Consider the following 72,089-nt stretch of genomic DNA (forward strand, 5'->3'; position numbering starts at 1 on the left):
TAGCAATTCTCGGTAAATAAAATTTCACTCACTATATAGCTATCGCCCTACTGTATTTGACTGTATCTTGCATTTCGTGCATCTTATTCGTAAAGTTACTTTCGAAATATTTTCTTTTTTTTCTTTTCTATCTGAAATTCGTTCGTGCGTAAAAAAGGTTTCCAAGTGATTCATTGTTAATGGATGCATATGAATAATATTAAAGTAAAGCTAAATAATGATTCTTCGATTAACTTACATTGTTACTATTCCACGATAAATTCTTCATATTTATTACTTTTTTCTCTTTAGTATTATTTTTAACAGTGCAATCTTATTCAAAATTGTAAAGAAGGGTTTATCTGTACTCACGTGTCAGAAGAAATCATGACGAAATCATGAACGATTGTTAATCGATACCTGAAATAAAAAAATACAGTATAATTAAATTAGAATAATGCGTTAAGTTAAAATAATGTAGGTAAATACATCACGTAAAAGGTATAGAATATCTTCCTAATGAAGAAAACATATAAAAAAACGCTAAAAAAAGTATGTTGGAAGTTTGTGGCGTCTACGGTTACACAAAGTTTTGCTGTAACACAATGCTTTCGACATTAATGATTTAAGTTAATATCGGACGCGAGAGCATGATGCATTTTGGCTGCGAGCCTCGTAATATGTATCTCGTCGTTACGTCCGCGTCGACGACACGGCATATACGCGCGCGAAAACGATATTTCACACACAGTTTGATGAGCTCCCCGCATTAAGCCGGGGGTAAGTAATTATCGACTGAGCAGTGACCAGGATGGCCGGGCTCGGCCACTCCCTCCTGGGGTGTCCCAGTGCGTGTCACCGCATTAACCACCCCTATACGGACATCGTTCTCATCAAAGTTCAAACGCTGCATATCTCCGATACGTCATTGTAACCTCTGCACGGCTTAATTAACGAGACCGGACGTAGCGTCGTGGACAAGTATTAGTTTACTTCGATATCCGTGTCGCCTCCGAAAATCACGTTACGGATAGAGCTTCATGATCGACACGATGCGCGATGGAAAAAAAATCGAGTGTAATAACAATAATAGATAAAATCCGTCGTTTGCACAATATTTTACCAATAGTAATTGTACGTTACACACTTGCACTCACAGATTTCTCAACAAAACGTGTTTATCAAATGGTAATATAATTTACAATAATGAAATTACATATATAACTTATAAAAAACAGAGATTAAAATATAATATTATATAATAGATTACTATGAGCAACAGTTATACAAGGTGATCGGTGAGTTCGCGCAGACAGAAATAGCATTATCGAGAATTACGATTATAACGATTAACGTGAATGACGTTTATTGCGATAATTTTTGGGCTCACGTGATAATTTTGGGCTCTATTAGTTCTCTGATAAATATGCGTTGTCTTGCTCGTCCCCGGATACGAGACACATCCCAATCGTCGTTCCCTACAAAACGCGCTAAAGCGCCCAACATCCACCATGTCGCTACTTCATAGTCACATCGAATTCCATTTCGTGTTCATTAAACGCATATTTGTGTTTCCGCCGTCGCTGCTTTCGCATGCCTCTTGCGATATATGTTATTAATTATGCGCGGTCGGTCGTCGATATGTCAGCCAATAGGAATGGATAAAGCCGGATTCGCGTCGCATAGATTTTACGCACACCAAAATGACTATTAACCATATTTGCAGCGGGAACAAATGCTCGGATATAATATATATATTTAGTTCAATTCTCATTTATCGTGAAAATATTTTGGCTTGATTGTGGAAAGATTAACTTGTGTCATAAAAAGACGTGCGCATAAGCGGCATAAGCTACTTTTAGATCAGTGCGCGAAGATACAAAGTTTTCTCGTATGCGTTTGGTCCGTGCTAGTAATTAAGCTACGAGCTGCTCCGGATCATAACGTCAGCTATTTAATAACAATTACTATCCTGATAATCCTCGCAAGCTCGTTGCGGCTACATAGGAGGAACCAGGGGATGCGAGGGGTTCGGAAAAAGTTAGAAAGGGGTGGTTAGACGTTACGAGGATTTACGAGCGGTCCTATTTCACGCGTCTAACCAGCTGCGAGGACTTGCTACTAGTGGGGTCAGCGAATGTAGAAGAGAACGACGAAGGGATGAAGGAGGATAGAGAATATGAGGTTAGAATCAGGAAGTGTGAGTCGTCATATATACAGGGTGTATCAGATTTATCTAAAATTGGCAATAATTTTCCTTATATAAATGTCAAGTACTATTATACAGTTGTAAGCAATTGAACGCGAAAAATTCTTCGTTAAATTAAAAAAATTAGTAGATATTTGTATAATAAAATATTCTGTTTTATATAATTTAAAAGTAAATTCTACGTTTCTTGAATTTTAATTCCAATATTGTCCAGTCGATCACAAAAACGTTTAACTTGGAATCTGATAAAATTATTGGAAAATAAATGACCTCCCGCACAATATTTATTAAGCGAAGAGTGCCATGCAGAAGATTGCAAAAGAATCTGTAGATACAAAAGAGAGATGCGGTGAAACCAAGTACTCCGTATATAGAGTCGCGAGGCAATAGTTTTCAGCTACCAGTAGTCATTTGTAACTCGAAGCTGGCGAGAGGTCGGGTTTATCACCGCCATAAAGATCTCGACTTCCCCGGTATTTCGTGGCCTATACTAAGCGAGTAGTTAGCGAAGTGCGAAGCGGCGACCACTCGTCGTCGTCGCGATTTATGCAAATTAGTAGTCGGCGTAGCTTCTTTCGTCAGGAGACAAAATCTTGCGTCTTCTACTTTTCTTCCAAGGATATATCCCTGCTCTCTCTTTTTCTTTATACAATTTTATTACGCGTGAAAAAATAAAAATTTTAATATTTATCTATTCGCTTATTAATTAAAGCGATTTGTGCGTTTTCATTAAAACTAAAATTCTTATTTATTTGATAACTCTATCATAAATCGTATCGGAACGATCAAAGATGTTCCGACAAATTTTTTATTTTGACATATATGACATTTATATTGTAAGAGCTTTTCACCCTTAACTCAGATCACATCCGTTTATCATATCTCTTTATGAATAATTATTATTTATTCTTTATGACAAAGTACTTTGATGAAATTGATATTTTTGTATTCTTTTTTTATATGTAAATATTTATATTTTTGTTATCTGTGTGTGTGTTCGTTGATGTTTTGCATAAATTATTTATAACGCACGTCATTCATACGTATATGTATATACATATACTAATTATAAGTATCTTGTTATTGAAACTCGCTATTGAGATAGATTATTAAAATAAAAAAGTTATGAATTATTAGAAAATTATTCATTCTTACCGTAAATTATACACTATTAATTTTTTCGTATTGAGTAATTATATTACGCATTATCTTATTTTATATATAATTGAAAATATAAAATTCAACATAACAATGATTCAACGCTTTATTTCATTTGAGTTAGTTGTAACGAGCGCACGGTTAATCGTCGATAATATAGAACCGACCTGCTTTTAGCAAAATTTGATTACAAGTTCAACTGCCACTATAAAGGCGTTACTCTTCTGAAAGCTATATAAAATATAAGCATTATTAGCAAAAGTGATACAACGATTTCTCTGTCCGTCACGCAACTTATTTAAGTGAATTATTTCGCGCGTAAATAGTATATTGTTTAATATACTAATGCAAAGATATAAAAACTAAAAAATTGGTGAAAGTAATGTTTCTTCGTTCATTTTCTTTAATTCGAAAGAGAAAGATTTTAATATTTATGTCGATTTGTTTAATAGTAAAAAAATATTAGCTGCATATTCAAACTGTGTCCTTTTCGATCAATATGCAGTGCAATAAAGCTTTATTCGGCGAACTGGTAAATTCATGATACGGCGTATGTGCATTAATGCGATGAATACAAACACCGAAGTCATCAATCTACTATATTACGAGAAAGTACACGGATCTAAAGGCCATACTTCACTTTGCGTTCCTGTATTAGCTTGATGAGTATCATGGATGTTCCTATCTAGCTGTCTGGTCAATAATTCTTCCTCTTGGCAAGACATTCATTGCAACCTCGTTAAGTGATAAAACCGACGCGATACGGGCCGTTTGCAATAAATTATCTTTTCTAAAATAAAATTATATGCGTTTGTGTGTACGTATGTCATTTCTTACAATAAGAAGTATTGCACTTCTATACGCTTTTACTTACCTAGGGGAGCCCTAATATATTTTTAATACTATTTGTTGACTTTTATACCATCCTGGCGTCATTTAATTTACAACTCTCTCTCTCTCTCTCTCTCTCTCTCTCTCTCTCTCTCTCTCTCTCTCTCTCTCTCTTGAATTAGAAAGTAATCATCCCTTTTGTGCGTGAATCTCCACACGAGCGTTAATAACTCCATGATTACCTAGAGTTGTAATTGCGATATCTACTGAGTAGTCCACTATGCGGCTTAGCTGCGATGCTTGATTATGTTAATAACTTCATTTAAAGGATAGTACAAGTTCGACCAATTCCGAAGCCATCTTGAAAATTTTATTCTCGACAGAAATGCGTCGAAGCAGCTTATTAACAAAGTTAAATTGAGCAAAGTTTCTGGCTCTGATTACCCGCTTGCGCAGGCTAGTTCAGTTTTCAGCAGCGGTGAGTTTACTTCGCTGGGCAGTGAAGCCTGTAAAGCAGTTTCCCATTATCTTATGAAGATTTATTTGTACATATTTGCTGTACATCATCCCATTGAACGTTATGTAATCGATATACCGTCTATTCAGCTATCGCCATTATACAGAGAAATTTGAATTCATATTTTGTTTTATCACACTTAATATTCACTGCTTCATTAACGTTCGATTCATTGTTACGATAGAATATCTTTGATCAACTTTATTTGATCACGATACTGATATTCCGTTCTTTTAGGCGATCTTTTATAGTCAATCACCTTCAATTCTTATCAATACTTTATCAAAAGAGTGGCAACGATATAATATGAAAAATCATCTGGTCAAAATTTTTGCAGTATCATCACTTTAGTGGTCACTGCACAAAAAGTTTTATATATATACATATATAGATATATGTGAGCATGTGTGTGAGAGAAGCGACATCACGTTATCTCAATGTGCATATGTCATCTTTCGAGGATGATAGAACGAAGACGACGCACGGCTACGTTTGACCTTCGCAAAGTTTGCAATCTCTTCCACTTGTGCAACCTGTTGCCTCGCTGGCAAAAGACGGCTTTCAAACGTACCACGATGAAAACTGAATAGAATGCGACATGCGACATGCGACACTCGTGCTTCTATTATACGGATATGATCATTTCACGCGAATCTTTAATGCCAAAACGAAGTTGCACACAGCGGCTTGCTACTGTCATGTTAAACGCCTACATTTTGTAGTTATAAAATATGTAGAGAATTTTTAAAAATTATATTCATGCTTATGATTACATAAACAGCAATTTTTTATAATCAATAAAGAGATTACTACATGAGAACAACAGACGCATATTATCGAGCATCCGGTTATCGATTCGAGGAAATCACTGTACTGATACGCTTATCACTTGTGCTGCAAACCGATTTTTTAATACATCTCGTTTGATAAAGTGCTTCAGTGTGCAAGCATTTTTAAAATAAGCTCTACACGATACATGTGTGCAACTGGCACATAAAAAAGAATTATGAGGTAAGAGTAGGTGACAAAGTCGAGTGTAAGCTATTTTTGACAGTGAGACCATTTTTCAAGACTGTATTAGGTACTAGAGAAAAATATGCGAATACTAATACAGAATTGAAATAATCTTATAAATAATCTGATAAAATAATATTTTCGCTTAGTTTGCTATAATTTTAATTCTAATATGTACGCAGAAAAAAATTTCGATATATCTATATATATAATTTTTCTTTATTCAACTTTTACTTATGTCAATATTCTGTCTCATAACTAATATTATATTTTTGATAAATATTATTGTTTCATCGCTAAGTATCATATTTTCATCGTTAATATATAGTTACTTATTCCAAAGAATTTTGCTTTATATATCCAAAAAAAATCTGATTTTTAACATTTGTCAATGTACTATATAAAATTTTTTCACGAAAGAAAAAATGGCCAAGAATAGGAACATAAATAATTTGAAGAGTCATCCGTACAATTCCCATTCTCGTCCAAAGCTTTTTGTCCTTTTCGGGAATAATTTATAAGGAAAAATAGGGAACATAGACGAGCATAAAGAAAAATAACAAAGAGGGACACAGGTGAGAGACTAACAATAAGTCAGACGGTATTTTGACAATGCGATCATTTTTCAAGGATGGAAGTAGAATGGTACAGTCAGTCATCTTGCGCTATCTCGACTTTCGCGTCGAAATCGCGTATAGTGTGCATGCCATGAGCTTTCGAATGTCTGCCATTTCTCACGAGACAACACGGATTGTGAGCCGTACAAACATGTACATAACAATATCTTCGTTTTGAATATTTATACTGGTCTTGGAAGATAAAGGTGATTATGCATCTGAGACATCGCCTTGTTACATGATGAGATATGAAATAGTAGGAAATATATTAACTACGAAAAGGCTGTACCAAAAAATTAAGCTAAAAATTTCTGATTATTTTAATTTTATTATAAATGTAAATTAAGTCTTACACCAATCTTAAATATAAATTGATAAATTGATAAACTTTACTTGTATGTGATGATACACACATAGATTATATTTTACAAATGATGTATTATGACAATTGAACACGTTCTCGCACAAGTCTTTTGAATTTAACAAAAATATCATTTAATCATTATTTTAATGCGTCGAACATTGTTGTCGTCTTTTCGCAAAAGAATCGAGTGTGGAATTTTCCGTATTGATCTGTCGCGAGCGTACTTTGCAGTACTTTGCAGTACCTTGCTGTAAAAAGAGGTAAAAAACATTTATATTCTATTATTTCTCGGAACTATGTTGTGTGGAGTATTATATCGCGAGGCAATCAAAGAGAACGTGTGCATAGTTAATATGCTCTCCTCTACATCTGTAGCATTCGATGGTCGCTCTCTAGAAAGCTGATGCACGCTAATAAGAAAATGTTTTTTACTCCTGCGATATGCGTATCATGTGCATGCATACACAGTGCACCTCTCTCTATCGCGCGATGTGCGAATATACATGCACTTGTGCGTGTGTATGATCCCGCGCGTACATACTCTGCCTGCTATTAACAATGCAAATGACTTCAGACAGCAGTGCCAGGGAATAATGCACAAGCACGGTTGCGTAAACAAAATACAGAAAAATTGCTCAATTTCGCGACTGAGAATTGCTTACCTTCCGGAGCCGCGAAGAGGCTGTCGTTCTTTAATAATGTACATTTAACCCAACATCAGACAGTACATTGCCGAAAGCTAAACAATGCGTCAAAGCTAACTAATAATTCGGAATAAATGATAATTTCGTTATTGTACCAGCATTCGTTTGCAGCCCGCTTGCTGCACATATTCATATCTGACATCAACACACTCCGTTTACACATCGTTATTCAACGATAGGTCATTATGCCGATTCTATTGTAATCTATTCGAATAATTAACGTTTCGATATATTAATCCTAATGCTAATGCTAGTACAATTGTTTTGCAGTACGATTCAGATAGATATGATCGGAATCATTTTTATGATACCATCTACCGCTTTCTAATTTACAATCGGTATATGATTAATAATGTGTATGGATATAATTAATAATAATCAAATTGGAATTCAACAAAGGAATAAATAACTCAAAGGATATACGAGATCAACTTTATATATTTAAAATTAAGTACTGTGTGCTTAAATTGATACGCGTAAAATATGACATTATGTTAATGAATATGCATCATTATTATAGAAATAATTTCGATAAGTCAAATCAGTCATATGCGTTCTTTTGATAATTTTAAATTTCCTGGGGCTAAGAACAAAATACATATAATATTTATATACAATATTCCTTTCGTGCAAGAAATAATCGCACAAGATCGATCAATCGTTCGCGAAAGGAAAGATGAGGAACTCTCATCAGTCGCACGTTGATATTCGGCGATGGAGTTTCGGTCTCGTTTCGCGTCCCATTGCTCGAGAGAAGCACGTGTATGTGCACGCGACGTCGTGTCGTTCGCTTCGGAAGCTGGACAGGGAGCTGTGATCGATCGGGTCATCAAACATCTTGCCATATTGTAGTTGGCTGAATCCCTAGTGGCGGAGGGTAAAGGCGAGAGGCTCACTATTTTTATTACGCGGTTTAACCTGACGGCGATTGCATCGACCGGAGACTGATGATGTTTTCATATATGGTCGCAGCGAAAGACCGAACAAAAAAAACCCATGGAAGCGAGATTATTTCGGAGTACCATTCCACAACCCTATTTGATCCCTGATTCGTCCGCGTCCGAAAAGGCTAACTTTTCGAAAATAAAAGTAGCAATAACAAGAATTGTATTTTGTCTGCGTGTTATGTATTACATTAATGAGAGAGGAAAATGACGTTCTTCTATTTATACAATATTTAATTTGAAATTATCACATATATATCAACTCTCTCTCTCTCTCTCTCTCTCTCTCTCTCTCTCTTTCTCTCTCTCTCTCTCTCTCTCTCTCTCTCTCTCTCTCTCTCTCTCTCTCTCTCTCTCTCTCTTTTACTAGTTTTATATGATTTGAACCCAAGGGAGCTCGATTCGAGAAGAATCGATTTAAAAAGCTGTTGATTTGTGTTACACCAGACTATAAAATATTAATAAAAATATGAAAGTTTAAGAAACAAGATACGCACATATATTGCCCATCTAATGATATTTACGTAGTCAAGATAACAATATGTGTAATGTATGTACACCGAGATAGCAATGTTATCTCGGTATCAACAAAACAAAATAGCAATGAAATATTTCGCTATTAGATAGACATATTTGCACTCGCAAAGTCATTAAGAAGAAGAGTATGAGCCATAACTGATTACGCGTACGTTAGCAATAGCAACACGCAACAAAGAACAATAAATAATGGACCGGCTGTCTATCCGAATACGTTGCAGAGAATATCGCACGCGGGTTATCTCACGCGAGGAGCCGCGACATAAGTATGCATGAAGTTAGCTAGGGGTCGTCTGAAATATTAAGCAGCTAGACTCTTCATGCTGAGGTCTGAAAACTGTTTACCCTGGAGGGCACGATAGAGAGAGGGTCGGAGCCGTCGTTAAAACCACGGCCGACTACCTACTCCGTTTGATAAATAATGCGGTCCGCATTTTGCGCGCGAAAACTTTCGGATATCGAGCCGTGCGACGCCGCGCCCGCGATGGCGAAACGCGGAATCCGCTGAAAGCTGCGTGCGTGTTAAAATCGCGTCGCATCGATTAGAAGCAATCTTGGAAACGTGCAACTTGCAGGCAAGATTTGTACGAAGGTTTCGCATTTTAGAATCTCATGAATATGTTGGATGTGTGTCCATATCACTGCTGGATCACTTATCTCTGTCGCATAATACTATATAAATATTATAAATACTATATATCGAGATGATACATGATCTACCTGTGCGGTATCTAGCCATTTCTCTAGCCATTGTCTAAATCTAAATGTTATAACAATTGCCGCTGGCGGCTAAAGTTCTAGCGACTCGAGGCGACGCGACGATGGAAAGTACGTTGGCGTTTTCCGTCGATCGCAGTTCCGCGGCGTGCGCACAGCGAAGATTGCGAAGTTTCACCGAGGATTCCTTACAAAGCCTGACTTATTTAGCCCCAGGCCCGCGATGGGCGCCACCTCTCTATATCTCCCTCTCTCGTTCGCCGCCCCTTTGACTCGGTTTGCACCGTTGGTGGAGTACGCCAGTACTCTGAGAGGGTGAGGGGGGGCGGGAAGGAGAAGGCGAACAGGCGGAAGAGGAAGGTTGCAGGAGCGAGCTTGAAAGGACGAAACGCTCTTTTGTCGGTGCCCTCTACACCGCAGAACTTTATTAATTGCGCGTTTTGTTATGCAGATTCCTGCAGAGCCAGTCTCAGTCTTCCAACTCTCGGCTCTGCCCGGAGCAACCTTGTCTGCCGGCCCGCGCGACCCCATTAACTCTCCGTTGGATCGCGAGAGTCCAGACCTTACCTTTAAAAGATTACCCTCGAATTCATTGCTTTCAATTGGGAAAACTTTGCGCATTCTGCAACGATCTTTCCCACTATCATCGTCCCCGTATTCCTCGTTCCTCGGATATCCAAATCGCGTTATGCATTTGATAAATTGTAGATAATGAATCGGTTTGTATGTGTGCGGCATCGTTATGAAGCGGTATATACTGTCTTAAAATGCTTATAATGTCGCTAACTTATGTGAAGTTTATTGACGAGTCAAGAAGTCAAGAGATAAGTTATCCACGAATAATTTTTTTATATGAAAATGTGATCAGCGTTGCAAAAATATAATCAAATTATAAAGACAAATTGTAACAATGCTTTCCACAAATTGCAGACTTTCTATTGAAAAATTCTACTGATTTCAAAATTTTATCAAAATGTTTGACATGCGAAATGTTAAAATTTGATCATTGCATGCATGTCGAAACATAAACTCAACAATGCTTCTATAGCACATCTACGTGTAACTACTAACAATAAGAAGAAATAACAAACCGGATAATATATACATTACATACACGTGAATATTTGGGCACTTGGTGTCAAGAGGTCAAAATTATCGATTTAAGACGGTTATTACTGTTCATGTATACATATAACTGATTTTCTCTCTCACACATACATTTCTCTCTCGTCGAGCCATTCCCGTTATCAGTTATCACATATCAAGGATAATCTGTAATTCTCGACACAAATTGCATACAATAAAACATGTTCTCGGAATCATTGACTTCCAAATGCTTTGTTCTCAAATTGATTGCACTGTGATCGCGGCAAACTACTCCCTCGGACTCACCGATAATTAGCCCATTAGGAAATTAAAAGTCCAACTGCTGGAAAGGCGAAGTGATGTCTATTTCGCCCGAAGCACGTTCTGTTACGACGCTAGTTATTACTCCTGTCTGAGGCAAAACGAAATATTCCTCCGGGAAATACGGCATAAGAACCACTTAAGAGCATCGGCCTCCCGTTCACTTTCCTCTCTCGGTTTAGTCCCTCATTCATTCGAGTCATAATAATCGTGACGCATCAAATACCGGTTGCTGCGGCTGGTGCAAGTTTTTTCCGAAGTCTCTACTATGTCTATATCACGCAAGAAAACTGGACGGAACCATTGACACCAGCGAAACTGGTTACGATCAACGACACAACGATGCACAAAACATGGAATATAGCAAGCTATTAAAGCTGTTAGAATGATAGGGATATGAATTAATGAAAATAACTACAAGATACGTTAATTTTTGTGCCTAATAATTTTACCATTATATAAATGTATACATATATATATATATATATAATGTTATTTTTTTTTCTTTATGGAGTGTTTATGAAGAAAGAAATGACATAGAATTAAAGGACGGAGAAAAAGACAAGAATGTAGGGAGAAAAAATTCGAAATCCATCGCGCGAACCGAAAAGATTCGACGATAACTCCGATAATATCGAATATCTCGAAAGTTTCGTTTCTCTCTTTCTTCGTTTTTCCGGGGTAAGCGAGAATGGCATCGTGCTTCGAAGTGTTTCACGTGCCTGTTGCGTTGCAGAAGCTCGCGCGGTGCGGCGAGGCGTCTCTCGCGCGCGCGCGCGCGCGCTTGTATATTAAATGGTGTTCACGGTTCACCAGTCAAATTGAATCCCGGGCTATTGGCAGATTCTCAATAAGCCTCAACAATGGACTCTGTTACACGAGCCCCACGTTCTCCGGTTCGCTCTTTCTGTTCTCTTCGTCTCGTCGTACTTTCGTTCGGCACGTTTTCGCATTTTTCCCCCAGGAACGTATCCATCGTGCTTCGCGTTGCTGAGGTTTCGTTTCTACAGTTTGATATCCCTAAAAGTGTTCACCGACAAAGCACTCGAGGTGAAAATTTTTTATTTCCGAGACATTTAAGTATATTCTTTGTAATATTGAATTTAAAATTCTTGGTCCCTAAGTATAATCATGTTGGACAACGATATTAGAAGCGAAAAATCATATCAAGCTTTCTCTTGTACGTTAATTTGTACTTATACATTAAAATAAATTAATCTTTTTACGTTCCACTACTTGCATTCAATAATATAATAATGTAAATTGGTAAAACACATTCTTTTTAATCGTTTTGTATATATTAGTAAATAAATGTATAATTCAATCTGCATGTGTTTTCTATTTCGAATAGAAATAGACTGTGGCTATGACATTCTGTTAAGATTTAGAGCTATCTATTAATCTATAAATTAAAAAGAAGCTTTATTTTTAGTAATTTAAATATTTTGTTAATCTAATTATTTAATATTGTATTATTTAGTGTTATTTAGTTTTGCAAAATTCTAGCAAGATAACAAAAGAAATTCGAGGACCATCTCGATTGAAGTAAACTTCTAGCTACGTTACTGTTTCTCTCTCTCTCTCTCTCTCTCTCTCTCTCTCTCTCTCTCTCTCTGCCGGTTTTCTTCAATTTTCAATCACGAATCGTATATATGCATTATCTGAACCTTTTAAATCAGAAAAGAAATTATAGATGTGACAACATTATAACATATAATAAATATTCGTCAGAGCTATCGCTAAGCTATGTATATACAGTAAATACAGTAAATACAAATAAAAGAATATACTTTTTGAGATCTATTCGTCGTAAATTACAATAATGTCGAAACTTGATCATTTTTAGCGAAATTTTAATTTTCTTTTGGATTAATTTTGTTAATGTATCAACAAGAGGTATTACGATATGAAAATAATATGAATACATTTGGATTAAGATGATGCGGATGAAAGCAATATAAAAGAACAAAAGGAGAAAAATCAAGCTGTCGTACATTTCAGAGAATTTTTACGTGCAGTCGACATTTCGTTTGCCGATACACGCGAAGAGCGGATGGCGCGTGCATTGTCTGGACGGGGTTAAGAGGGTTAGACCGAGTTAGGGGATGTCATGGGAGGGGTTGAGGAGGTAGGAGGGTATCGGTGTAATGAAGAGCGACAGTGGCGCCCCTAGCCATCGCTAATTTGCCGCTAAGTGCCTGGCTTTGTTTCCGTACGGTGATCCCATCGTTCGCAATATCCTGGATCCAAGGTGATGTTCCACGGTGTTTAAGAGAGAAAGCCAAATAACCTGCGGTATTACCTGGCAATCTAGTATAGATCGGACTTGGGAAAAGGGATGACACCGACGAAGCAAATACATTCGAGAAAAAGACTAAAAAGCGGCTAGATATACTTTTAATGTTAGATTATCGAATTAAAAAGAAAAGTCACTTAAAATCAGTCTTATGATCAGTCTAGACGCTTTAGTCAGACATTTAATGAAAAAATAGACATGTAATTTCGGGAAAAAAGAGTTTATACGTAATTTTATATTACGCAACACAATTTCTTATATTTATTATGTTTCATATAGTTTTCTGCCATGTTATATTTGCACGGGTAAAACGATTTTTAATGATAATACTGAACGAAAGTGAATTTATATCCTCATAATTATGTTATTTTCTCTTGTAATTATTTTCTGACTCGTCTTATAAGTCATTGTTATTATAGCGATTAGTCGTCATACAAAGAAAAACGTACATTGCTATATATAGTACGATTAGAGATTAAGTTACGCGATATCATGCAATACTCGTTCTCAGTGTTCCCACTTTCGTTTTCTACCAGCAACGAAGGTTTAATCATCTTACGTAGTTATCTTACGTAAAGTGATCAAATCGCACTGATTATATAAGGAAGTAGTCGGTCACAACCGAAACAGTCATTGCATGTGCTTGCGATCTAGCAACATCGGAGCAGACAGTAGAACGATTAACGTGTTCCATTGAAACGTCTCGCCGCGCCGCCGCCGTCACGATGGACACTTGGATACTGTTGTCTCTCTTAGCTGGCGTCATCGCTGTTTATTATTATTTCTTTAAAAACTTAAACTTTTTCGAGAAATATGGAATTATACATATACCACCATTGCCTATTGTGGGTAATATGGCACCAGCTTTTCTTCACCAGTTGTCGTTGGCCGAACTTGTTCAAAAAATCTACTATCTAAATCAAGACGCCAAATATGTTGGTTTTTTTGACAGTATGACTCCAGTTGTGATGATTCGTGATCCGGAGCTTATCAAAGCCATCGGCGTTAAGAACTTTGAGATGTTTCCCGATCGTCGCGGTTTCGGGATCATCGACGAAGCTATCGATCCTTTGTTTGGCAAGAATCTATTTTCTCTTCGCGGCGAAAAGTGGCGAGTTATGAGGACTCTACTAAGCCCCGCTTTTACTTCCAGTAAAATGAAAGCCATGTTTAAATTGATGTCCGAGTGCGCCGCCAATTTTACTGACTTTCTTTCCACGTTACCTGCGGACAAAAATGTTATAGAAATGAAGAACTGTTTTACCAGATACACGAATGACGTAATCGCAACTTGCGCTTTCGGTGTCAGGGTCGATTCTATGAAGAATCCTAACAACGAGTTCTACGTTTACGGAAAGGAAGCTACGTCTTTCAATACTCTGCGTAACATAAAATTCTACTTTATTAGAGGTATGCCAGGTGTCACCAAAATGTTGGGTATTAAACTTACTAGCGATCACGTAAGTCAATTTTTCAAAGATCTCGTAAGGAGCACAATACATACCAGAGATACGAAAAATATCGTACGACCAGACATGCTGCAACTGATGATGGAGACTAGAGGAAAAAAGGGACCCGGAAAGGAATTGACGATCGAGGATATGACCGCGCAGGCATTCGTCTTCTTCTTTGGCGGTTTCGACTCTGTCTCCACCTTGATGTGCTTCGCCGCTCATGAAATCGCCGTGAATCCAGATGTTCAAGCAAGACTGCGAAATGAGGTAGACGAGGTTCTAAAGACAACCAGCGGAGAATTAACCTATGACACGCTGAATGGAATGCAGTATCTAGACGCCGTGATCAATGAGGCTCTTAGATTGTGGCCTGTGGCTACTTTTGTGGATAGGATATGTGTGGAAGATTTCGAGTTACCGCCAGCGCTGCCCGGCGACAAGCCCTTTCTTTTAAAGAAAGGGATGAACGTTTGGTTTCCTGCTTACGGTCTGCATCGAGATCCAAAGTATTTCGAGAAACCGGACGAATTTTATCCCGAACGCTTCCTGAGCGTTGAAAATAAGAAAGATATAAATTCAGCCGCGTATATTCCATTTGGAATTGGTCCAAAAATGTGTATAGGTAATAGGTTTGCGTTATTGGAGACTAAGGTCATGCTATTCCATTTGTTAGCTCGTTGCGAATTGAAAATGTGCACGAAAACTACGCATCCGTTGCGATTGAGCAAGAAAACTTTTAGCATGCTAGCAGATGGAGGATTCTGGCTGAAGATCGAAGCGAGAGACAATCCTAGTGTATCCTCTAACGTTGTTAATGGTAGCGCGACTGATGGACATATTTAAATTTACAAGATTACGATTATTACGAATAAAATTTGCATTTATAAATCAGGCGCAATATCATTTAACTGAGAGAAATAACATTCGGACTGATTTGGATACGCACGCGTAAATAGTTTTATTTTAAATAAGGTTTTCGTTATAATATTCAAATTATTTGCAAAGCAATAATGTTTCCATTTGCTCATAATTTTATATCTTCTTTCATTAACGTTTCATGGAAATTGAATATGACAGTAATTCTTAATCTGTTTATTTATTATTTATATTGTTTAGTATATATTGTTTAGTATATGTGGATGAATAATTTCATTATACTATAATTATAAATTTCTATATTAGAACAAAATTTAAATTTAAATTAAATATAATTAAAATAAATGAGCTATCGCGATAGAAATTCCATAGAAAGCGAAAGATTTTCTATGTAATAAATTATTAGAATATGAAAGAACATTACTGGAAAGTTACATACTTAATATAGAAAATAATATTGGAAAAAATTCCATAGAAATAGTGTTGAATATATGTGTACATATACCCTAAATATAATAATCCAAGAAATAGAACATGTTATATTCTTTAGTCAAACAAAAAATGATTAGTATTAACAATAATTATACTTTAAATCAATATGTTAAGCGAGATATGTTTAAACATTGTAAAATATACGTGTAAAATAGTATAATAGATAAAGAATATTACACGGATTATTACATGTAGCAATATCTTAAGTTTTTTATATATATTAGAAGATACATAAGAACGATTTATCAAGATAATCATTAAAGCTAAAAAAATAATATAAAGGATTATTTATTAATTAAAATTTCAAAATACTACCAAAATATACGAAGCAAAACATTTTTTTATTTTTTCCTTACCTGTCGTTCATCATAAATCCAAAATCATTAAATAAAATTATCGTAAAAAATACGTTCTTAATATTCTTGAAAATTTTTAAGTTGTTTTATAAAATAACAAAAATTTGTTACATGTTTAATTATATCTCGAAATAATTACATTTATTTAAAAAAATGCTTAGCGTAGTTGTTCAATATATACAATCATATATATTCAATCATACATAAGTTGCAATACCTTTTTCTTCATAAATTTCGAAATATGCAAAAATTGTAAGATTGTCCTTAAAAGCATTTCGACATTATAACCTTGCTGTAACCTTGTTTTCGACTTAAATCATTGAGAGCAATGCTTATCAAGCGATCGAGTTAATTGAATGATTGTCAGAATGACATATTCTCATCTGTATAATGTGATGGAAGTCAAGGTCAAGATAAGAGTAGAAAAGTGGACATCATAAATTTGTACATAAATTCAAGATTATGATGAAAGTATGTCAGTAAATCAGCAAAAACTACTAATGATAATGGATATGTTTGTTACTAGCATATACCATAATTTAGAATATCATTAACAACATCAACCAATTTTATAATTTGATTTTCTAATAATTTTGAAATTTTAATAGCGTATCATAATAACTTATATAATCTGACGCTGAATAATATATTCTATATACTAAATTTAAAATTTTTAAGATTTATATAAAATAACAAAAAATTGTATTTGTATTTTTTGCTAATAGATGTTGCTAATAATTTTAATACATCAATTTCAGTCATCTTTTAATTCGAATTTTGAGTACCACATTATATGATAGCTTTAACAATCCTTAGTACTCTCTATAAGTTTTTATTTCTTTTATAATATACAAGCAGTACAACAATGAGAAAGTTAAAAATGAAAATTGATAATTAATAATTGATAATTATACATTTTACTTTTATGAATCTTCTAAACAACTCTTTACTCTTTTAAAATTGATTTTTAAATGTACCAAAGAATCTATCCTTAAGACAAGGCGATGATTGTCGTAACATAACAATTTTTTTTTATAAAAACAGTTACTAGGTAATTTTGTCATATACTGATAAAGAATACTGATGTAGTTGACGAATAAGTATTTCTATTGATAATGAATAATAATGAGAATAATTTTTATAATTTTTTAGATATCAAACCAAAACCTATATGATGTAGTTTTATCAAATCTATAAATGACATGCTGCACAAACTTGTTACGTAAATGAGATCCTTACCGATGATATTCATTTTGTATCAAGAAGCAATGATAAAAAATAGATATAACAAACAAACATAACGGAAATATAAGATAAAGTAAAATAATGACGTGTCTCATGTCTATATATAGCGCTATTTTATAAGATTTCGTTCTTTTATAAACTGTATAACTTTTTATTATATTCTCCAGATTCAAATAAAATACTTCCAGTGACATTGGTGCGTTTTTTTTTTTTATAAAATCAAATATATGTACAACGTAATATATAATTCATAAAATAACCCGAAGCGACAAATATTTTTATATATTATTTATTTTTTATTTTATTCGATTTTATATGCAAATTGCCAATTGAACACAATTATGTAAGCTCCTTTATTTTTCCTCTACGGATTATATAAGCAGTTTAATTTCACATATCTGCGTATGTGTACATATATGCAAACATGTAACATACATAACAAATAGCTACATATTTAGATGTTATTACATTAACATTGTATGTTATATAATTATAAATGATATAATTAAAAGAATTATTTAAGATTTATCAATTTATACCGTGTAAAGTGTAAAGTATCAATGATTGATCAGGCTTACATAATGACATAATGTCAGCCTGAAATCTTTTGCATCAGAAAGATTGCTGGTATATTATGAGATAGGAAACTGCTGTACGAGCAGTTGTCTGCAACGACTCGTGTCGGCAGTATCGCTGTGTCACATTATACAAAGCGTTTGCGAAGAAATCGTTGCGAGAAATTTTCAAATAACATTTGCCATGGAATATTGGTCGATATTGTTATCGATAGTGATCGGTGCGGTCAGCATTTATTATCTTTTTAAAAATTTCAATCTCTTTAAAAGACATGGTGTTATACACGTACCGCCTGTTCCAAATTTCGGAATCATGACATCGGTTATATGTCGCCGAACATCATTCACCGATTTCATCTTAAAGTTATACAATTTTAATCCAAACGCAAAGTATTTTGGATTCTATGCCACGACAAATCCAATCTTCGTGCTTCGCGATCCGGAACTCATTAAGACTATTCTTGTTAAGAATTTCGAAGCATTTCCAGATCGTCGTGGTTTCTCCAATTTGAATGATCCTTTACTTGGTAAAAATTTGTTTTCTCTTCACGGAGAAAAATGGCGGAACGTGAGAACTCTGTTGAGTCCCTCTTTTACGTCTAGCAAGATGAAAATAATGTTCACGTTGATGTCGGAATGTGCTGTAGATTTTGCTAAATTTCTATCGACACTGCCAGCAGACAAAAACGATATAAACACGAAAGATGCCTTTTCCAAATATACGAATGATGTCATCGCCACATGTGCTTTCGGAATCAAGATCGACTCTATGAAAGATCCAACGAACAAGTTCTATGTTTACGGCAAGGAAGCAACTAGCTTTTTAGGGAGCCGCGCCCTAAAGTTTTTTTTTATGAGAACTTTTCCGAGTCTCGGACGATTTCTCAATGTAAAGCTTATCAACGATTACGTGTCGAACTTTTTCAAGAACATTATAAAGACTACAATCGCTACTCGTGATGCGGAACACATTACACGCCCGGATATGTTACAATTGATGATGGATATTAGAGGCAAAGAAGGTCGTAGAGAACTAGACATCGACGACATGACTGCGCAAGCGTTCATCTTTTTCTTCGGTGGCTTCGATACCAGCTCAACCGCAATGTCCTTCGCAGCTCACGAAATCGCAGCTAACCCAGAAATTCAGGCCAAATTACAGCGAGAGATCGACAACGTTTTGGAGGAGTCGAAAGGAGAAGTGTCTTACGAAGCCATTAACCGACTCGAATATTTAGATGCGGTGATAAACGAAGCTCTCAGATTATATCCACCAGTCGGCTTCTTAGAAAGAGTATGCGACAAAACTTATGAATTACCACCCGCATTGCCGAACGAAAAATCTTTCATCATGAAGAAGGGTATGGTTTTTTGGATTCCGGTTTTCGCAATCCATCGTGATAAAAAATACTACGATAATCCGGAGAAATTTTCTCCAGAGAGATTTTTTGACAACAAGATGTACCATAATTCTTCGTGTTACATGCCATTTGGGTTAGGACCAAGAATGTGCATAGCTAACAGATTTGCCATGCTGGAAGTCAAAGTCTTGCTGTTTCATTTGTTAGCGCGATGCGAACTGAAACCTTCCGCGAAAACTCCATCCCCAATAAAATTCAAGAAAAGTCTGATAATGATGCCGGAGAATGGGTTCTGGTTAAATATTCAGCGTAGAAAACATATGCATCCTGCGCTGGAGTCTACAGTAGTGAAGGGCTAAGTCTTATCGTTAGAAAATATTTCAAATAATAATAACGAAAAAGTATCTTGTAATAAAAATTGATTTGTAATAGAAATTACTATAAATACGTACTTATTACATAGTATTTGTATTATATGCAGTAATAATGAATTCAAAATTATATGTACTGAAATTATTTGTTGCAAATATTAATAATTAGTAGATATTATTGAAATATAATTTAACGAAAGCGTAATCGGCACAGATTGTAGCAATTCCTATTTATATAGAATCGAATCTATAATCTTGTTCTGTATAATATGAACATTTCTTATATATAATTCGTATATAATTCGTTGATTCGTGGAAACAAAAAAAGCAATAAGAATAAATGTATGTAGGCTATAGAGATAATTATTATTAAATAATAGTATTAAATTTAAATTGTTATTTAATATTATTAAATAACAATTTAAATTTAATACTATTAATTAATACACATATTGCGCAATTCTGGATAATTAATTTCTCAAATTATAAATTCTTACAAAAATTATACAAAATGAATATCTAATTGTATGTATATCTAATATTTGCTTTTAATTTTGCAAAGTTATTAATTATCATTATAATTAATTTATGTTTTGTAACTTTAACGCAATCATACATTTTATATGATTATATGAACTCCAATATCACTTCATAGCAGAATATTTTTTATTTAACAAAATAACTTTTTATTTTATTATATAATGTGCACATGTATTCAATACATGTTTTATTTAAATAGGCAAAATAATAGGTTGCTATTATTTTATAATGCTATTATGGATCTAGTATTCTCTTTGATATTTATATAGGAACAAATAAAATATTATGTATTAAAAAATAAGATATAAAATAAAACTAAAACTTAAAGAGATACATTTCTGTACTAATTCAATGATCGATTCAATCGTACAACTTTTTAGTTTTAATATTTAGTACAGTGCTTGTAATTACATGTAAATAGCATAGTGCGAGAAACTCTGAAAAGAATTGTAAGAGTGTTTTTACCACTTACCTTGTTCAATTTCTTCGTAGCGAGACAATACATCGTTTCGAGCCACCCTTATGATCTCCACTTCATCAATTCTTGGCCCTTCTCCAGCATGCAGTCCCTTTCCAACGGCAGTAAGTGAATTAGATTAGACTAGGTACTTTTATCGAGCCAGAGAACATTTCTTCAAACACACATTTCGAAAAGCTGATAGTTATTTTTACCAATATAATCACGCTGCAAACTATCTTATGTATATGTTACATTAAATTTAATGTAACTTATAAAGTATCTTTTTGTCAAAAAGACATTTAAGATCGCTCACTAGATTTATATTTTTTGTAATGAAATCATTATTAACATTAATAGTTTTCTTTCAATTACGTATCTTTTAACGTGTTTAGATTATATATTGTTGTAAAAAATGTTGTTCTCTTTACTATTTTTGACTAGTTTAACAGATATAAATATAGAAATTTCTTATTTTTCTTGCCTGTTAGCCTGCTCATTAGAATGCATTAGATAGAATTCGACTAATGATAATATAATTAAGTGGTTCAGTCGGCCACTAATTATCTAAATTACAAGGATTTCTCGTAGCAGCGAAGGATAACTGCGTCTAATGGTCAAGTGGATCAAATGCAACAAAGTGTTCAGTTTGGGTTCAGTAGCGACGGGGCGCGGCACGACGCGGTGCGTCACGCAAGCATCTTATTTGATAGAAATCGGTTCGGTTTGTCCGTCGAAGACCACGAGTCGCGATTCCTTTGGCAGACTTGGCAGTGCTGGGCGCCGCGCCGAGAAAGCGCACGCTCTTCCGACCGCTCATTAAAGCGGCATTCACAAGCTCGTATCGTGTCTCTGGAAACGCCCAATCACGTAGCCGAATACATTATACGACTGTTATATCCACCATGCAACTGCATGAGAGAGAACGTGCAACCAATGCAAATTCTCTTTGGTCAATGCGAGAGATCTGTCGCAGACTTGACACTCAGAACCCCGATAATCGGCATTTGTATCAGTACAGCAATAAATCTGAACTGCTCTATAGAAGAGATCTATGATCTATATATTTACAAAAAAATGTTTTTTAACTGTATTCTCTCAACACATTTCTTATTTCTCCCTTCTCATTCTCATTTCTCTTTTCCTTAAATATTTATAACATCCCTATTACTTTGTTTATGCATATGTAAATCGCAATTTCTAATATTAACTGATATATTTATATAATTGAAACAATATATAATATATATACATATTAATATCAATATTTATTAAAATTATTATTTAATATAGTAAGAAGTTTTACATAATCAAAATAAAACACGAAACCTACACATACCTAATCTAACTTATAATTAAGACCAATTAAACTAAAAAATTTGTTTACATTGACATATCTACGGTAATTAAAGTAATTATTATGTTGAAATTTTTTCGACATTACATTCAGAAACCACTTTCAGTTTTCATAGCCTATTTTAGAAAACTTGAGTGGCATTAAATTATTGCAAAGTCGCAATTCATCTTATAACAGTATTTAAATTAACAAAATTTTCGTCTCATAGAAAGTAAATCTATCATTTATACACGTTCTTTAGCCCAAGCCGAAGGACGGATAAAAGTGTCGGAGTTAAAATTAACTTTTTCTCCGCTCACACTGTGAAATCGTTCAGAATCGAACTTTGTGATTCTTTAAAGTACTTAAAGTCATGTTAAAAGTTATCATGTTATAATGTAAATTGATACTAAAATATTTGCTCTTTTTTTAAGTAAAGTTTCGCTTCGAAAGATCGGTCCGGAATTTAAAAATCTTTACATATATTCTGTTCAATACCATTTATACATTCTGAGAGTTTTATTCATTACAGCATCCAAATATATTCCATCTCATTGATGGCTAAGAATGTTTTCTGCTCAAGTCCCTCAATGTTTCATCGATTTAGAAACTAATCTGAGATATCACGATTGACGACAATTTTGTGAAACTTATCAGTGTCGAGTTGCTATCGAAAAACCACCAAGGAAAAGAAGCAAATGCTTGTAGCATTATAAGCATTATATTTTCGATAATGAATTATTTTTTGTTCTCTTTCTTATTTCTGTTTTTCATCGTCAGCTACAGTATACATTTTTAATGAAACAATATATTATATATAAAACTTAATAAATATTATCAAGTGTATAAATATGCACATAGTTTTATGAATGCATTTTCCTATTGCAATAATATGTATGACACATGAAAACTTTTTCGCAAGAACCGATTATTTTTTTGTTCGATTTTTCGAACATTTTTCCAAATATATGCATAATCCAATTAAATGGCAAACGTATTATTCAAAGATATACATACTTCGCAATATACATACAAATTAGCAAATTATTGAAATATGCATAATATTTTATAACACTAATTAACACAATATAACAACGTTAACTAATTTTCCTTACTCTAATGTTGGCTAACTAATTCTAGTATATGTATATTATAAATATTTATATATAAAATTTTTGTATAAATTTTTAACATATAACGATATATATTTTTTGTTCTTGATTATACTTATGCAATTATTTGTTTTAAAAAACTTCCTTTTTAATCAACATTACGTTAACTAAAAAATCAGAAGCTAGTTTGATACATTTAATTATAAATTTTAAAGATTTGACAAATAAATTTTTTCTTACATCTGGCTTGTTCCAGTAATAACATTAGTTGTAATAGAATGATGCGTATTTTTCCTTGGCGTTACATTTAACCAGAAACCTCCTTCAGGTTTCATAAGAAAGCTATTCTTAGCGATCTTCATCGGTACCGATGTCTTCTCGCAGGTTTTCAAATCGCAACGGGCCAATAGATGAAAAAGTAGAACCTTCGTCTCCAGCAATGCGAATCTATTACCTATGCACATTCTTGGACCAAGACCGAAAGGTAGATAGGCTCCGCAGTTGAGACTGTCCTTTTTCCGTTCACCACAAAACCGCTCGGGATCAAACTTCTCCGGCTCTTGGAAATATTTAGGATCCTGTTGAAGTCCATAAACCGGTACCCAGATGCCGCACCCTTTTTTTATAGTGAAGGGTTTTATACCAGGCAATGCTGGTGGTAGCTCCAAGTCTTTTGAGCACAATCTGTCCAACATCGAACCAGCCGGATACATCCTCAAAGCCTCGTTGATTACAGCATCTAAATATTCCATGCCATTAACCGCTTCGTAAGGTGCTTGTCCATTCGTTTCTTCCAAGAGTTGGTCAATCTCCTTTTGAAGTTTTTCTTGTATATCTTGATTTACTGCCATTTCGTGAGCGGCAAAACACATTAACGATGAAGTACTCTCAAAGCCTCCAAAAAAGAAAAGGAACGCGTGTGCTACTATATCGTCGACAGTCAATTCTGTCTTGTCATCTTTACCTCTACTCTCCATCATCAATTGTAACATGTCTGGACGAACGATACCATTTTCATCCCTAGTTTTTATGGTGGTTTTTATGAGATCTCTGAAAAAATTAGCTATTTTTTCAGAAACAATAGTCACCCCAAGTATTCGTGCTAGCCAAGGCCAGACTTTAAGTATGTAAAACTTGAAAAGAATGGATGTGAAATTGGTTGCCTCCGTGCCGTACATATAGAAATCGTTTTTTGGATTTTTCATAGAATCTACACTAACGCCAAAAGCGCAAGTAGCGATTACATCGTTTGTATACCTCGTGAAAACGTCTTTCATTTCCATTGTTCTCTTCTCCGGCGGCAGTTCCGCCAAATAATTGCTAAAGTCAACACCGCACTGTGACATCAGCTTAAACATACTTTTCATTTTACTGGACGTGAAAGCCGGGCTCAATATAGATCTTACCTTGCGCCATCTCTCTCCACGAAGGATGGCGAGGTTTTTCCCAAAAAATGGATCTTGATGTTCATCGATGAGAGTAATATGATCCATGAATATGTCAAAATGTTTTAATATCACGGATTTAATAAGTTCAGGATCGCGAAGCATTATGATTGGTTGTCTCATATCATGCATGCCGATGTATTTGGCGTCAGGATATAAATCGTATATCGATTTGACAAACTCAGGTAATGATTGGCGACGGAAGATTGTTGGTCCCATATTTCCTATTATAGGAAAAGACTTATTCACATGCGGTATTCCATGTTTCTTGAAGTAATTTAAGTCTTTGAAGAGAAAATAATAGAGGCCTAGGGTGCCTGCTATCACCGACAAAACGATTACATATATCATGTTGATAGTCGTGTTTACACCATACAATTGAACTCACGAAGAGACGTAATGCACAGTTTACTAGACAGGTCTATTATTCGAATATGTATGTGATATGTTATTAAAGTGCCCGACGTTACGCGTCGGAGAACAACGGTCAATTGCTATATCCACATGAACTATATTCTTTTTTATATACGGTGTACATGATGTCGTGTGGGGGGAATCTATTGTTTATGACTCGGTCAGGATCTCGCATACAACGCATATTAATTGGCTTTAATAGACTCGAATTGACATATCGTACATTAGTGGGGATAGCTTCTCGATAAAATATTATATTATAAAATTTAATCAAATGCATAAGTGCATCTGGATTTACCGTTTCTGTTTCGATAATTGTGTCGGTATAGTATAATAGGAGGTTTCTCTTTGAAGAAATAATATTATGGAGTTATTTTTTCTTTTCTCTCTAGAAATTCAACGGCCTATATCTTAATCCCAGGTAGCACATACACGTTTCAGAAACGTTTTATAAGCGTTTTTCCGAAACGTTTTATAACCGATTTCTAGAAACGTTTCTCATGAGTAAAAATGTCCATTCGAAAAACGTTCGATGGAAAATTTTTTTCCGATAAAATAACGTTTAAAAAACTATTATAGAAACGTTTTGTTTTAACGATAAAGACATTTTAGATAAAGACATTTAAAATTCCTACTTTTCACGTCTTTTGAACGTGTTTATGACGTCTTTGAGACATGCGTGAGAATGTTCTAGAAGCTTTATGCATATACCATCTATGACGTCTATTCTTTTGACATATCGTACATTAGTGGGGATAGCCTCTCGATAAAATATTATATTACAAAATTTAATCAAATGCATAAGTGCATCTGGATTTACCGTTCCTGTTTCGATAATTGTGTCGGTATAGTATAATAGGAGGTTTCTCTTTGAAGAGATAATATTATGGAGTTATTTTTTCTTCTCTCTCTAGAAATTCAACGGCCTATATCTTAATCCCAGGTAGCACATACACGTTTCAGAAATGTTTTATAAGCGTTTTTTCGAAACGTTTTATAACCGATTTCTAGAAACGTTTCTTATGAGTAAAAATGTCCATTCGAAAAACGTTCGATGGAAAATTTTTTTTCGATAAAATAACGTTTAAAAAACTATTAAAGAAACGTTTTGTTTTAACGATAAAGACATTTTAGATAAAGACATTTAAAATTCCTACTTTTCACGTCTTTTGAACATGTTTATGACGTCTTTGAGACATGCGTGAGAATGTTCTAGAAGCTTTATGCATATACCATCTATGACGTCTATTCTTTTTCGAAAAAATTCATGAACTGGTGCACATTCGTGCAATAAGTTAAAGTGAAACAAAATATACTTGTCTCACTTTAACTTAATTGCATTACTGATGTGCACCAGTTCAGGAAGGATTCTTCAAAACGGAACACACGTATAAATGTTCTTTCAATGGCCACGTTTAGCAGAACGTTTATTTTGCAACTATTGGAAGTTTTCTAAGCTCAGATTTGTCCGATGACAAATAGATTAAGACCGGTAGGATAAAATTAATTTAAGTAAATAAGTGGATATATATGTGCATGGATAAAATGATTTTTTTGTGCAATAATTAGTGCAATATAAATTTAAATTTTTCAAAAAAGACTATTAAAGCTATAGATAAAGCAAATTATAATTTTGAAAGGAAAAATTTAATAAATAGATATTTTTATTAACTGTAGAAACGTAAAACATACGTTTCTTTAATCATGGTTTCAAAAACATTTTTGTTCAAACGTTTCTTAATGGTTCTTTATACGGTTATGTAACTATGTATACGTTCAAAAAACGTGCTACCTGGGTATGTTATTTAAACAGAGCAAAGCGAAGTCAAATTAATATTGTAAACGATCGAAAGTGTTCAAATAAACGCGAATATAAAATCTAACATGATTTTGAAGAGATTTTTTGAACCAACATTATCAGCAAAATATTTCTGTATGCTAATGTAATGTATATTTTTATGTTATCTGGATTTGTCGATTCCTCACAGTAAATGATAAATAACGGTAAGCGATAAAGTAATTTCATTTACATAATATCTCAATATATGATCTACGTACATATATTTTCTGTATTAAAAATATAGCGAATGATGAAAATATTTTTCGAAGAATTCAATACCATATATATAACAAACAAAAATATAGATGATTATCACAGCAATAACTGCGCAAAAAATTGATTGCAACAGAAAAAATCTATATTACAAGTCAGAAGTTGATTTATGATCGCGACACAAGATAATAAGCAACACTTTATTTGTAACTATTTCAAAAGATTTGTGAAAATTAATGAAAATGATGTCTATTGTAAAATGATAAATTTTGATTAATTTATTCTATCTTGTGTGTGAAATATGTGTTTATTCAAATAATATATAAAATTCGAAAATGTTTATTTTATATATATTATTATTTTATATACATTTTTGTATAGATACATAGGTTAAGAAAAAACCAAAACAATATTCTGTAAGAAAATAATATTCTGGAATAATCTAATCCTAATCTTTATAACTTTTTTGTACTTATTACTTTTTTATATAATATTTTTGTATAACTTTTGTGTATAACTAAATTTTGTTTTTGACCATAGTTATGTAATAATTTGCTTAAATCATTTTTAGCTTCTTGTTTGTATAACACATCTTTATATTAATGTAAAAAATTATGAAAATATTTGTTACAAAAATCAAAGAAGTGCAATGGAAAAATACAAGTGGTTATTTAACTATAATTGCACGGTTATCTGTATTACGAAGAAAAATTGATTGATAATAACAACGTGAGATAAGAAATAGTATTTAATCCGTTAATTTCTTTCACGCTCTCTTCTTTTACCATTTCGAAAGAAACTTATACAACATGATGTGACTGTGCTTAATGTGAAAAATATTTTTAATGCAAGAATATTGTCATTTCTTGAGTTTGCAGCAACATATAAGCACGCAACATCTTCTTGCCGAATCATTAAGAAAGAAATGTCCTGTTTCGTGTTCCTTTTAGTTTCATTGTTTCCATCTTATCTGAAATTTAAAAATAACATTATATTATACAACAATACAACTACATTTTGGACGATCTTTTATTTTTGGAAATGCTATTTTATTTTATTATATCAAATTTTTTTAATTATATAATAAATTTCTGCATCGTATATTTTGAAAATTTTAAACAATTTTATGAATTGAAAATTATTTTTCTTTAAATCAATATCATTTTAAAATAATAATTATTTTTGTTATTTAAAAAAATAAATCTTTTTTTTTTTTTTTTGTTAAAATGTCTCTTTTACTTCCAAATTTTCAAGAAATTATAAAAAATTATTAAAATTCTTACATTTAGTGTGATCCATTAACAAGATTAGCTGCAAGAGTGTGATGTGTATCTTTTCGTGGCAACACCTTCAGCCAGAAACCTCCTTCAGGTTTCATAAGAAAGCTATTCTTAGCGATCTTCATCGGTACCGATGTCTTCTCGCAGGTTTTCAAATCGCAACGGGCCAATAGATGAAAAAGTAGAACCTTCGTCTCCAGCAATGCGAATCTATTACCTATGCACATTCTTGGACCAAGACCGAAAGGTAGATAGGCTCCGCAGTTGAGACTGTTTTTTTTCCGTTCACCACGAAACCGCTCGGGATCAAACTTCTCCGGCTCTTGGAAATATTTAGGATCCTGTTGAAGTCCATAAACCGGTATCCAGATGCCGCACCCTTTTTTTATAGTGAAGGGTTTTATACCAGGCAATGCTGGTGGTAGCTCCAAGTCTTTTGAGCACAATCTGTCCAACATCGAACCAGCCGGATACATTCTCAAAGCCTCGTTGATTACAGCATCTAAATATTCCATGCCATTAACCGCTTCGTAAGGTGCTTGTCCATTCGTTTCTTCCAAGAGTTGGTCAATCTCCTTTTGAAGTTTTTCTTGTATATCTTGATTTACTGCCATTTCGTGAGCGGCAAAACACATTAACGTTGAAGTACTCTCGAAGCCTCCAAAAAAGAAAAGGAACGCGTGTGCTACTATATCGTCGACAGTCAATTCTGTTTTGCCATCTTTACCTCTACTCTCCATCATCAATTGTAACATGTCTGGACGAACGATACAATTTTCATCTCTAGTTTTTATAGTGGTTTTTATGAGATCTCTGAAAAAATTAGCTATTTTTTCAGAAACAATAGTCAACCCAAGTATTCGTGCTAGCCAAGGCCAGCCTTTAAGTATGTAAAACTTGAGAAGAATGGATTTGAAATTGGTTGCCTCCGTGCCGTACATATAGAAATCGTTTTTTGGATTTTTCATAGAATCTACACTAACGCCAAAAGCGCAAGTAGCGATTACATCGTTTGTATATCTCGTGAAAACGTCTTTCATTTCCATTGTTCTCTTCTCCGGCGGCAGTTCCGCCAAATAATTGCTAAAGTCAACACCGCAATGTGACATCAGCTTAAACATACTTTTCATTTTACTGGACGTGAAAGCCGGGCTCAATATAGATCTTACCTCGCGCCATCTCTCTCCACGAAGGACGGCGAGGTTTTTCCCAAAAAATGGATCTTGATGTTCATCGATGAAAGTAATATGATCCATGAATATGTCAAAATGTTTTAATATCACGGATTTAATAAGTTCAGGATCGCGAAGCATTATGATTGGTTGTCTCATATCATGCATGCCGATGTATTTGGCGTCAGGATATAAATCGTATATCGATTTGACAAACTCAGGTAATGATTGGCGACGGAAGATTGTTGGTCCCATATTTCCTATTATAGGAAAAGACTTATTCACATGCGGTATTCCATGTTTCTTGAAGTAATTTAAGTCTTTGAAGAGAAAATAATAGAGGCCTAGGGTGCCTGCTATCACCGACAAAACGATTACATATATCATGTTGATAGTCGTGTTTACACCATACAATTGAACTCACGAAGAGACGTAATGCACAGTTTACTAGACAGGTCTATTATTCGAATATGTATGTGATACGTTATTAAAGTGCCCGACGTTACGCGTCGGAGAACAACGGTCAATTGCTATATCCACATGAACTATATTCTCTTTTATATACGGTGTACATGATATCGTGTGGGGGGAATCTATTGTTTATGACTCGGTCAGGATCTCGCATACAACGCATATTAATTGGCTTTAATAGACTCGAATTGTCATATCGTACATTAGTGGGGATAGCCTCTCGATAAAATATTATATTACAAAATTTAATCAAATGCATAAGTGCATCTGGATTTACCGTTCCTGTTTCGATAATTGTGTCGGTATAGTATAATAGGAGGTTTCTCTTTGAAGAGATAATATTATGGAGTTATATTTTTCTTTTCTCTCTAGAAATTCAACGGCCTATATCTTAATCCCAGGTAGCACATACACGTTTCAGAAATGTTTTATAAGCGTTTTTCCGAAACGTTTTATAACCGATTTCTAGAAACGTTTCTCATGAGTAAAAATGTCCATTCGAAAAACGTTCGATGGAACATTTTTTTCGATAAAATAACGTTTAAAAAACTATTATAGAAATGTTTTGGTTTAACGATAAAGACATTTTAGATAAAGACATTTAAAATTCCTACTTTTCACGTTTTTTAAACGTGTTTATGACGTCTTTGAGACATGCGTGAGAATGTTCTAGAAGCTTTATGCATATACCATCTATGACGTCTATTCTTTTTCGAAGGAATTCATGAACTGGTGCACATTCGTGCAATAAGTTCAAGTGAAACAAAATATACTTGTCTCACTCTAACTTTTGCATTACTGATGTGCACTAGTTCAGGAAAGATTCTTCAAAACGGAACACACGTATAAATGTTCTTTCAATGGCCACGTTCAGCAGAACGTTTATTTTGCAACTATTAGAAGTTTTCTAAGCTCAGATTTGTCCAATGACAAATAGATTAAGACCGGTAGGACAAAATTAATTTAAGTAAATAAGTGGATATATATGTGCATGGATAAAATGATTTATTTTGTGCAATAATTAGTGCAATATAAATTTAAATCTTTCAAAAAAGGCTATTAAAGCTATAGATAAAGCAAATTATAATTTTAAAAGGAAAAATTTAATAAATAGATATTTTTATTAATTGTAGAAACGTAAAACATACGTTTCTTTAATCATGGTTTCAAAAACATTTTTGTTCAAACGTTTCTTAATGGTTCTTTATACGGTTATGAAACTATGTATACGTTCAAAAAACGTATATGAAACTAATATGTGCTACCTGGGTATGTTATTTAAAGAGAGCAAAGCGAGGTCAAATTAATATTGTAAATGAAAGTGTTTAAATAAACGCGAATATAAAATCTAACATGATTTTGAAGAGATTTTTTGAACCAACATTATCAGCAAAATATTTCTGTATGCTAATGTAATGTATATTTTTATGTTATCTGGATTTGTCGATTCCTCACAGTAAATGATAAATAACGGTAAGCGATAAAGTAATTTCATTTACATAATATCTCAATATATGATCTACGCACATATATTTTCTGTATTAAAAATATAGCGAATGATGAAAATATTTTTCGAAGAATTCAATACCATATATATAACAAACAAAAATATAGATGATTATCACAGCAATAACTGCGCAAAAAATTGATTGCATCAGAAAAAATCTATATTACAAGTCAGAAGTTGATTTATGATCGCGACACAAGATAATAAGCAACACTTGATCTTTAACCCTTTCCATATCCTATTTCATCATCTTCGTAGCAAAAGATAATAACAACAACTCTCTTTATCATTCGAGGAATATTACATTATCTTTTGAAGTTACCTTTTAGATCGCAAAAATATTGCGATTTTGACTGAAACAAAGAGACAGAGAACAAAGAAATCGGGATAACAGAACATCAGAATAATAATTAGATAACGATATTTATAAAAATTAATACATTTAATTGCAATTATCATAACAAATTATGAAGTTAATATCAGAGCTACGTTATGTATTATACATACCGTCCTCATTTCTGTTTTTTTTTCTCTTTTTTACTTTGTTAATTAATGAGACTTATGCATATCTTAACGTAGGCCTTCCTTAAATTTTTCCACTAAAATTTAAGGGAGGTCTACGTTCAGCAGTGGACAAATCAGGCTGGATGATGATGATGATGATGATGATGATGCATATGTGCTTCTTGTGATAATCACATCGTTTTAGCATTGCAGATAAGATATGAGGAGTGTTAATGATTCAGCGATTTTACTTCACTTAATCTTGTGAATCAGTATAAACATCTTCTTATCGGAAAGTTAAGAATAATAAGTCTTACGTGATCATTTTAATTTTCCAGTCAATCTCAGTTTGTATTTTTTTCTTGAATATCCTGATTTATCGCGATTTCGTAAGCGGCAAAACACATTAACGTTGAGCTGCTATCGAAGCCTCGGAAGAAGAATATAAATGCCTGTGCTATCATATCGTTGCATAGTCAATTCCGTCTTGCCATCTCTGTTACTACTGTCTATCATCAGCTGTAACATGTCTGGATAAACATTTTTTATTTTCTTCACTTCTAATTTTTATGGTGGTTTCTTGGAGGGCTTGAAAAAAATTTGATATTTTCTCATGAACAATTTTCAGTTTAATTATTTGTGCCAGCCAAGGCAAGCTTCTAAATATACAGATCTTGAAAAGGACAAGAGTGTTGAAAACAGTCGCTTACTTGCCATACACATAGAATTCGTCTTCCGGATTTCTCATAGAATCAACATTGACACCAAAAGCGCAAGTAGCGATTACATCATTTGTATATCTCGTCTTTCATTTCCATTATCCTTTTTCTCCGCCGGATGGCAATTGCGCCAAGTAGTTGCTAAAATCGATGCTGCAATTCGACATTAGCTTAAACATATTTTTCATTTTACTGGATGTGAAAGCCGGACTCAATATTGATCGCATCTCTCGCCCATCTGTTTCATTCGAAATGTTTTAATGTTATGGATGTAATAAGCTCGAGATCGCAAATTATTATAAGTAGTTTGGTCATATCATACAAGCCGACATACGTGGCGTCAATATGTAAATTGTGCATTGAGTTGACAAGTTCAGCTACAGATTGACGCCGAATGATCTTTGATCATAGATTTCCCACAATGGGAAGAGGCGTTACATGCGGAATTCCTTCCTGATATTTCTTGAAGTAATTCAGATCCTTGAAAAGGAAATAATATAGGTTTAAAATGCCTAGTATTACTGACAAGACAATTACATATATCATGTTAATAACTTTTTCTACACGATGCAATTAAACTCTCGAAGAAACGTAATGCGCAGCTTACTCGATGAATCTTACTTGAATATTTATGCGGCGTGATTAAAAAACGCTCGTGTATGATCGATGTTAACCGCGTCAGTCGATGATGAACGACTGCTATTTCCACGAGATTCCTCTTACATCTAATGAATAGGCATCAATATAATCATGTGGAGGAATCTGGATGATAGTACGATAGTTTTTGTTAGAATTTGATAATTTATTTACAATACCTTAACTCGATAGAGCATTCTCTTGATAAAATAATATACAAAGTAATTCTAGGAAATAGCATGAGTAGTCTTGTTTTTCTAATTTAAATAGAAAAAAATAATACTATACTAAATTTTATAAATTTTTAACTCAACAATCTTTTTTTTTTTTGCACATTGATATATGTTTAATATACAATTGTGCTTTATTTAAAACATTATTACATATTTTATACCAGAAAATATGTATAAATTATAATTTTTAATCGCTTTTCTATTTCGCGCAATATTTATGTAACAAACAAAAACAATATTAGCTAAGTTATGAAAATTAATAGCATTGAGATGAATACTCACATACCTACACATTATTATGCATCTTTAAGCACGCAAACTCTACGTAATACCAATGATTAATTTTAATTGCTTATAACTCTAATTCTACATAATTTTGATTTGACTTGAATTAACAATTATTATACTTGAATTCACAACTATTATAATCTCGATATTTTTTGTATTAAATATTTTTTTTATTTCTAGAAATATAATTTAACTTCTAGAGAATTAAAATATTATATATATTATATACCTATATATATATATATTATTATATATATTATATACCTATATATATATATATATATTATATCTAATCTATTTTACAATTTACGTAACAATAAGTTTATAGGTACATATATTTCTGTTAATAATGAATATTACAAAAACGCAGAAATATTTTGAAAGTGCATTGTAACTATTTCAAAAGATTTGTGAAAATTAATGAAAATGATGTCTATTGTAAAATGATAAATTTTTATTAATTTATTCTATCTTGTGAAATATGTGTTTATTCAAATAATATATAAAATTCGAAAATGTTTATTTTATATATATTATTATTTTATATACATTTTTGTATAGATACATAGGTTAAGAAAAAACCAAAACAATATTCTGTAATAAAATAATATTCTGGAATAATCTAATCCTAATCTTTATAACTTTTTTGTACTTATTACTTTTTTATATAATATTTTTGTATAACTTTTGTGTATAACTAGATTTTGTTTTTTACCATAGTTATGTAATAATTTGCTTAAATCATTTTTAGCTTCTTGTTTGTATAACACATCTTTATATTAATGTAAAAAATTATGAAAATATTTGTTACAAAAATCAAAGAAGTGCAATGGAAAAATACAAGTAGTTATTTAACCATAATTGCACGGTTATCTGTATTACGAAGAAAAATTGATTGATAATAACAACGTGAGATAAGAAATAGTATTTAATCCGTTAATTTCTTTCACGCTCTCTTCTTTTACCATTTCGAAAGAAACTTATACAACATGATGTGACTGTGCTTAATGTGAAAAATATTTTTAATGTAAGAATATTGTCATTTCTTGAGCTTGCAGCAACTTATAAGCACACAACATCTTCTTGCCGAATCATTAAGAAAGAAATGTCCTGTTTCGTGTTCCTTTTAGTTTCATTGTTTCCATTTTATCTGAAATTTTAATAACATTATATTATATAACAATACAACTACATTTTAGGCGACTTTTATTTTTGGAAATGCTATTTTATTTTATTATATCAAATTTTTTAATTATATAATAAGTTTCTGCATCGTATATTTTGAAAAACTTAAACATATTTATGAATTGAAAATTATTTTCCTTTAAATCAATATCATTTTAAAATTATAATAATTTTTGTTATTTAAAAAAATAACAGAAATTATTTTTTTTGTTAAAATGTCTCTTTTACTTCTAAATTTTCAAGAAATTATTAAAATTCTTACATTTAGTGTGGTCCATTAACAAGATTAGCTGGAAGAGTGTGATGTGTATCTTTTCGTGGCAACACCTTCAGCCAGAAACCTCCTTCAGCCTTCATATTGAAGCCGTCCTTAGCGATCTTGAGTGGTATTGGCGTCTTCTCGCAGGTTTTCAAATCGCAACGGGCCAATAGATGAAAAAGTAGAACCTTCGTCTCCAGCAAGGCGAATCTATTACCTATGCACATTCTTGGACCAAGACCGAAAGGTAGATAGGCTCCGCAGTTGAGACTGTCCTTTTTCCGTTCACCACGAAACCGCTCGGGATCAAACTTCTCCGGCTCTTGGAAATATTTAGGATCCTGTTGAAGTCCATAAACCGGTACCCATATGCCTTGTCCTTTCTTTATAGAATATGGTTTCAATCCTGGTAATGCCGGCGGCAACTCGAAATCTTCTACGCATAATCTGTCCATTGCTACAGCAACCGGATACATCCTGAGAGCCTCGTTGATCACAGCATCTAAATATTCCATGCCATTAACCGCATCGTAAGGTGCTTGTCCATTCGTTTCTTCCAAGACTTGGTCAATCTCTTTTTGAAGTTTTTCTTGTATATCTTGATTTACTGCGATTTCGTGAGCGGCAAAGCACATTAACGTTGAAGTACTCTCGAAGCCACCAAAGAAAAAGATGAAAGCCTGTGCTACCATATCATCGATAGACAATTCTGCCTTGCCTTCCTTACCTCTGTTTTCCATCATCAATTGCAACATATCAGGACGAACGATACCATTCTCATCCCTAGTTTTTATGGTGGTTTCTATGAGATTTCGGAAGAATTCTGCTATGGTTTGACGAATCAATTTCAAGTTGACCAATCGTGCAAACCAAGGCAAGCTTCTAAATATGTATAGCTTTATGAAGGCAATACTGTCGAAAGTAGTCGCTTCTCTACCGTATACATAGAATTGATTCTCCGGATTTTTCATGGAATTAACACTAAGGCCAAAAGCGCAAGTAGCAATCACATCGTTAGTATACCTCGTAAAGATGTCTTTCATTTGCACTACCCTCTGCTCTGGTGGCAATTGCGCCAAGTAATTAGCGAAGTCGGCACCGCAATCCGACATTAGCTTAAACATGCTTTTCATTTTGCTCGATGTAAAGGCTGGACTCAATAAAGATCGTACTTGCCGCCATTTCTCTCCGCGAATAGAGAAAAGATTTCTGCCAAATAATGGATCTTGATTTTCATCTACGAAACTGCGATGCTCAGGGAACTGCTCGAAGTGTTTTAATGCGATGGTCTTAATGAGTTCGGGATCGCGAATCATCACAAGTGGAACGGTCATGTCAAATATGCCAACGTACTTAGCTTCGGGATGTAGATTGTAAACGTCCTTTACAAGTTCGGCTACAGATTGACGACGAAAGATCGATGGTCCCATATTTCCCAGTAAAGGAATAGGTGTCTTATGCGGTATGCCATGTTTTTTAAAGTGATTTAAATCCTTGAACAAATAATAAAGGCCTAAAGCACCTGCTATCACCGACAAAGCAATTATATATATCATATTGATATATATATATCACTACTGTTTTCTCTCCACTAAATTAGTATACACCATATAGTTTTGTGAAAAATGAAATCAATTATTGCACATTTTTCGTAATCAGTTTGTTTCTTGAATATTTTTATTTATCGTGCTGTTAATAACGAAGATGATACCAAGGCACAACGTTACGCGTCAAAAGCTGACGGTCGACTGCTGCTGCACTGACGCAATCTTTCAGATATATAACATCCGACTTGTCATCGCTTGCGCAAGTGAAGTTAACAAGTATGTTGCGTCATATTAATCATAAGTATTTTCGTTGTTATCGATATGATACATTTTTGTAATTAAAATGAACACTGGATTCGACAGGTTAACGTTTATTTAACATTTTCAAGTATCTATATTTATCATGTCAAACAAGTATATTTGCTCATACCTTTTACTTGCTCTTGATATATAACGTGATTGATATCAATTAATATCTATTTTAATATATAAAATTACGAAATTGTATTAGATTATTTATTTCTGACGAACGACTTTGAATATGTCAAGTTCTATAGCTAGTCAATAATTCCTGGCAATGGAATGTTAAAAGAATCTGTTATCATCAAAACTGCTCGCGCATCGTTAAAACGATTCGTAGAATTGCCGCAATACATATCGCAAATTTCCACGTACTTCACTAATCTTTTTTATTATTATCCTAATGCACATATATATATAAACAATAATAATAAAAAGATTAGTATATGCAATTTTACAAATTGTACGTTTTAACGATGTTTGCGCATTGTTATATATATGTTGTAATAATGTAACACATATCGTCTATTTTATAATATAACGTATAATGTGTAGTACGTGATTTTTGTCTATTCGTAAATTTTTATATATATGTTTTTGAATATTCCTACTGTTCAACTGCGTTATTATACTTGAATTACTGTGGACTTTGGAACCGACACGACTAGTTTGCTTCGGTAATTGTAGGATGCCGGTTCTCTCTCGGTACAATACTCAACCAGAAACCGCCTTCAATCCGCATTGAGAATCCACCTTTTTGTAACTTTGCAGATATCGAAGTCTTTTCACACGGCATTAACTGGCAACGAGCCAGAAGATGAAATAACAAAGTCCTCGTCTCTAGTAACGCAAACCTATTGCCGATGCACATCCTCGGACCTAATCCAAATGGATAATAAGCGTCAAAATTACACCTTTCTCCTTCATCGAGCAGGAATCTCTCGGGCTTGAACTTATCCGGTTCTGGAAAGTATTTAGGGTCATGTTGAAGCGCATAAAACGGGATGAAGAGTAACATTCCTTCTTTCACAAGATACGGCTTTGCATTTGGCAGTGCAGGAGGCAATTCAAAATCCTTCACGCATAATCTGTCCGTCATTGGTTGTACCGGATACTTCCTGAGAGCCTCGTTGATAACGGCATTTAAATACTTCATTCCGTTGATCGCCTCATAAGATGGTTGGCCATTCGTATCTTTCAAAACCTTGTCGATCTCATTTTGCAGCTTCTCTTGGACATCTGGATTGACGGCAATTTCATGTGCCGCGAAACTCATCAGCGTTGAGCTGGTCTCGAAACCAGCGAGAAAAAAAATAAACGCCTGCGATGTCATGTTCAAAATGGTCAGTTCTCTCCCGGGTTCTCTTTTACTTTTGCTATCCATTAGCAGCTGGATCATGTCCGGGCGAGTAATACCTTTCTCTTCTCTGATCCTTATAGTATCAGCTACCAGATTTACAAAGAATGCACTAGTACGATCATCTATTAACTTGAGATTTAACAGACGTATGAGCGACGGCACGTGCTGATACATTAAAATTTTTATAAGAGCAACGAAGCCAAAATCTGTCGTTTTTTTGCCGAAAACATAAAATTCGTTCTCCGGATTTCTCATCGAATCCACGTTAATACCAAAGGCGCATGTGGCGATCACATCGCTAGCGTATCTCGTGAATATGTCTTTCATTTCCATAACGCGTTTGTCTGACGGTACGTTCATTACGTACTCGGAAAAATTCACAGCGCACTCGGATATTAATTGAAACATCGCTCTCATTTTGCTAGCTGTAAAAGCGGGACTCAGAAGCGCTCTAATGTCACGCCATTTGTCGCCGCGAAGGGCAAACAGATTGTTTCCGAAAAGCGGATCTTGAGTTTCGTTGCCGAAAAAGAGGTGATCTTGAAACGCGTCAAAATTTTTGATAGCGACAGACTTGAGGAGTTCAAGATCACGGATCATTACGATCGATTTCGTGAAATCAAACATACCAATGTACTTAGCATCAGAATGCACTTCGTATATTTCTGTCATCATATCGGCGATACTTTTTGGACGTATTAAGATTTTCCAAATCTTTTTTAACAAGAAATAATCTTTTGCATGTGGAATTCCGTGTTGCCGAAATACGTTCGAATCTTTGCGGGACGAGTAATAGTAAATGGCAAGTATACCGGCTAATATTGATAAGGCTATCGTCCAGTACTCCATGATAGACGTTTAATCGGAATACCCGATTACTCCTTTCGTTCGAGATAAAGTTAAACACCAGTGTCGTGAAAGTTTGTGTCAATATCACTGTTTGCAGTTGTGTGAGGTACCCTCAGGTTATAATCCAATGCAATATGTTGAACGTGATTGTTTTATCAAGTCAAAGCGATCTGCTCGCTTGGAAACCTCGCACACGACTGCTCATACCGAGATAGAGTTGTTTGTCAAATGGCTCGTTGCAACTTCATGATGTCATTTAAGAGAATTATGTAGCGGGAGGGGGGAGAGAGAGAGAGAGAGAGAGAGAATTCATATATTAAATGCTCTTAAAATAGGTAAAATGTTGACAAAGTATTTAAAAGTTAGTATTAATAAATTAATAAGTAAATGATAAATCCCATAAAAATAATGTAGTTCATAAAATGTAATGCAAAATTGTGTATCATTAATCAGTAACGTACAGCTGATGATGTTTTCTATGATGCTACGATCTTAATGTTCTCACATTACAACGGAAAACGCTCGTACTTAGTAGCGAATTACATCATATGATAAATGAGTCACGCCGAATATTCGCTGTGCGAGTACACTATGTAGAATCCAAATTGAGCTTCATTGATACCAGCATACGATCGATCGAACATTACTAACTCCTCGTATCTAATCCAGATGGCGTAAATTCTTCGATGTATGAGAAAGAGACGCATTATTTATTGGCGATAATTCGTTTGATCTTTAATATTGATGATACAAGTTTGAGAAGTTGTTCCGCTCATATCTGAAAATTAATCCGGCAGACGTTCCAAACATTGTGAAACAATATGTCTGTATAACCGGATTATATGAATTTACCCTCCTACAGTATATACAGGACCAACATGTAACCATACATAATCATGCCTTTGATGCGAACTGACTTACATTTGTGGCATACATACATATATATGTATGTGCAAATTCACATACTAAATTGCGTTATTCGCAAGTTTGCTTTGACTTCCAATCACACTATCAACAATTGGACACAAAATATAAATATTTTACTGCAAATTTAAAGGCCGAAAAGTCAACATTAAAATAAAAGACATATAATCGCGCCATGAATATTTGTTGCATACTTTTTGCACGCAATGTAATGAAACATAAGAAATAAGAAGTTTCCTTACAATTGAACTCACACTTCTACATTAAATATATATAAGTACCATTTCCATATATAAAAGAATCTATATCAAAAAGAATAAATTTTATTTCCTGTATGAAGGGAAATATGAGAAGTAATTTCTCATCAATGAAAAATTTTATTTTTTATTTTATTAATTCTTTTAAATATCTTCCAAAATATCTCAAAAAGGTAAAAGTGTATACTTGTTTTGAAATCCGACTTACTTTCCTGGCGGGAAACAAGATTTTGACCAAAAGTTTGATCTATCTAGCATGAGTAAACGCAGAAGTAAGAAAGAGTAAGAGAAATGAAAAGGGGAGGGGAGAATGCACAGGAAGGGATGGAAGGGATGGAAGGGATGGAAGGGGAAAGAACAGGAGAGGGCTGGCGGAACAAAATTCATTTGGCCAAATTAAACAGAGTTTAGCAATTTGCGCTTAATCCATTTGTCGGGGATCCGCCGTCCGTCAGTCCGTCCGTCTGTCTTTACTTCAACCCTCTCTCTTTCTCTCTCGCATTCTCCCCTATCTTTCTTGTGTCCTCTATCCTGCACCCTTCTTCTAGCCGTTCATTCTATATACCTTACCGGCACCTCGATCTCTTCGCCTTTTGAAGCTGCACGTAGATTTTATTTCAATTTCTCTTTAGTTAGAGAGAGAGAGAGAGAGAGAGAGAGAGAGAGAGAGAGAGAGAGAGAGAGAGAGAGAGAGATACACTTATCTATATATATATATTGTATATATGTCATGGCCATTTTTCTCGCGATGATATCATTCTATTGAGTTGTAACACTAATATCAGATTATGTACGTATTATATTAATTAGTATGTCATACGAGACATCGCGATAAAAAAGCAATGAGCTAAAACATGTTACGCTTTGTTCGTTTATGTATGCAAGACACGACGTTGTGTTTGTTTTTTTATTTTCTTAGTATGCAAATAATTTTTGCGCGTACATTGAGCGTATCTTATAAAGAGAAAGATCTCAAATTTATTCCATTGGGGTGAATCATAAATCATTTTCAATGCAGATAATAAATTTTTTTTCTTACTACTTTTCCTGCTACGCTGCTGGTCTAAAAAAAGTGATAACAGAAAATTAGCGAAATTTAGTTGCGTAAAATATTCGGAAAAATAACAGAAAAATAAGTGATGTACCAATTATACATGAGAAATATGTTATGTTCAAATTTTAGCTTTACTGGATTCACAGTGTTATTGCATCTAGCCTCTCATTTGCGAATATTCCCTCTCTCTCCCCCCCCCCTTTCTCTTTTTCTCTCTCTTTTCTCAACTATTACGCCTTAGCATTACGCCATTCCGTACCGTCTTGCACGTTACAGTACGAACGCTCTTTCGCTTGGATCTTGTTATCACGGAATTGTTTCCGTTCTCCCTCTCAGCTCCACACCGCCGTCGAGCTTTCTCTTTTTTTAGACCAGCAAGAACAGCGAATCTCACCTAAGTGTATTGGCAGTTGTGTCCACGTTTTATTTCCATTCAATCGGGTGAACACCTTTAAGATCACTTTCCCGTAAAGTGCTCGGCATTAGATGTTCTTGATTCTTGGTCCTGTGGCAACCATCCATGGATCCGTTTAACGCCGGTGTCCAGCGTTCATTTACCAATCGGTAGCATTGGTCCACTGACGTTTTCAACGTTCTTACACTTTACGTTTCCTTGCGATTATGCGTGCGCTTTCTTTATCGATCTTCGTCGAATGTGCGTTTTCTTTGAATGTCTCAACTAACATTTTTTGAATATCATAACGACAAAATTCCACGAACAAAAGCCTATAAACTGCTATAATGAAAGGTTTTTGAAAGATGTCTAAATCGCCAAAAGAGAACAAATCAAATGGATGAGTCGCGCTCTGATTACGTGTACCTACTAATTTCTGGATTTCTCTAGAAATAGGCTCCTTCCCTCCTTTAGATGGGCAAAGATTAATATACTTTACAAACCAAACACAGTAAAAGGCAATCATATTTGCCTTTTATAGATGCGCAAATGGTAGACATTCATAATGGTTCATAAATTAACCGTTCCACAATCGAATCACTAAGCATTGTTTCTCTTTTTACCGTTCCGATTGTTCCCGCTGCTAGTTTTGTTTTTCGATCAGAGGTGAAATACTGCGTTTACATACAACTTGGATATGTACAATATAGATGTGTACGGATTGTGCGATGTAGTGAGAATGTGAAATATATATAGGTTTCTACAAAACGTCGTCGTATTTATCAGATAGCAATTCTTAAATTGAACGCTCATACATTAGCGCGGATATCGCGCAGGTAATGCGCTTCGTTTTTAAGACTAACACGTTTTTAATATTTCGATTTACCATCCCCACGCTGCCAGTAGTTTATTACGATCGAATTTAAAATGCATTCTGTGTAAATGGATCGTATTAATAAACCGCAAGAATGAAATAATAATGTAACGCCGTTTAATTTATCGCATGCACCGTATTTCCCGTTACATTAAGATTTATACTTAACGATTTTGATACTAATGCCTTTTTTCCGTTAGTATATATAAATCTCAATGATCCGAGCGTAAAACTAATGGAATATGGGTGTATCGGTACAAAGTCGTACGGAATGAACTTGAAAGTTGTCGCGCGTATGCTCACGGTGTACTCACACAAGTCACACATAACGAGAGTTTAAGTATCCGTGAGGAGATGGATACTAAATTCACGGATATATACGCGCGCGACTAAAATAGACGAAGTGAATATTATTGCTGACTTTCTGGCTCCTCGTAATACTCGGTTCACGAGCTTAAAATCTGACATATATATGCCATATATCCGGCTATGGTTCCATGTGTGATTTATTTCACTGAGTTATTTAATCGCGCATTTATCGCGCATCAATGTCCCTCCCATCTCTTCCGTCGGCTGCGTACACTGGCGTGCACTCGCTTAAATCCTTATTTCTAACATCCATAATTCTCCATAATTCCTAGACTACTATATTTATTACGTTTTGCAGGACACGTCGGTCTGAGTGTAAAAAATATTTACATATATAGGTCGCAAAACGGATTACAAGCACAACAAATTGATGTTGGAAATTTTTTTTATAACAAATGTAGTTGGGTGATGTGTCGCTGTCGCTACGTCATATTTTCCATTCTCACAAGAGTCGAAAATTCTCATAATTCGACCGAGAACGGAGTCCTGCATTCTCCCGACTCGATCTATTTTTATATTTTATCCAAAATATATCCTTGATACAGCTAGCTCCTTTTATTAATTCGTATAATTAATCAGCTGCTAGTTCTGTGATTTTAACTTTTTATGTTTTAGAAATATTTATATGGTATGTTTTCCTGGTGTTTATCTCTCTAATTTTGAGATTTATGTCGATATTTTTCTTGAAAAAACCAGTAATCTACACGAATTACCGATTAGGACAAAGATTATAGCAAAAATTATAGCAAAAAGGCATGTGTGTGTGTGAAATAAATAATGTCGACATACCAGCATCAAGTGTCATCGATTGTCATTCTATATATGTACCTATATCCAGGAAGCAATATCGGCTTGGACCTTCAAGAAAGAAGACGACGGACGCTTCTTCGTAGGTCAGGTTGGCGACGCGTATTCTTGGGGAATTAACACACATTTGCGATGTTATTGCTTGAGAATACACGTATTTGGCCTGGCCGGTCACGTCACACAAGCAGCGACTCGAATAATCGTCCGCTAGATTCCTCATGAATCATCAGGCGCGTGAAGGAATTGAAACTATTCCTTATTGCGTACCAACGAAGTAGTACGCTCAGCGATAGTGATATACTATATAAGCGTAATGATAGAACGATTCTAGAAAAATCAGCTCAAGCGATTACTCTAAAATTGAAAGACGGCGTTCTTTTTCTTTAATTTTATTATATTTATTATATTTCTTCATACATTTAAACATGTTTTAAGTGTACATATATGTGTTATAACGCGGCTCAAGCGATTGCGTAGAATAAGATAAAGTAAAAGTAAAAAGTAAGAAAAATAAAGTTAGATAATAATTTGTCTAGCAGAATAGAAGATACAATCTTTTGTATAAAAATCATTTATCCGTGTTACTAAGTTATCAAAGACTAAAGTTAAAAACGACAATTTGACGTTCTTTGTATTGCGTTATCAGATTAAATTTGTTTGATGGCCCATTGCGCCTTTTTTATCCATTTTGTCCCTTGGAAGAAGAAATATGTCTGTGCCGTCTATGGTAACATGTATATTTTCGACAATTAAATTCTGTTCACTTTTTTATTGAAAATATCTTTTTCGAAACTATATATTCAGTAAAACAAGATTGTATTCGATTGCGTACATTTTCCAGTGTTTTAATGTTACGAAGCAGATAATGGATGTATTCATATAAAGTATATAAACACTTCTACAAATGAGAAGATGAAGAATACAAAAGATTGGCTTTGCATGGTTAACTGATAATATTAATATTCGTGTTAAATAATACCCACGTGTATAATTTTTCTACATTCTTAAACTATAAAAATCGATTAGTGATCAAAAATATATTTAATTTATTAAATGAACTGGATTTTTTCAGATGTTTGAATAATGGCATTTGAAAAGTTCGATTTAATTGACCACTATCATATATTGCACAGTAATTTCCGCTTAAATGATCAATTTGCAATTTTACTATATTTTCGAGGTATCGGATTTTATATCGTGCTTGAAATCGTAAGCTGGCACAATACAGCCGGACAAAAACCGCGATAGAAGCATGGCGAAGAGGGAGTTTATCCCGGCGTGTAAATCACTCTTTAGCGTGGGCTTTGTTGAAAACTTAACAGGCCGAGTAATGAGCAGGCCGCTTTCCCGCCTTACGGACTACATTGGCGCCTCAGGAGTGCTTTTACTTAATGCTTTCAAGTTGTTTGGAGGGGCGTTGAATAACCGACTACCGATGTACATACAACTAAAAGTGTTACGCTTTACATGAGAGACGAGAATTGTGTCACTTTCTTCTTATTATAGATATAATTATTGTTTCCATAAAGAAATCAAGTTCAAATTTAATACAAAAAAATCACGTTAAACCTATTATAAGTGATTTTCTTTGAGTATCAGAGAGAGAAGAGAGAGAGAGAGAGAGAGAGAGAGTTGAATAAATAAAGACAATTATGATCGAGTATTATGCTATGATGCTTTTATTGCTATTTATTACGGTCTTAATTTTAGATAAAGAAAGTATCATTAAAATTTATTATTAGAATACTGACTTTTAGTAAACTGATACTAGTAAAGTGATATTCATGTCTCTGAATCGATATAATCTGATGCGTTCGAGTTTATGCAGGAATATCAGTATCGCAGCAAAATAATAGAAATAATCTGGGCTACAGAGCGAAATTATGGCAACCGCTTGTTGATTGTCGATCATTTCATGCAGCTGGCAAATCTCACGGATATATTCTCCTCAATAGGATCAAACGTACATATTAGGGAATATTGCGCAGTTAATGAGGAGTAATACATACCAAGAGCGCTCCAGAAGCTGCCTTCAAAGAGACGCAAACATAAAGCATACATGGTTAATATGTATTCTGTTACAAACACACACACAAACACATATGTATTCTGTTACATATATATATATATATATATATATATATATATAATATGTAACAGAATATGTGTATATACACATGTGAAATAAGAGCTCTATCCAGACGCACTTAAATATCTGTAAGATATGACTGAAATTTATTATTATTAAGATTTAGTCGGTCATCTCAGTCTAATAAAATTGTAAGAACGTAGAATCTTTTGTTAAAAGAGTGAAATCTGAAAAGAGAAATGTTTATAAAACAATTGTATAAGTGTAACTTCTTTAAATATTGCCCTCCACTAAAAAGATGTGAAACAATTAGAGATGTCTTGATAACAGATTTTGCGGATATTATCACATGTGCTCGAAAAAGGATTGCTCAGGCAGTAACGGATTAAACGCAAATCTTAAACACACGATCGCGTTAATTGTGTTCGATTGAAGATCTTAAGGAAAGCTAAACGACATTGTAACGCGTCGGAGGGAATGCGCGACACTGAGAGACGTAGACTCCAACAGCTATAACTTGGACGCACGTGTGCGTGCGCGCATAGATGTGCGGAGGGATAGATCTTATTAGACACCCTCTAGTCCAAATCATCAAAGGGATCTTGGAGTAAGGCCCGATTAGCTTTGGCATCCCGTAGCACCGGGATAGGATATGGAGTTGATGTAGATGTTGTCGAGAGAGCAAATTGACGGTGGATAATGCCGTATAGGTTGCTTAGTTGGGCACTAACTAACTAAAGCTAAATAGGTATAACCATAAACGCGCAAATGGTCCACGCTGCAGCACGGTATATTCATGATTGAATATGCGACAAATACATATATATTTTCGATCTAATTTTGTTTCCGCAACTGAAACGAGCGAAAGCTTGAAAGCTCTCCCGGCTCTTATCGATCGATATTTCCGGATTGCACGATTTAGTATGCGACATTAGATTAGATTATGATAACAATTCTGACGTTTAATGATAAAAATATATGTAACATTATATATATTATATAAATTAAAACTTATGTATGTAAATATTCTAATAATAATAATACACACACATTTAAATCTTCTACAATTTCCCCTTTTTAGAAAGAATAAAGGTAGTGCATTTTATTCCACTATACCTTCAAATCGATCGTTTGATTAAGGAATACAGACATGGTAGCACTCACGTTTTACGTCTCTTATGAAGTGTCTACTATCGATCAGATAATTCATTTTAAAAGCCCGTGCCATTCGTATGCACTTTTCGAAGTAATACGACATTTACCAGATACACTCGGGGCGCTTGTGTGTACACTTCGTAAACCGTCTTTTACATATTTATTACCACCGATACTGCTACGTGTCCCATGGGGCACATTGCGCTTTAAACGGCCGATCTCCTTTATACGTCTCATATTTACCTAGCGAATGGTAGGACAGATCGGTTGATAAGAAATATACTATGTAATAAACTTCAAGGCAATTATCGCAGCACGAAAGTAAGAGGGACGGAAATAACGAATTAATTTTATCGTAATTATATTTTTCTTTAAAGCTATAAATTCGAAGGAATTTATAAGGAACTTACAAAAAATATATATTTCATCTCTGTGCCTCTAGACCCGCTATAGACATTGTCGTTGATAGCATGAGAACATGCGCGCATACATATACTTTAGTAGAAATAATTTTATACTAATATCACTCCGGCATTGATCTCGTACAACCTTGGCTTCAGGCAAGACGGTACATTACTCCTATTACTGCGGTACGCAATAATGTCGGTACATACGAGCTGCCGCCACAACCGCCTCATTTAATAAGAGCAAGAAGTTCGTACGCGGGGCTGTACAAAGCCGGCTGTTTACGTCGGCGCCGCAGTGCAATTATAATTATAATGCCATTGTCGTTGCATTGCGGTGGTAAAAGGTGGGGTAGCTGCGCGGCGAGGATGGCGACGGGGGACAACGGTGAAAGCCGATGTCAAATTAGCAAATCAAATTTCGCCCGGAATTATTTCAGTACGAGCTGCTAAACACCCTGCAGCGAAACGAGAGACGACGAACCACGCGTATAACAGGACATAGCGAATTTAATTCCCCCCTCCCCCCCCCATTCGTCCAGAAAGAAAATAAAGATCATCCTAGTGACGTCTTACAATCCGTATATCTTCTTCGTATCTTCATTAAATTAAATTCGCAGTAAGTCATTTAATGAAGACGTTCAGCAATTTAGCATCAAATTTTCTCAATGTCTCGTCAATTTCGAGGATTCCATGTTGATTAGCTGTATATTCCTTTTCTTGTTAATGTTTTATTTAAGAAATTACCTGTATCTTTTAAAATATTTTGCGCTCTTATAGACCGAAATAAACTAGCTATCTCTAGCACGTTAATTAAGATTCCGACGGTCCGTCTGTCGCGAAAGTCAAATCATTCAGTTGAAAATGCAGGCCTATTTACTTTCTGACACGTGAGATTACGCCAGACCCGTATTACATCGATTACAAAGACGTTCATGAATATTTAAATAAGGTAGTGCAGTTCAATATCTCACGCCAGCGGTCTGATGCGCCTGAATAGCTAATGCGCCTACAATTTTCGAACCGTCCACCTGGTCGATCGTTACGTGCGAGTAAGCTTCCACGAAAATAATTTTATGAGCTTCTCATTTTTCTTCTTGCACTCCAAGATAAAACCATTTTTTGCGTGAGAAACCGAAATCAGTTTATTTTAACATAAATAAAAATAATTACGAAATTGTATCATAACATTAAATTATATATGTATCTACATATATATCTTAAATATTTCTTAAAAATGAGTAGCAAAGTTTCGTTATTACAATACGATTCTCTGGCCGCAAAATATATAGAAACATGTTCTATATAAATCGACATGGCTGGTTAACTCACTGCATCGGTAATTCCACAAGAGCTATAAACTGCAAGCTGCAAGCGAATTCTTTGCAAATATCAGTCTAAACGTAGTCACATCCATCAGACGAAATATTCAGAAATTTAACGCACTTGGCTCTGTTGTAATATAGATGTAGCATGCGCATGTCAAAGAATAACATCGCATTAGTAGCAATCGTTACAATGATAAATGTTTGATTCTTGCAACTAAGTACCACCCATCAAAACATATTCCGGATCATATTGTGAAAATGCAAACCACCCTCTGTGTCATAAGTTTTTGATTCTCCATTAGACGAGAAACAAGAGGTACCATTCTTTCCCTCTCCCTCTTCCTCTCTCTCTCTCTCTCTCTCTCTCTTTCTTATAAACAATTATAGATAAATAAATAGATCGATATACAGATAGGGTAGATAAATAAATAGATAGATTCTGATCAAGGAAGTGGAACTGTACTTGAAATTATCTTCCCTAAGGGATCAAGCAATCGTCACTATATCGACTCCTAAGATAAACTCTTGGCACGTCTTCATTAGAGTTTTCCAGTCTATTTACGAGAGAAACTGAACTTCTTTTATTGCCTGGTCAGAAACAACACACGCACATTCACCGCAGCAGTTCTTTCCGGCTATATATTTAAGGGTATTAGTGTCATATCCGATTCTATCAACACAAAGCTATCGATGGTTTTATATCACTTTATCTTAAATTAACATTTATTTTACGAATCATTATTTCTACATTCGCAGATTTCTTGACAATAATTGCTCAAATTTTTATAGACCTTACATCTATAGGTTTCATTTCTTACGCAAATCTCTAGAATGGAAGTTTACCATGTAATATTCTTTTTTTGATTGTTTGCATCCCATATTGAATCCAAATTTCGACCAAATATTCGTTTAATAGTGCTTTAAATAAAGCTATTCGATAGCAGAATATAAGAACACTCGCAAAATGAGCCAATAAAACTAGTCATTCTTTTTAAGTGATAGTTCTTGTCGATAATCGTCTTTTGCGCGACAATGGAGAAATAATGATTACACTAATATTATTCTACTATGTACAATTGCTTGTTAACTGACTTTATTTCTTTAAACTTTATTTGACAGAAAAAAAATTTAATCCACTAAATATTTAATTGTCCTCTAAGTGTTAATTGCAAATCGTTATTTAAATGTGCCATATCAATTACAAAAACGAAATGAGCAGTTAGGTGGTATATTTAAAGATTAACGAATAAAATTGTTTACTATACATATATTCTTTTGCTCTGGTAATGTTAAAATTTTTAATATTACAAAATATTAAAAAATATTTGTACGCTATTTGTGTGTGTGTGTGTGTGTGTGTGTGTGTGTGTGTGTGTACGCCATTAAAAGTATAGAAATTTTTTAAACAGAAAATTGAAATATTTACCGCTCGATTTAATAACATTCTTAATATAGTCACTTTTGTTTCAGAATCTTTTTACCAGGTAAAAAGAACCGAATTTGCTTGATAGCGGCATACACTATCCATGCGCATTAAGCGAGTGGTGTGTGTAATTTCTGGTAAAAGTTAAGATATGTGCGGTTACGTAGTTTTCCCCGCAATAAGAACTGGTTTACTCCATGACATTATACCCTACATTACCTCACCGGGGGGGGTTGAAGTAATATGAAGCTACGCGATGTTGCGCGTAATTAACAATGTTGGCCTATCCCTGGCCACCAACATTGCGTTATACGTGCTCTTTCGTGTTCACAATAAAGATACCGGAAACGCTACAGTCGACTCAAATTAATAAAGAGAGAGTCTTCACTTCTATATTTTATGTTATTTAATTACATCGATTACTTTGTACGTTACTAAATACAGAACATTCATATGATAAGCGAATGATAAGTGAAACCTGCTAAATTTTTCCCATTTTTTTGCTTTAATAGAAAATTAAAAATAATAAAGTATAAAAATTCACACAAATATTAATATGTTACAACGAACCGGAGTCCGGCCGAATATGGCATATATCCCTATTTATTTGTGAAAAAAGTATATTGTTCAAATTTTATATAATTTTTTTCAATATATTTACTACTTGTGTGATTGTGTTTCATATTAGTATTATTATAATAAAACATAAATACAAGATTTTTGCCAAAATTGATCAGTCGAGGATTATTATCGGATCTTCTCAGAAGAATCATGTATGCTGTTTAATCGAGAAACGAAGGATAGAACTTGAAGAATAAGTAAAATGTGACCCAAGACGAAGCAGGCCAGAGAAAAGGGAGATTCGTGAACAGAGGAAAAATTGAACAAGAAAAATACTTCCTGGGAGGGAAATTTCAATATCCTGCGGCTTGTGCTTTGCCTGCCTACCTACAATCCCCTTGCTTTTGCGAGAGGGAAACGGAGTAACAGCGGGGACTTTCTTAACACTCTCGAGAGGTTCCTCTTCGTTCGTGACTCCGGTAGACATTGGGGGATCACTTCTTCCTTTTTGCCAAGCTCCACAGGACAACTCCACGAGCAACGACTAATTTAATTGTTAAACCGGGTACAGAAGCGACGAGTATGACGAGAAAAAGACAGCAAGTGCGTATCGAGGGTGTCGTCGCGATAGGACACGACCGTCATTGTCGCAAAAAGCGCGCTTTTCTTCGGATTTGCGTTTCGACCGAAATAAGCGTTCATTACTCGAATCAATATCGTATTTCCGATAGTTATCGATAGTTGCCGTCTCTCTTCCTCGTTTCATAAGAAAGAAAATACGCACTCAGAGAATTAATTTATTTGGCTTTCTTTATACAAGATTGTACGTAATTAATACAAAAAAATGAACATAAAGAAGCACTTAAAAATCTAACTAAAATGTAAAAAATCAGAGTTAAAATTGAAATTGTTTCAAATCTTTGTCTTTTTACATTCTCCATTCTACAAAATAAAATAATTTCATAAATTAAACAAATATAAGACAAGGGAATTTTGTGTGAGACTCGCATATATGCAAGATACTCGCGCCAAGTTTGCGAACTTGTCGATTGCAATGATTTGCCATTCTCCGATGTGCTTTGGTCCGATGAAACTCCCAGAAGTGTGCGAGTTTGGTGAGTAAAGGTTCTAAAATATTTGGATCTTCCACCGAAAGAAACTTTAGTTAAGGAACACATTTGTGTGACATGAAAGCCGGAAAGTAGACGTCGTCTGGTCGGCTGAAGAAAAAATAAAATTCTCTACTGATTTTTAGTTACCGTTACCGTTGAAGATTTTAGTCGCAAAATATATTTTGCAGATTAGCTTAATCGACCTTTATACCCAAATACGATGTTTATGTTACTATATAAACTTAAGAAATAATAATCAGTTAAATTGATAACGGGAAAATGGTGCAACGATTATTTAAGAATTAATTAAAATTTTAGAATAAGTATACTCGATAATTCAGTTTTACTGTAAGGATAAAAATAAGTGACGCATTTATATCATAAGCAAGCTTGAAAGCAACACACGAGCGAGCATAACGACGTATCGTGGTAAACGCGTTAGACTGCGAAAATAAATTATTTTATCCGCCTTTTAAGCTGCCTGCTGAGAAAACCGGCATAGCTGAGAAAGGAACGAAAGACACTCCCTAACGACATTGCGGACACTGGTCGACCACACGTCTTCTCTACAAATATTATTAGAACGTGAAAATTACAGTACGGAAAAATCATGATAACACATTTATAATTTTAAGTGAAAATATTCGACGTTACGCGGGCAAAATCCGTTCGAGTAGGTACTGTCGTACTTCCGTACCTTCGTTCTCTCTTTACATTCGCAGTTCGCAGCTCGCGGAAAATAAACGATAGTGCAATAAAAAAATTTAAATCAATAATAGTTCTGACAATGTAAAAACTGATATTAAAGAAAAGCGGATATTACATTTTATAAATACGTATATTACATTTTTTCTTAGGATATCTCTTTCTTAGAGTCGATTAATGCTGCATTCATCATTGCATTCTAATGGAAAATAATTGATTGCAGAAACGCGATGGATCATTGTCGGATTGTTCATTGTCGGAGGGAAAATATCGATAGGCGAATGTGCACTCGTTGTCTCGTACCTTACCTCGTAAAGCGCATCTCGCGACGCGGCGGCGGTCGCACGACGACGACGATCGACGGTCAACGGTCGACGATCGACGATCGACGGACGACGGACAACGGGCCCCTTAACAAAGGCGACATACGTTACATAAAGTGGCCTCTTACGTTCCCGCACGGTCGGCTATTCTTTACCGCGACTTCGATACAAAGGGCACAGGCGTCCCCGCGCGCCCGACACCCCCATGCTCCCTGTCTACCACGCGTACATGTTATATACGTTTTCACAGAGAAGACGGAGTCATCGGTACATGTGTGTATAGAGAGGGTGTAACGCGGGTAACGAATGTTATTGATGTGCGACGTGGTACAACGTCGGCCCCGTGGATGGCACGCCCTTATTGTCATTTTATACGATACCTGCCTCTATTTCCGGCCACAAATATTCGATAACGGCGCGACAGCGCCGGCTACGGGGACGTTCCTTTTTCGGAACACGGACGACGACGGCTATTGGCTTTGAGCTCTGACGTACACACGACGGCAAATTGGACGACGAAGCGCGTTGGCGTCCGCGTTGGCGTCGGCGTCGGCGTCGGCGTCGAAGTCGGCGTCGACGTCGTCGTCCTCGTCCTCGTCCTCGTCCTCGTCCTCGTCCGACGTACACAAGGAAATTCGTTGGTCGTTGAAAAGAATTGAATCCAGCAATGAAGAAATTGCTAACACGTGAAGCAATCGATATGAGAGTTTTTCCGAACTAATCGCAATAATAAGCGGCATAATCGCAAAAGGGATGATTTTGTATGAAAAAAATCAATCAAAATTTAAAATAAAATTCTTTTATTCGTAAAACTTCGTTTTTGTAGAGAATAGTTTTAAAAATTAAAAGATGATTGTGCTTTCATTGTGTTAAATTTTAATAACGCATACCTCGACGAAAGTATCTTAAAAAAAAAAAACGATACTTCCCTCCTCGGAAACTCTGTCGAAACAAATTGTTATAAGCTCTCGTTTTTCTAATCTTTATTACTCGAGACTATTTAATATAACTCTAGTTATATTAAATCCACTTACAATCGTACGTTATTTGCAGTATCGATACATGCACGAGACTACATATTTGCGATTTGATGCCCCCTTTAACGGTAAACGTACAACCCAACATACAACTCCAAAAAACGTTCCTATCATGAATCCATGCACCCTTCTCCATTCGTAGTTGATAAAACCGTGTCCGATTCGAGCTCGCATTCCCTCCGAAAAATACACAAACGGCGCACTTCCTGGCGCGTACAAATTGTACGATTCTACCGGAACCCAATGCGACTGCCGAAGAAACGATTGATCGCGGTACAGAAATTCTTTTTTAGCAAATTGCTCGGCCGTATCGATATCTGGCAGAGCATTTCATAGTTTGAACGATGCAAAAATATACGTATACTACCGTTTACATTTGACAGAGCTTGTAAAAAAGCTAAAATCAATGTTGAATCCCATACGTGTTTAAACAGATTGGCTTCTACCGGTATGCATTCGATGATTATCGATTAGTCTGTTTATCAAAATGGCAAAGACAGTAAACCAATTCTATTTTTTATTATCTTTTATTAAATTATTCTTTTATTATATTTGTGAATTTTCCAAACAAAATGTCAACAATTTTTTCTCCATTTCTTTGTTCTTGCCGCGAAGTCTTGGCTTCCCAAACGAGAAAACCATTCAACTACTACCGCGCAACAACGCGACAGATATTCAGCATCTGTTGGCACGTGGTTTCATTCTCTCAATATTCTCTCACTTAGCACGATACGTTCGCAACATTGCAGTCCGATATGGTTTCGTTGTTTCTATATACTGAACACAACAAAAGGAAACTTTAAAACGGAGAAAACCTGTGAAAACAGCATGTTTAGTAATTAGAATGTCTATTGATTATATATACAAGACATTATTAAATTATAGAGAAAAGACAATTTATAAAGACATCATTTAATCTCTTCGTATTTTATCTTTTATCTATAATTTATTCCAAACTAGTAATAATGCAAAATTCTTTTTACGACTTTAATAAAAAAGATCGAGACTTTTCTTCTTTATAAAAATACTAATTTTCGATATGTTTGGTCTTTTTTAATAATAATACTATTATTATTATACAGTAAAAGTATATTGTTAAAATACAATGTTAAAGTTAGGTTCAAAGTTTTTTTTTAAACAATTTTTTACAAGATGTGACAAGTTCAGTTTCCAAATGCTTAGTTGAGAGCCTCTGGCAATATGCGAAGAATGTAGAGCTGACCATGGAATCTCTCATCCTCTTATCCATCCTTGGTAGTCCCTTTCTCCCTCTTCCGGAAGGTTGATTAACTCGACGAAGCTCGCGGCATACTTACTTAACAATACCTGCAGGACCCAAGCGAGGTCCAGAAGGAACTCTTTTCCTTCACAGTGAATGCAATCCAACATTGCATTCTTTTTTTTTTATTTTCGGGAAAGGGTGACTGACCATCGTCTTCGCCGCAAATGTAAGACATTCCTAAAACAACGGCAGAATCTGCTTTAAAATCGAAAAATTGAACAGTTATTCTAGGACTTGCCATTTATGGCAGTTATTGGCAATAATATAGCTTCCTGGTAATATAGGCCGAGTAATTGTCCAACATTGAACAATTATAGACCGATATATGGCCATTACGGAATATTAAGACCGCGAATGTGGTACGAGACAAATATATGTAATAGGCTTATAGAGAGAGGTCATAGCGAAATAGACTAATATTAATTCATGGATTAGGTATTTTATTTTGCGTTTTATTTAAATTCCGCAAATTTAGACATTAATTTTCTCAATTCGTTACATTATTTTGCTTTAAAATACATTGTAATAAATTAATCAAAATTTACTTACTTTTTCTACAATAATTACTTACTTGCAAAATTGCAGTTATTATTCTATCGGCAGATTGTGCATAGTTTCGAACATCACGCTTCTCATACATTCATACGGAAACTATACCGTTTCAAAACAAAGGATGATTCATGACACAAAGTTTTCAGACATCCCTAGAAAAATTACAGCAATATTTTTTTCGATGCTATGCTATCTACCGAAATTATCAAGCTTTATTATATTATATATTTTTTATTATATTAAAACTGCGAAGCGCGGATGTAGCATAGCGTCATCCATTCACAGGATTCCTTCACGAAGGCAAAGAATTTTTGATGCGAGATCGTACCAGTTTCCTCTTCGAAGGGGATTATGGAAATGATTCTCTATATGAATTCTGCTTATTTCAACGCTGGTGAGAAATACTTATAACGGTAGAGAAATTCACATTACAGAAGCATATTTCCAGGAAGGAATGACTCTGCCAACTCTATGTAATAAACCTGCGTTACTAATAGTTTTTTTTTATGAGTTAAAACAGTAATAATGTTTGTACTTCGATAACACATTATTTTTCCGTGTCTCTGAAGTCACAATATATACGAATCCAAGCAATACAGATTGTCATTGCTAGAAAACGTTGCGTATATGTGTGTGTGTATGTATACGAGTATATTGATATTAAGTCTACATTGACTTAAATCATAAAGCTTATCTCAGGACAGCTACGCGGTTGAGTGGATCGCAAATATTGCATGCCCAGATCCACTTTTCTACGCGTCCGTCCTCCCATATCAATTCTTAGTATCCACGCACGATATTCGCCTTCGATTCTCTTTCGAGAATATACAGTTATACAGCGTTTCCCATTTTCTGTTTCTCGTCGTCGTCTACGGCACACTTTATTTCGCAGTGCGTACAAACGATAAAACTGCGTTTCCCGTTTACTTGATGCGGCGGCCGATCCTTGAAGCATCAAATATTTACCCACGAAGGCAACTCCGGAAGGAAGGAGTCGCGTTTACGGATTTGTTACGAAATAAACCGACTATTACGAAGGAGATTCTGACTGGCAAATGGATGCACTGTACGAATTTACAATGTGAAGGAATACTTATCACACGACAAGAACGAAAGTCTATTTCTCAACTGATATTATGCAGGTTTCGTGACAAGAGGGATTTGACGAATGCTATTCAGAAATTGTAAGTATTTCTATGCAAAAATGCATACCAAATAACGAAGGTAGATAATATAATGCTTATATTTGTTAATATGCCTAAGCATCCAAATCAATTTTAATAAAAATAGCGCACTCTTTTTTCTCGTATGCAGATAATTACATAACTTAAAAAATGTTTTAATGTTTAATTATTAATGGGTCAATTATATAACTTGATAAGAAAATTTAAAACATCTGCATTCCGTTCGAGAACTGTAATTAACATTTAATCTGTAAAACAAGTTAAAACACATATTAAAGATGTATCATGGTATTTTTTAGCAAGAAAGAAGTCGACCTTTCGTTAATAACGAAATGATGTAGCTCGAACGAAATCGGTTTAACGAGCCAGATCCGATATATAGCGAGAAAAATCTCTGCAGCTTTATCCGTGAGTGCATCGTAAAAGTTTAACGCAAAACCGAGAGTACTTTCGTATGTGCTGCCCTCCGCCTTTAATTTCTTCGTTAAGAATCGCCCTTCCTGTCTTTGGAGAAAACAAAGATCAGAAGTATCGAATATAGCTGAAAGACAAAAGAAAGACAAAACCCACCGTCATGTTTCTTTGGAATAAATCTTCCAATTCTTTAATTTTAAAAAAGAAAAGAAACGTACACTGGCAAAAAATGTATACATATAATCAGATTAGCATGACTCACATATTCTGTATAAGCACCATTTTTATTTTTTTACTAAAATTATTTATAATATAAATGTATTCTGGCAGTAACACAATATACTTTGATTATTTTTTAAATATTATGTAAACTCGTTTCTTTCAAACGTTCTGATGTAAACTCGTTAGCGTGAAAAATCATCTGGAATGCCATTGAGACAACAGATGTCGAGGAAGCTCAGGTGGAGAACGAAGGATAATCCGGAAATAGAGGAAAGCAATAGCGGACGGAAGAGAAATAAGATTCGTAACAGGAGCGAAGACGATCGTCGCGCACTAGTAAACAGATGCCATGTATGTAGTAGCTTCGTGTAGCTTCGTCCATTATTCTATCTTAGTGTATATATAATATATATAAAATATATACTATATACTATACTATATATTATATACTATATAATATGCGCACAACTATGCGCCGCTTTCCTAGCTTCGCTTTTCAGTTCTCTAAGTAAGATACGAGGAGTCTACTTCCTTCTCTGTATGTGGATTACGTCATTAAATTCCTTGGCTGTAGCTGTATAACATCTGATGTTAACATTGTATCCCCATACGTCGACATGTACTTCCTTTTCTGCGGTTTAAATTTGTCGACTCAGAAATTCTTCGATAAACGTCCAAAAATGTTGGCTTAATATTGGAGGAATATTTCGCACAAGAGTGAATAATCTTTGATAAGCGATAGTTAGATAAGCTAAATCCTCAACTTGCCTCTTTTTTCATAAATTATATATTTAATAAACTGTGCTATATTCTATAATTTTATACACTTCTCTGGCTGCAGTAATATACGAATTAATTTACATCCTGAAGGGTTTTAATCATCATTATATCAAAGAGCGTGCGGGGATACATCTTTCCGGCAGTTGAACGAAACGGATTGTTTTACGTTTCACTTACTTGCGCGGTTTCCTACCAAGTGGCAACATATTGGCACCTACGCTTGCTGAATAGATTGTCCGATCGATCACAAAGTTCGCACTCGATCGACCGGCGAGATATTTGTTCGGATGACAAAATACATTGCACCACGGATGCTTGACGTCCACGGCCGATCGATCATCGAATGGCATGTGATCGATTCGCCCAACGTCCGCTGAAACGAGGTTCATCGCTTCGGATGCGTCATTCGATTACACGTGAATTTGTACATGGCATATCGTAGAAAAAATATTTCGCGAACATGTTGACGCGAGATATATTTAATTTCTAAATCAAATACAAAACTTTTTTGTTAACACAAACCATATTTTGTGAAAAAATAACGCGATATGGTTTATATTCCATTGATTACATATTATTCAGTTATTTTTTTGTCGTATCAACAAAGGCAAGAAATAAAGTTTATAAGCAAAAATATAAAACGCAAATCGAAAATACATATATACAATATTTTTCATAAATCTCATCAAGTGCATTATCCATTGTTTCGAATGCGATTTTTATATACTGGAACTTTCATTTCGCAGTTCTCGAAAAATGATATTTCCGCGTTGTATATCGTGAGAGCATATTTGTTTTATTACCGATTTGTCGACGCTCTCCATAGCGCGTAGCGCGACTTGATACATATAGACAGGCAATATCTTTACTTTAGTATATCGCACATTGTGGAAAGACAATAGGTACTCCTAGTAACCCTGTATGACAATCTTGACTCCCATGATAGCGCGTATAGCGTGGCATCCATCCCGCATTCGAGGGTTCCACGGTCACCGATGGATATAGACCATGCGAAATCCCACCTTAATGAAAACCCCCATGCTCACCCCATATATGTCGACCCAGCTGACTGGATTGCGGCGGTGAGACAGTCATGACATTGCTCCCCAATTGCATAGGAATTGTCGGATATAATTTCGGAAACCCTACTACAATGCAATCGTTTGATTTGATCCTCAAATCGACCGCCTGCGCCTGTCGAGCTATATGTCAAAATCGATTCGCTCTCGTGTCCTTACACACACACACACACACACACACACACACTTTCCATATTAATATGTAATTAAAAACGCGAATGAATGATAGAGATATGGTATCTCGTACATTCAATCAATTTGCAATTTTGTAAAAATTATTAACTTCAAATTTACGCGTTTACTATCATAATAATATATATTCCGCTATCATAAACGCGCATTATTCATCTGATTATTCATTGGATTAAATTCCATCGGATACCTACTTGACGCGCACTGCTAAATTAATAATACCCTACACTACACCCATGCGCTACACCGGCTACACTATCCTATATACTTTTATTAATCAAGTATGCCGTGCTGGCGTGCTTTGCCGTTAACGCTAAGATCTTTGCATTCTTTTTTCGTCGTTTGCGCCTCGTCCTCGATGTAATTGGTTGTCAGAAGGTTGTCTACGTAGGAGGGGTCAGGCTAGGTGCCTCGAAGCAAATTACGAGGGGCTGATTCTGTCCATTGCAATTCGCCTCCAATATATTATCTTATCCTCGTGGCTTACCCGCCGGCCCATCGACTTTCTTAAAATTACTTTTATCAGCACTTTGTTTCACCAATTACTAAGACTTTCATCTTTTTTTGTGACCGGCTATGCGTATTGCCGTCCTCACGACGAAAATTAAAGAAACACTGATTTGACGTGAAAAACAATTCAAATATAGTCTTAAATCGCAAGATTTGTTAGGTGTTAGAAGTAGCATTTTTTTATTCAATATCATGCGTATAAAAAAAAATTGGGAAATTTGTCCGTGGTAAGTTACAAGATTGATCTCTTCTGTGTCACAATCCCCGTTTATTAAACATATTTTTGCTATTAATTTCTACGCAATTAAAATCCATTAAATAACTTCTTTTGTCAAATAATCTTTAATTGTTAAATAGATCAATTTTGAGATTCTGATAAAACAAATAAAAACACGGATCGATCACAAGGAAGGATAAAACTTAATGTGAACGTAATCCGGGATGAAACATCAGAGATACATTACTATAGCATGTTACTCGGCCGATCTATTTCCGTCCAGCAACCACCCACAAAATAACGAAAGTTACATCATTAAGTCTACACTTAGCTATCGTAAACGAGGATAGGATTAACGTGACATCGCGGCATACATATACATAGGATCGGCATGAGGACCCTTGTTTTAAGTGCCGAGCAGTGTCCGACAATGTACAATCGAGACCAAGTCCTCGCAATTAGCAGTGCCACGTCGAGTTGCACCATTGAGTTTCCTAGGAACGAGCATGATGATAATTATAATTAGTACACGGCGACGAGCCTGAGCGCCGTTACAGCGACGAGACGCGCGAAACATTGACTTCCGAGACCAACTAGGAGCAGGATTTTCGCTTCAATGGGACGTAGGTATACCAAACGTAGTCATTAAACCGCGCTCTATTCACTGGCGCCGTCCTCGTCCCTGAACCTGTGTCCACTAAAGGCGTCCTTCGTATTAAATCATTGATGCAAAGTGTCCACAATGAACACTCTCGCTCGGTCTTATAATTAATAAAGCTGATTTCTCATATCGCACACTTTATATACTCGTGATATGTGTATATATATACATACCTATATATATACTTACATCAGATAAAATCATTGCATAATATCGTATATAAAAATGCAAAAGATACCAGTTGAACGTTGGTATCGTGACTACTTCTTTCGGCTCACAATAAGACAGAGGTAAAGTAGGATTCCGGCTTTTAGGACGCAACTTTTCCGACTTATTGGCACTGCCTGAATAAATTTAATTCCAACGTTTCCTCCCCCCCCTCTCTCTCTCTCTCTCTCTCTCTATCTGTCTGTCTCCCTTTATCTCTCTTTCGATGAATGGCGCTTTTCTATTCTCAACAACCTCGCTAAGAATTTCATCCTTGTCTCCTTTCCTCTGTGTCCTTTTGATATCACTACGCCTTTCCGATCAACAATATCACTTGACATAAATCCTAAGAAAGAGGCGAAAATTAATCAATCATGGCATGTATTATAGCGTATATCATTAATGTGTATAATTTGTAGAAGCATTATTTTATGTAGAATATTAATCTCTTGATTTACTATTTTCGTGAGTTGCAGAGAATCGAAAAGCTTAAGAAACATTTACTGTTATAAATTATGGAAGATAAAAATTTTAATTTTTCTGGAAGATTTAGCTTAATCGAATAATAATAATCACGATTTACTTTCAATATCGGCATTCTCGCGACACGCGATGGCGATATACAGATTTAATTAAATGCGATCGTACGAAATGCGAAGAGCGAATACGACATTGCATTTGATATGTCAATAAAGGGAAAGATAATAATGCGACAAAAACGGCATTTTATTCGATGGAAAGCATCGCGGAAATCTGTATCTTGCATTCGCGTTCAGCCATCTGTAAGAAGGACGCAATGGATGCGAGACAGCCCTTGCACACGATATTAAAATTTCGTAGAGATTCCATATTTATTAGACCGACGCGGCACGGCGGCGCGACGGGGGAGGTGTCACACGTTTCCTCGCGCGAATCTATGTGTCTTTCGATGAGTTTGTTAATAATTCGCATGCTTTACCATTACGTACATACATACATATCTCATCGATCCAATCAATGTGACAACAAATGAATGAGCATCGACGATTATTCTCTCAATTTGCATTTTTATTTCTTCCTTCATACAATTCATATAATTCTAATAATTAAAAAAAAATAGCTTTGTATACGATGCAGCGGTAAAGCTGGCGAATATCGATAATTCTCATATGAAAGACGTACTCATGTACGCATAAACACGTCGCGTACGCACTTACGCACGCATATACTCGCCACTCGGGAGCACGAAGCGTATAGTAGGTATGTGAGAGAGAAACGCACACGCACAGATACGCACGGTCTACTTACGCCTTACGCGGGACTCGGGACACGTTGCGGTTCACTATACAGGTATGTTACGTCCGTCGCGAAGTCGCGTCGCGTCACGCGTGTACTCGTATGTCGTATCGTATATACGGGCACGCGTGAATACACGCGTGTCACATAGCTCGTACGCGCAATATACGAACTGTTCGCGCGGCTTAACGCGATCGGCCACGGCAGTTTCGCGAAAGGAAGAAGGGACGCGTTGCTGTTATAAATAAAGCGCCACACCACCTGCTACACACTGATAAACTCGAAAGGCCAGTCATGCGCGAAACAAAGGTTAACTTCGACGGGCACTACCCCTATGCGACTCGTAGCGCTGAGAAAGAGTACGCTCTCGTACCGGATGTATCTTTCGATAAGTATTATAGACGCTTCCGCCTGATGCCATTAATCCGTCGACTATGTAATGCCACATTTATTTACGCCTTGCACTCACTCGCCGATCACTCATACAGCGCAAAATGATATGTAAGTTTCATATAGATATTTAAAAAGAAATATACATATTTATATTATTCATATTATACACAATGCTCCAGAATGCTCCAGAATACTACAGAATTGTGGCGATACGATTAAAAGAAGGATAATTTCTAATGAAAGAATTAATCGCGAAAATAATATGGAAAATAATAGGATTTCTTTTGTGAAATTTCATTTTCGAGTTTCATTTTCATTTTTTTCAAAGATACTCTCAAAAATATTTTCAATCAATCGTCAAGTACCAGGCAGAGCTCGCTTCACGTGCTCCAATTGTTCTTCATCTAATTGTTTAGTAATATCCTTTTCGATCAACTGTTTTTCTTTCGTTTATATCATACAGTTGCTTATTTTATCGTATGCTAATAATTATACTTATCTTTTGTATAGTTATTTTTCCATTTTCTCATACTGTAGCATTGTGTCTTGGGTTTGCATAAAACTCGACAATGCATTATAGCATAGCGCAGTCTGATTTTTCGTGACGCGACCACTCACTTTAAAGCACTTTCTAAAATGCCACGGCCATATCGCGCCCACTCTGTCGTGAATTCATCCGCATCGCACATACGTGTATACAGTAATTTGCACGAAGAGTATGCATATACAACGAAGGTTGACCACGGGTGAAACCGGTGATCGATTAATAGTAAAGTGAACGGACTTAATTTCGTTAGACACAAGTTGGAGTAAATATGCGAACGTAGATCGTGATGCGTGAACCCGATTACGTTTTGCCGATAAGAAATAGAACTAGAAACGACACACCGATCCGTTTGCCTAAGCGATGATATTTTCCGTTCCAGCGCGTACGAGCTAACGCACGACGACGCGTCCACCACACGTGACTGCTTGATTTAGCGCGTCTCTCTATGCGGAAAACATTATAAATCGGGAATTTAATGCAAAACGCCGCTCGACATTTATGCGCAAATAGAATAAATTTGCGGTAAATCGATGGAAGAGACACTCGACGGGAGGACACAATCGCGTCTCTCGTTAATACACACATTTATAGGAAAGCTGTATAAAAATTTCATAAATTAATAATAAATTCAAACGATTTTGGATATACGGCTACAGATAATTTCTTCTTATTCTTTTATTTTTCTAATGCATTGTACTTTGTTACAATAAATACTTTCCTGTTTCTAGTTTTCTGTATTTTCAATCTGACGTTTTTTCATATCAAAGGCACAATTATATTATAATGTATGTCGCATAACGCGCCATAATGTACATTTTAACAGCTCGATTAGCGTGACGAAAGAACGAATCGTAAAATATCGCGCGCTTTCCGTCAGTCCGAGACAACCGATTGCGTCAAACGCGAATGTTGAAGAGTGTTGAGTACAACTAGGTGCACCATAGATCGTAGTTTGGATGCAGCATGGCACACATAATCATATTGGCATTCTATTAGGGGGTGTTTTCTCCCTCTGCCGGCTTCTGCTTCCTCCCTTCCATCTAACGCGCACCCTCCTTTGCCTCATACCAGGCCATCCTGCAACCCTCCAGCATACGTCAATCGATAGTGTACAACATGATTATAATATCTCGTACGTCGAAATAAGAAACTGTCCTGTTTTTTTTTCGGACGTCAATTAATAAATTAACATTTACGCAAAAGAACAATTTTATATTATCGGGTTAATAACTGAAAAAATGGTGCAAATTGAAGATTTCGATCGTTAACTTTTTTCTCACAGATCAGGACCAATGACATGCATGCGCACAATCTTAATTATCTCTTTTACATATAATTTATGTAATAAATAGTTGTAGTATTTATATAAATTATTTTATATAAATGATTAATTTCTCTTTATCAACACATTCAATCGTGTTTATCATGTTTGGAATCCTAATAAGAATGAGAAACACCTTCTCAACGATATATACAATTATTTAGATTTAGAATACGTTGATATGTTAAATTCATTTAGCTATCAGAGCAACAAATCGATATGTATGAAAGAGAAGAAGAGAAGAATCGAAACAGAGCAGTATCGGGATGCACGGGGGACAGCAGAATAGACTATAATATGCGTTAGATATAAGCGCTTCCATTACGCGTCTTCTTTCAAACAGTTCGAAATGTGGATTAACGTTAGGCGGAATTATTAGGTAACGTGAATGATAGTGTTAACTTGCTGGATGCATGGATTATTAACACGGCTTACATGATTTACGGTTAATAGCTAATAACCACGTATTACGTAACGACGTTGATGTGGTTACCATCTGCTATTTTGGTCTTGATTGCTGTCTATGTGCCTCCACAACCAATTCAGAGGTATGATACTATAGCGTTAATAAACAACAATTACCATGGAAGATAATGTAAGATATTTGTGCAAGAGTCACAGTCTTCATTTATCACTTCCTTCTTCGATACGTGTGTTCTTTTTTTTTCAGGTATGTAAGCTCTTTCGATCTAAATGAGACTAAATTACATAAGAGTATTATATAATTCTGGTATATTGAAGTGCTCAGTCGTATGCTAATATGAGTTTTATCTCTTACTCACGAAAACGACCAAAATGTTTTCGTTGCGTAACTGCTCGAATGAAAGGAGTCGATAAGACAAATTTATCAAATCCAAAAAGAAATCGCCTTTGAACCGGAACGGCACGAATGCAAGTGTACGCAAATAATAGCAGCAAACATTCGCCGACAAATGTACGTTAGAAGTTTGGGAGGAAAGTGATGAACGACGATAAACGGTATTTAGTAAGATACACATTCTCTCGACCGCATCATACATAATTTAACGCAAACACGCGCGAAGCAAGATCAAAAGTCAGAAATACGTAATTTCACGCGATGAACGAATGCATAGGGATGATTACAGCCGAGCTAACATGAACTATGAGATTCCACCAATATAAATCATCTTTCATCTCTTTCATCTCAAAGTACATAAGAAAATTACTAAAATTTGTCTTTGTTTGAAAAAAAACTGGGAGATGCATTGAAATGATAAAAAATTCCGAGACCTATAAAGGTGTCCAAGCAGGAAATTCTTTCTCGATTATTCAGTTATCTATATATGAAATAAGGCAAAGAGAATTTCATTTATTGAAGTACAATATTATCTGCCTTAAACGTAATTGTCGATTGCATTACGAGTCCGCGTGCGTACTACGAGAGAGAGAGAGAGAGAGAGAGAGAGAGAGAGAGAGAGAGAAACAGAATACAAAGGTTAAACGGAGTGTAACACGCGTGGGTGGAACTGCGATAGAGTGGTGGAGTTGAAGAAAAACGAGAGGGAACGAGTAGAGAATAGAGAGCGAATTCATACGATCGACTGTGCGTAAAATTATTCCAAAACTTATTACTCCTGCTGGCTATGACCGTAGCTATGGCAACGAGACGCGGATATGAAAATTAATACGCACTGGGAAAACAGAAAGTTTTCAGAATGTTTTCCCATTACCAGCAGCACTCGCGATGTTCGTACCGATTCGTTTCTGACTGGCAACTAATTCGTCCGTAGTTGTGTAATTAGCTGCATTTTTATAATTATGCGACGTCGTTCGTGTCGCTTTTTTCTTTGAAGAAACACACATCATCTATGCTATGTCGCCGTCTCAAAATCAAAACTAATACGACTTTAAAACTTAACTTCAAGTTACTTGATTGTCAATTATATATATGTTTTAATATACGCAAACTTTGTCAAACTCCAGCCGGATAAGTTATTTATTCGTAAACTGAGAATTATCAACTAATGATCAGAACAAAAATGTGCTTTAAAAGAACATTATATTTATATTTATTGTTGAAATTACCTCAATCACTTTAACAAACTCGTTATACCCGCTGAACATTTAATTCGTCTAAATCATGAATATCTTTTCACGATTATGGAATAAATCTATGATTTATTATGTAAGTCCAAATATATTTCAGTGCGCATATAACGGTTACATTGTTGATAATTATCAATTTTATTCTTTTAATTGTGCGGATACAAATACAATGGCTTTATAATCCATCAAAATGGTAGAAATATTTGACAATTTAAACTTTTATAATATAGGCAACAACAGCTTTCGTAAATAATTGTATTAATATTTAAATGTGTATAAAAATATCATAGATTGGAAAATTTTATTCTTTTCAACTAATAACAAAAATCATTTTTTAATTATATATGTCATTTTATGCAACAGAAATAAATAAAAAATCTCTTAGATTTATATAGTTTTTTAAATTATTAATTATTATAAAAAATACAATTAAATACGCAATTCTGCAAATAAAAAGAATTGTAATGTGTATGGTAAAATAAAGCAGCGTTGAACAACTCAACGTGTATTCGTGCATCGTGAAAGTCGCTTGAATATTTTAATCGCGAGAAAATGATAAGTGATTTTAAAAGGCTTATAAATAGACCGCGTTTTTTTTCAAAGACTGCTTAATGTTGCTACATTCTTTCTGCATCTTGAAAAATACAAAAATTTGTCGTATAATTTTTAACATAACGCCAGCAGCAGCGGCGACACCGAACAACGAGAACGAACTAAAGTGACGTGAATCGATAATCGAACACTGAGAGAGGGTGAAGCACGTAGAAATTATATTATCTTTTTCTTGTCGCGTACTACGTCGAACCTAATAGCCTGACGTCATCGATGGGAATTTATAGTCTCTCATAACGGAAGATTTATTTTTAAAAATTATATGTCCTGCATTTTGAATAATACAGGAAAATCCAGATTGATATAAATTTGTTTATAATTGAATTTATAATGTAGATTTATCTCATGATTATTATAGATAGATTCATTTTTTTTTTTAGTACACTATAAACAATTTCGAAATATATTAACAACAATCAGCTGATTGCGTGTGCAGTACGACTTGATTTATGCATGAACTTATATAGAAAAGTTAATAGAAAGCTCAAGATTCAAGCATTGAGTGTTAGATAGAGGTGTCGTTTGAAATTTGCATACATTAATAATATAACAAACGATGCGCGGCGACACTTACAATTAGTGAAATACATTATAATACGTGCGAGTTATTAATATCTAGACACTGTAAAGATTATTTTAATTGAATCTTAACACAATATTGAATATTTTCATCGAACGAATAATCGTATGTGATACGAAATATGTAAAAAACAATATAAACAATAACTCTAGATTTTTTTAGACCCCAGCAGTCTTTTCATATTCAGAATTTTAGCCTTAAACACAACTATCTCACATATACATACATATATTTTAATTTTGTACATTTCATTTACCTGATATTCTTGAATACTTTATGAATATAAATGCCAACAAAAGATAAACATTCTTGACACAAGATACATGACCATGAATAGGATATTGCGACATACAAATTTTTCCATTCTAACAGAAGTCCAAGGTCCGATTTTCGCTTGGAGACAATTGAGTTATATACATTATGTTCATATATCTTTAAATAAAAAACAATATTGTCTCGCTTTGCCGATATTTTCTGTTTCCCTCTTTTTGTGTATAACTGGTTATCCTACTTACCCTATATAAGCCTTATTTCGTCGCAACTGTGCGAAGTGACGCATCTGCAGAAGGCAAAGCTGAAACTGGTGGTTGAATGGTGGCAGTAGCGAGAAAAGATATTTAGCATGCACGGGAAGCGACCGCTGCTCATAAAGGATAGGAGGAATCCACAATGAACCGATAAGCGAATAATCTCGCGAGAAAAAGGGAAGAATATGAAGGGGTAATGGAGCAGGGAGAAAACCTGTCAAGTTGAAGCAAGGCGGAGCGAGTGCTTTAAATTCAGGATCGTCCCCCCTGCCCCTCTAAATTTTTTCAAAAAATTCATTAATATTTAATACTCTGAGATACATGTCATGTTGTCACAATACTACTATACTACACATAACTACTACTAAGTATATAATATTTTTTACAAAAATATGCACAACCATGATAATTAGGCAATATCGATAATAAATATAAACAATAAGACCATTCGTCTTTTACATTTTCGAATTATATACGATCATTACAAACTCCGACAGTCTTATTACAATCAGTATGAACGATTAGTTTTATATAATATATAATGGCAGATAAAATGTGAATACTTGGAAAGATTTATTCGAATATCAAACGCACCTCACTGTCGCGCTCTTCGCTTTTTCATCCTCTCGATTCACAGTTTTTTGCTTACATACGCACACATTGGTATTATTCCAGCGTCTTCTTTGAAACGTCAGGCAATTATATTTATCCTTCCACATCGGCACCGAGAGATGCAGAATTGAGCTCCTTGCAGAATTGAGCGCAAAATACTTTCTCATTGGATTAAGAGAAGGATTTCCAGTTCAACGCTCATGTGTCACCTGCGTAAGAGAGAAAACGACGAGTTTCTATAGAAGAAAATTCATCCAAACACGGAACAACTTGTCATTATAAAGTCGTAAAAAGAATCTGCTTTCCAGATTAAAAACAACTAAGATTGCGTTATTGTCTCATTTTGGTCACGCGCCTGATTGCGCCGGATTGCGCCGGAAAATATGTATTTCATTGATATTTTCAACTGCAACTAGCGATATTTAATGACCGCTACCAATGCTGACGAAAATAAATCAATATGCAATAACAAAAATGAAAATCTCAATGGAAGAATAATGTATAACATCGTTATCGTTTAAACATGATTATTCTATATTCGTTAAAAAATTCACACGTGCATGAAGCGAGTGAATAAATGCTTTCCGTCAGTATGTAGTATAATAAAGTATAATAAAAACTTGTACGCTGATTCAATTTAGTCCATAATCTAATTAACAATAAATTATAACTAATGAGAAATATCATGCCTGTATTAAAAATTCCATCGCGTTCCGGGAACTGACGCTGTTTCAGTGCACAATGAGTACTTTATAATTGGGACATAGCGTAACATCGAACCCCATATAATTTCGCTGAGGCTGAGAGGAAGCCCGGCGAATAGAAGTTATACTTGCCAGAGGAGTACCTCGGATATGTTATCTCCATTAAAACATTGCGAGGATTCGGCGTGAAATTCGTATTCTAAAAAGTATAATTATAATTTGCGTATATAAAATTCAATCTCTTGTCTATTCAATGTTTCATTCGCTTTATTAAAGGAGCGTACGAACCATAAAAAAAAGAATATACGTCATGAGAAGATAATAAATCAACTATATATACGGCACGTGTATGAACTTTTGAATGACAGTAATTGCTTATGATTAATTCGACATAGCACCGACAAGATATTATTTCGTACGCAACTTGTCATTATCGAAAATTTCTGGAAGGCAAGACTTTGATACGTAATTGTAGACGTGACGATTATCGAATTCAGCACTCTTATAAGACAAATCTCTATCTACGGTAGAAAATCAATTGGATTGATATCGTCAAATTAATTACGAGTGGAGATCAGAACTCGTCTTGCCACAAACGTTTGACGCTTTAAACGATTATTTGATGTAATTATACAAATTTTCAATATTGTGCAGCTTTTCCCTCGCGTCTTGAGGGGGATCCTGTTATTTATAAAACTTATAAAATTACCATACGCGCGTTTTTAATGACACGTCTGTCGATAGTATATGAATCTTTATATCTTTCTTTTATTGTTTTAATAAATACTATATAATATAATACATTATTATTTTATGCAAAATAATTATAAAAAATTTCCTTTCGTAAATCATAATTTCAAGTAACAAAGAGACAATGTTAAAAGTAATAAATACAAGTTATATGTAACTTACCTTTGAAGCTATTAAATATTTGCTTTAAAGGTATTATGAATGTAAATCTATTATAGCCGTAGCTGCAATATTAGAACACGATGAAACCATGTAGCGTCCTATTGCTACACTGACGTCATTGCAAATCAATAACATTAGTGTCAAATTGCAAAACAATTGAGATAGTATAATTCAGAAGAGCGATGTACTGTTTTATTCTGACATGTTATTTTAGACCGTTTTATCTCACGCGCGATTTTTATTCATTTTCTTACAACGCTGCATATGCAGATATTACAGACGCACATCCTCTGTCATAAGAACATCACAATAGGATGTAGAACCTAACAAATTGATTTCTCGACATATATACTCGACAATGATAAATATATATTACGTTTTATTGGATGCATATGTATGTATTATAAAGCATACGATACGTCTCAATGGTTTACGTTTTGCCAATTTGTTATCATAAATATTCGAGATAATTGGGTATTACTAGACACGTTCAGACACTCGAAGCAAGCTGTGAAAAATATCGATACAGTGTTCCCTGAAAACAGATCGCATGTGAAATTAGACGATTCAAGCGATTTGATTAAATTGGAAATGGATTAATTCGATCAAGCAGAATCAGGAGATACAAAGTTAGTAACCTCTGGAAATCAAGGGTAGACTCCTTGGTATGAGAATAGGCAGCGTAAAATACGTGAAGTTATATTATGAAATCGTTATCTCTATTTTTATATG

At 34.8% G+C, this 72,089-nt stretch overlaps 6 protein-coding genes across 7 annotated transcripts; 2 read left to right on the forward strand and 4 right to left on the reverse strand.

Annotated features, from left to right (window-relative positions):
- The first annotated feature begins 13,911 nt into the window (after positions 1 to 13,911).
- On the forward strand, positions 13,912 to 17,910 carry LOC139822914 (cytochrome P450 9e2-like). Its single transcript, XM_071795103.1, has one exon. The coding sequence runs from the start codon at positions 14,020 to 14,022 to the stop codon at positions 15,589 to 15,591; it is 1,572 nt and encodes a 523-aa protein (XP_071651204.1). The 5' UTR covers positions 13,912 to 14,019; the 3' UTR covers positions 15,592 to 17,910.
- Positions 17,911 to 18,370: 460 nt separating this feature from the next.
- LOC139823343 (cytochrome P450 9e2-like) lies at positions 18,371 to 22,103 on the forward strand. Of its 2 annotated transcripts, none has more exons than XM_071795794.1 (2): positions 18,371 to 21,146; positions 21,613 to 22,103. In XM_071795794.1, the coding sequence occupies exon 1, from the start codon at positions 18,477 to 18,479 to the stop codon at positions 20,010 to 20,012; it is 1,536 nt and encodes a 511-aa protein (XP_071651895.1). In that variant the 5' UTR covers positions 18,371 to 18,476; the 3' UTR covers positions 20,013 to 21,146; positions 21,613 to 22,103. The 2 variants fall into 2 exon arrangements, with proteins under 2 accessions (XP_071651895.1, XP_071651896.1); XM_071795795.1 differs by having other exon boundaries at positions 21,616 to 22,103.
- A 167-nt stretch (positions 22,104 to 22,270) lies between these two features.
- On the reverse strand, positions 22,271 to 25,419 carry LOC139823339 (cytochrome P450 9e2-like). The gene has a single exon (XM_071795790.1). The coding sequence runs from the start codon at positions 25,263 to 25,265 to the stop codon at positions 23,706 to 23,708; it is 1,560 nt and encodes a 519-aa protein (XP_071651891.1). The 5' UTR covers positions 25,266 to 25,419; the 3' UTR covers positions 22,271 to 23,705.
- A 2,692-nt stretch (positions 25,420 to 28,111) lies between these two features.
- LOC139823340 (cytochrome P450 9e2-like) lies at positions 28,112 to 34,449 on the reverse strand. The gene is made up of 2 exons (XM_071795791.1): positions 28,665 to 34,449; positions 28,112 to 28,351 (listed from the first exon to the last, which is right to left on the reverse strand). The coding sequence occupies exon 1, from the start codon at positions 30,218 to 30,220 to the stop codon at positions 28,667 to 28,669; it is 1,554 nt and encodes a 517-aa protein (XP_071651892.1). The 5' UTR covers positions 30,221 to 34,449; the 3' UTR covers positions 28,112 to 28,351; positions 28,665 to 28,666.
- A 256-nt stretch (positions 34,450 to 34,705) lies between these two features.
- On the reverse strand, positions 34,706 to 37,393 carry LOC139823341 (cytochrome P450 9e2-like). The gene is made up of 2 exons (XM_071795792.1): positions 35,639 to 37,393; positions 34,706 to 35,341 (listed from the first exon to the last, which is right to left on the reverse strand). Exon 1 carries the CDS (start codon positions 37,189 to 37,191, stop codon positions 35,641 to 35,643), a length of 1,551 nt encoding a protein of 516 aa, XP_071651893.1. The 5' UTR covers positions 37,192 to 37,393; the 3' UTR covers positions 34,706 to 35,341; positions 35,639 to 35,640.
- A 144-nt stretch (positions 37,394 to 37,537) lies between these two features.
- On the reverse strand, positions 37,538 to 39,902 carry LOC139823342 (cytochrome P450 9e2-like). The gene has a single exon (XM_071795793.1). The coding sequence runs from the start codon at positions 39,689 to 39,691 to the stop codon at positions 38,147 to 38,149; it is 1,545 nt and encodes a 514-aa protein (XP_071651894.1). The 5' UTR covers positions 39,692 to 39,902; the 3' UTR covers positions 37,538 to 38,146.
- Between the last annotated feature and the right edge of the window lie 32,187 nt (positions 39,903 to 72,089).

This window comes from Temnothorax longispinosus, chromosome 12 (genome assembly GCF_030848805.1).
Source record: "Temnothorax longispinosus isolate EJ_2023e chromosome 12, Tlon_JGU_v1, whole genome shotgun sequence".
NCBI lineage: Eukaryota > Metazoa > Arthropoda > Insecta > Hymenoptera > Formicidae > Temnothorax > Temnothorax longispinosus.

Bases quoted from the DNA above. Each gene is read 5' to 3' on its own strand.
- LOC139823339 (XM_071795790.1), bottom strand. From the start codon at position 25,265: ATGATATATGTAATCGTTTTGTCGGTGATAGCAGGCACCCTAGGCCTC.
- LOC139823342 (XM_071795793.1), bottom strand. From the start codon at position 39,691: ATGGAGTACTGGACGATAGCCTTATCAATATTAGCCGGTATACTTGCC.
- LOC139822914 (XM_071795103.1), top strand. From the start codon at position 14,020: ATGGACACTTGGATACTGTTGTCTCTCTTAGCTGGCGTCATCGCTGTT.
- LOC139823341 (XM_071795792.1), bottom strand. From the start codon at position 37,191: ATGATATATATAATTGCTTTGTCGGTGATAGCAGGTGCTTTAGGCCTT.
- LOC139823343 (XM_071795794.1), top strand. From the start codon at position 18,477: ATGGAATATTGGTCGATATTGTTATCGATAGTGATCGGTGCGGTCAGC.
- LOC139823340 (XM_071795791.1), bottom strand. From the start codon at position 30,220: ATGATATATGTAATCGTTTTGTCGGTGATAGCAGGCACCCTAGGCCTC.